This window comes from Ischnura elegans, chromosome 6, assembly GCF_921293095.1.
Source record: "Ischnura elegans chromosome 6, ioIscEleg1.1, whole genome shotgun sequence".
In the NCBI taxonomy this organism is placed as follows: domain Eukaryota; kingdom Metazoa; phylum Arthropoda; class Insecta; order Odonata; family Coenagrionidae; genus Ischnura; species Ischnura elegans.
In genome coordinates this window covers 33,713,908-33,775,647 of record NC_060251.1, presented here as the reverse complement: position 1 = coordinate 33,775,647, position 61,740 = coordinate 33,713,908, and the positions used below count along the sequence as shown (strand labels likewise).

Below are 61,740 nucleotides of genomic sequence, written 5' to 3'. Positions count from 1 at the left end.
ATGCACTTGCTATTAATGATTTGAAGGTATCGAAAACTTGAAAATAAGTTTTTACTCCTCTTTTCAAAGTTTGAAACGTAAAATTAAAGCCCCCAGGGCACGAAAAAATATATTGTTCTTAAGATGTTACAGTGTTACACCATTTTTAGAATCTTCCGCAACATTCACCTTACAGAAACTGTCTCTTCAGTAGCCACGTAGTATCACCGAATTACAAGTGCTGTTTAATGAAAATAAAATCCCTCAAAACTTTTTTCCTAAAATGGCTTGTGTATCCCTTGTTAGTTAAACTATCGTCGAAAGGTGCATGGGACATTTTTTTTGGTTCGCGGTGAGACGTAGGAGAAACAAATGTATTGGAAATTACTACAAAATAATGCGTTTCTAGATTTTCAACCCACCACTCCAATAATGATCATTAAACCTGGACAGATAGACAGATAAATTATTTTAAGTCTTACATAAAGTAAGTTTGCGAACATAAATTTCAATAGGCCAGATTTCCTTCAAGAAAGAGATTATTCCTATCCGCACAACAAAGCATCCAAGTGCTCTTCCTCTTACGTAAGATAGGAGGACTATTTGGAACCAGGGATTACATATTTTTCATATTTTTATTCGCCGAGGCAACATTGTGGTTTTTGAATCCAATGTTCTGGATATGTTTAAATGCTTCGTTCTGACAGGCGTAGCAATAGCAAAAGCAAATGCTATAAGAGCAAATCGGGTTGTTCTTTTACAAATATTGAGATTGTGCAATAAGATAAAGCTTTAAGGCCACGTGTCTTGAATGACATTTGACTTTTTGTTTTCAGTATCCTTGGTACCTGTATCGCGCATGAACCCCACCTAATTCAACTTTTGCAGCGCTATAAAGCCCAGGTTTCACGGCCCAGTAGGTATTTCCAACCTTTTTTTTATACTTTGAAACAAATTCAATAATAATAATTATTGTGATATTTTACTTCCAACTCCGAAAGCGAGCGCTTTCTCGACGATTATCTTCAGCCCCCAACGCTTCTATTGTTGGAAATTACCACACATGTCAGACAGCCTGCTTTTATTTATTTTTTAATTCAATTAAGAGAAATGGGAAATTGGTTCTAAACCGGTCGTGCTGGGTCTGATTACCTAACAATGACGGTAGAGTTTCCTTATAAGTTGTTTGTTTGCTTTAGAAATTTATCATTGAATTATATTTTATACTCTGAAATAATTAGAAGCATTAGAAATTAACTGAATCTCTTTAAGAGCTTGTTTCATTTTCCTTGCTACCTTACCATCATTCACTACCATATTCTATGCTCAATAATAATACTGAATTCCGTAATTACATGCTGCAATCCATTTAAGACGCTGCCACTTGGAGAGATTTTATAATAAGTATAAGGAGTTAATTGCGACAGTGGACTCTGCATGGGCGTACCAGCTGGGGGCTGGAGGGGGCAGCTGCCCCCCGTAGAAGCAATAGTAAATTTAGCTCATAATGAAATTTTTGGACAATTTTTATTTCCTAGAAAAGTGGTAGTATTATTAAATATGTAAGTTAAATAAAAATATTTTTTCCGAGCAAATAATTAAAAAAAACAATAAAGCGCTGTTATCAATTTCTTGAAATTGTTCGTTTCATAGCATTTTCTATGTTACAAATTGAAGAACCACGTGTTCCTCCCCACTGTTTTTGCATCTGGTTACGCCGTTGGGATGGAGAAATCGTCACAAGAGCATAATTTGCACATTCGCAATCCTTTAGCGACTACGATGAGGACTACACGTATCTTGTTGAAGATGAAAACACTCGTTTCTAATTAAAATCAAATCCTCCAGTCAGATAGAGATTGCGAGATATTGAAAACGATAGGCTTATGATTCTGTGGCACTGCTTAGCACAGGAGCGTGGAGCGTGTATCGAGAAGCACCTTGGTGTGCAGCGGAGTGTGTAAACCGCTTCGCTCAATTCCATGCGGATGGATAGTTTTAAATCGAAACTTAAAGCTTGGACGTGGTGGAAGGGCTCCATAATACCGATAACAGACACTTTGTTACATACACAAAATATTGATAAAAATTTCTACTACCAGTTTCGGCTATTATACCATTAACAAATACGTTGTTATAAACAGTTATTTTGAATGTAGGTACCATTTATGGCATTTAATTATAGTTGACGTAGAAATATTATTTTCTGAATTTGATAATGGTGAAAAGCCGAATCCGCTCATAAAAATTTTGATAAATATTTTGTGGAAGTAACAAAGTGCCTGTTATTAATAATATGGATATTTTTCCTGTTTCGTTTCGTAAATTACGCTATCTAGATCCCTGAAAACTCAAATTTTGCTCGTTGACTTAAATTAAATTAGATTGCTACGTCTGGTATTCGCAATAGCTAGCTCTCTCGTTAGAAGTGATGTTTCAGGAAAACATACTATAAAAACTATGGTGAACTAGTTGTTAGGCACTGGTTAGGATATTTGATATATCTTATATTGTTTGAGTATTAGTTAAATATAAACATTTGTTTTCAATGTTGGCACCATTTATGGCTTTTTATAATTGTGGACGGTGAAATAAATACGAGAAGAAAGCCATAAGCATTGAATTCACCCAAGGCCGGCGTAGGGAAGTGATAAAATTAAAACTCTTCTATTTATATAAAAGAGGTTTTTATTGCTTTTTAACAGGATTTTCTTTAAATGTTAAGTACTTCATTTTTAATATAAAGCATTAGTAATGGTAGCCTCCATGTCCCAGGAAAATGCTGTTGCGGTTAGCATAAGAGGTAGCACCGCCGAAGTGTCCTCCATAGTGTCCTCCGTAGCCATAGCCACCGTATCCATAACCTCCGTGTCCGTAAGCAGTGACTCCATGGCCAATGGCGATGTTGTTGCCGTTGGCATATGAAGTGGCGCCATGGCCGTAGCGGCCGACGCCGTAAGCACCCAAGTGTCCTGCAGCGGCGTATCCTCCGTGGTGATAGACTGGTGCGTAGTGGTGGGGGTGCACAGCCTTTCCGTGTCGCTTGACAACGGCGTTGAATCCGTTGTGCTTGTCAGCGGTGTATTCGACTGCGCGCACTGTGCCATCAGCTTCGTGGAGGCTGTAAGCGCCCTTGACAACATCTCCGTCCCTCGTCTCGAAATGGTTCTTCAGATCTCCGGTCTTGTGGTCACTCACGCCGTAGTTGAAATTGTATTTTGGATAGGCCTGGAATAATTGAATTAAAAGTATGTGTGCAATGCAGATTTTTATATTTTTTCGATATGGTATTTGGTATTTTTTACTCTATGTTGAATAGTTATGTTTCAGGACTGAAAATGACAGTTAGCATATTACTATTTACTCGCTATTGCAAATGCAAAATTATTATATGGACAAATTATGCAATTAATTCCAGTTCAACTGATCATTATGTTGTTTTTACTGGATGAGATGTATGAAAGTAATCTATTTTTTATGGATTTTTTAATTTTTAATTGAGTGGTTGTATTTTTTCCGAGGATTGACAAAGTGATTTTCTGTTGCTGATATCACAAACTAAGATACAGGGGTTGTATTTAAAAAGAAATATATTGAGCAATTTTCACGCACGTTAAAATACCAAAACCAATCCTACTCCGTATGTTAAATACGTTATTGCATTAAATCGTCCTCACTTGAAATCCATTGAAAATATTTCAATGCATTCTTTGGTCATCGCCTTATAAAAATCGCTCTTTATAATCTTCCCATTTACATTAAAATCTAGTATGGACTGTATTGGGCATTACATGAATACAATTAAGTTTTACATATTTCTGAATTAATCGGAATACGCATGACGCTGTACTCACGTATTGATCCAAATGTCCTACAGCTCCGTACATTCCTCCGGGCAAGGCGTTTGTTGAGGCTGCAATGCAAGCCAGAAGCAGAACCTATTCATGGGATGGGTGTACATTCATGAGTTTATATACATAATTTTCTAAATTAGCAATTTCAACTTTAATTTTTAATATTTTTCATCAAAATTTGCTCTAAAGGCTTTTATTTTAAATGATTAGCTTGTGCTGATTGAAAGCCTTTAACTTTTCCAAAATTATACGCATGGTAATCTCATAATTGAGATGGCATGTACCTTGTTCAATCCACCGGATAATAGTAATTCATAGTGTTAGTGAGAAAATTTCTATTCTATGTAAATTATACTTTTCACCTTTTTTGTTTTATAATTAACAAAGTCGATTTTTGCATCAATTTGTTATGGTTCTGTCAGATAATTAGAGCGCTATTATAGCAATCAACATTTCCCGTGTAGATACTTTTACGCTTGTCTTAATAATCTGCAAAATCGCAATGGGATAGGAAAAAAGATTTGTCTTGAAATGTTCATTTGTTGCTGAAAATTCTTAATAAGAGATATATTTGTAATTGAATCTAAGAATCCATAGTCAATTTTTTCTTTGATGAGAAAATTTTTGAAACTTTAATTTTAATTCAGTTAGAGCGTTTAATTTTTTAATTAAGTTAATTAAAAAGAGCATTCATTTTTTTAAATTTTCATGATTTTGGATAATTTATTAGGTTATTTGCCGATGATACAATTCTATCTACCACGTAGTATTGCTATTATCTGCTAAGGTCATTTAAAGGCACATTTTGACTAAATTCATATTACATTTGGAATAGTTGCTAATAAAAATGAGTAATGTGGGACATTGTCCTTTTCGGAGTCCTTACCTTCGAGATCATGGTGGTATTGGTTGCTAACGCTTTCCGTCAATGAGAGTCTGTGAATGATAACTAGTCCATAATTGGCCCACTTTATATACTACACTCGTTCAGTGAAAATGGCCTTCTCTTTGAGAAAAGAGTGTTGAAATTACGGAAAACTGTTTGGGGGATAGTGACTTATGAAAGTAAGCACCTGGGTGTGGAGTTCGCGAATATCGGAATTGGACAACGTATAGGTGCTAGTGGGAGGGATGGATGGGACTTGGGTTGCATTACTCGATATTCTGAAAAGGTTATTCATATGATTAATTATTTCCGGCATGAATGAAAGGATGGCGAAGGAAAAAAAGGATGGAAAAATCTTGATGTGGCATTTATCCATCCATTAAATATTTTGTTTGATACAAAAAGGAAGGGTATCTATCGGCGAATTTAACCTTCAGATTATTTGAATGCAGTTTCGAATTCAAATTTTATATGCATGTGGAATGGTAATTCCAAATCGTAAATCAGTTTATCTTCATCATACGAGGGAGGTGGGGAGGAAGGCAAAGTAAATGCAAATAATTTTTTTCTGCAACAGGGTTGTTTTATTCAGGATTTAAATACACCATATTATTCCCCAATTCTTTAGCAACAAAACTCAATGCTACGAAGAAAGATCTGAGGTTTTCCCGGCGTATGCTGTTGTTGAAGTTTATTCGGGATTGCCACCGGATAAGGTTCTCCATCTCTGCCGACGTTTCGATAGCCGAGTCGTCCATCGTCATCAGGGCTTGTCTTTGCGTTGGGTGATCCCAGTTATATAGTATGGGCTCCAGGTCAGGTGACTCGTGATTGGTCCGCCTTTTCCCGCCTTTTTTTCCCGGGCTTCGCTGACATATTTAAGCACCGGTTTCCAGGAATTGCTTAGGGCGTAACCAGCATCACGGTTCATGGTATCAGTCGTCGTCCGAATTAAAATAGCTTCCTTGGTCAGCCTTTCCCAGAATCTGTCCACACGGCACAGGACCTTCGTGTTCTCCCAGCGAATGGCATGGTCGCGTGATATACTGTGCTCAGCCACGGCGGATTTTTCGGGTTGGCCGAGCCTGAAATGCCGCTGGTGTTCCTTCATCCTGGTGGCGATAGTCCTTCCTGTCTCACCGACATACACCTGGCCGCATTCACGTGGAATCTAGTAGACCCCTGGTGTCATGAGGCCGCAGGGATCCTTGGCCGTCACTAGTTGGTTTCTAAGTTTTGCAGGTGGGCGAAAATAGGTTTTAATATCATGCCTCTCGAGTATTCTAGCTATTTTGCATGAGACGGTCGAGACGAAAGGTAGGCCAGCAAATGCTATCGGTTTTTCTCCTTCTTCTTTGGTGGCGGTGTTGTGGTTGGTGAAGGCCCTTTTCAGGGCCTTGGAAATGTCTCTTCCGTTGTGGCCATCAATGCTACGGTTTGACACTACCTTGAAGTGATGCCATGAATACGTGAACGGTACCATTCCACTGATCGATTTCTGAGCCAACGTCGTACTTCATCAATAACTTCTTCATCGTCCCCTTAGCGGCGATGATGAAACACGTGTTTTCCAACGACTCACCGAACTCTGTTCCACTGCCAAATCACTATAGACATGCTGCAAGGGCCTATGAATATTTGGGATAATCTCGTTTTCCCTCATAAGAAACTCGATCACTGCCCGTTATTTGGAACGCTCCTCCTTTAAAGACGTCATTTTAACAGCTCCTAATATCGTGGTCTCCAATCAGAAGTCAATACGAGATACGAGCTGAACGAGACGAAGCGCGAACGTTCCACAAGAAATGCCATTGGTTTTCAACCAGAATTGGCCGTGAAAATAAAATGTGTGGCATTACTTATTGAACTGACCTCGTATCAGGCTATTTTGATTATAACTCATGTAGAGGGTTAATTCACAACCGTGATTAATACAAGAAGACATTTGCATTTTGCACATATTAATGAGTATATCATAGTCAAAGTACCTTTATAACAATATTTTTATTACATTATGAAAATGAATGCTAATTTTATTTTGAAAATTTACTAGGCCTTATAGAATTTTAATGGTATGATTTTAACGGTGCATAGGCTCACGGAAAATAGTTTGATTTATCATTTTAGCACTCTTTAGTAATCTGCAAGGTTGAAAAATCACCATCCTTATAAGAAATTATAGTTTTCTTCTTATTCTATTACTCTTTGTGCCTCCTTATAATTACTACCCCAATACTTTGGATTGTACCATTTCTTTTGGATATCTGTAGAATAACGGGAATCCTGAAAAATTAAACCCGGAATAGGCTTCCAAAGTAATAAGGCTTGAAAAGATACGACATAGTGCTTGAAATGGCCAGCAAAGAAAGAATAATTTTGAAGGAGATAAGAAATTGGCAAGAGTCCTTTGTCAGAGAAGGATATAAGAGCATGGGATTCCAAAAATTCATGAATACCATTTATCTCGTTCCATTCATTTTCCTTGTTTACCGAACCGTGAATCATCTATATGTAACCATGCTACATCTACATTCATTTTCAAATATATTCCCCGTTTAGGCTCTGCATTTATCTCGCTGTATCCTAGCTGATCATTCCTAAAATTCTTATCTCCTCAGTAAAAGCAATTTGAGTGGTTCGTAGAAAGTGAACAAGAATTCGTGTTGTTTTTTGTCGCTTCAATTGTGAAAAGCTAACAATTAGATATTGGGTCAACTCTAACATAGAAGTGGCCTTTTTAGCTGAAGCGGGACTGAATGAAAGATTGTAACCCGCCTGCTTAAAAATTTTTTACTACTTGAATTTGAAACTGAAAGCTTGTGATTTCGGGTGGTAATTTTTTGTTCCACATTGTTCCTTCTAATATGAGAGAATGTTATTTTTTTCAGATTTTATCCGTTACTAAGATAAAACACATTCAAATGAGTACGCACCATCTTCATTACAATTTTGATGAGATAGGTATTTCAAGTCTAATCGTTAGGCATAAAAATGAAAAGTGGACGAAAAAGGTGGCCATGTAACCGTCATAGATTTTTGGAGGATAATTTGAAGTTCCGGATTTCCTCGTAAGGTAACCTAGGAAAATATGTGAAAAAAACTATTTTCCTGGAGTTGCAAAACCTCTGGGTTGATTGTGAATCCAACGAGATCTTGTGCTCTTCTCAACGTGATCTGCTCTTCGGGCGCATTTACCGATAGATGAAGATCTTTTACTACGTGCTCAAAGGCGATGTGGTGCTATTTACATGGGATAAAGCACCGCCGGACTTGGTCCTCCACTACCTTCATGCCTTCTTACAAAGAATTGATTTCAGTTATAATAAAAACTTATTTTTGTTATTCCCATCTAATTTATTGCGTAGGAATTGATAGTTCTGAGATAACACATATGAGAACTTAGGAAGGCAGAGTGATCAATGATATTAAGGCAGCTTAAACTGAGGTGAACTCTCCCATTTTCTAATTCCTTCCTTATCTGAGGATTGAAAATAAAAAATTAGTCAATCCAAGTTGCAAACTATAGACTGAATTATATATCAGGTGTATTTATACGTATGTTCAGGTGTGTTTTAAGATCAAAATGGATGACTTAACAATAGTTAGCCTACGTGTCAAAGGGTAATGCTGTTGCCAATGTCATAGAGTGTGGCACCATCGTAATGTCCACCGTAACCAAGATCGTAAACATGGCAGCCCATCCATTGTTAAGCGGTGATTGAGATATCATATGCTGTGCGAGAAATATTTAAGTTTAACAATTTATTTTCGATGTAAACAGCATTTTTAGCTTGTTATGGTAGATGAATGTGAAACAATTAACAGAAGAAAACCAAAAGCATTGGATACAAGCTTTTCATACAGTAATCATTATTTTCAGTTATGGCCGGTGTGAGATAGTGAAAAAAATTCTTTGTTCAATATATATAACAAGTTTTATTGTTTTTAAGAGCATTTTTTAAAGAGGCTTGTACATTTTTATTTTAAACTTTAGTAATGGTAGCTTCCGTGTCCAAGGACAATGTCATTGCGGCTGGCATAAGAGGTAGCACCCGCGGTGTGTCCTCCGTAGCCATAGGCACCGTATCCATATCCACCATGGTATCCTCCCAATCCATAAGCACAGACTCCGTGCCCAATGGCGATGTTGTTGCCGTTAGCGTATGAAGTGGCGCCATGGCCGTAGTGGCCGACTCCGTAAGCGCCCAAGTGTCCTACGGCGGCGTATCCTCCGTGGTGATGGACTGGTGCGTAGTGGTGCGGGTGCACGGCCTTACCGTGTCTATGGACGACTGCGTTGAATCCGTTGTGCTTGTCAGCGGTGTACTCGACTGTGCGCACTGTGCCATCAGCTTCGTGGAGGCTGTAAGCACCCTTGACGACATCTCCGTCCCTCGACTCCCATTGGTTCTTCTGGTCACCGGTCTTGTGGTCACTCACGCCATAGTCAAAGTTGTACTTAGGGTACGCCTGAAAAATTTTATTATTTCATTCATATTATACTCCTGAAGTCTAATAAAATGATTAGCGGTTATTCAATATTTATCTACCATTATTGGCCCTGAGAAATACAATCTAAGCATACATTTAGTTATTAATAAGGCAAAAAGTCAAGCCATAATTAGTAGGTATTTCCTACTTTTGCATAAGAGAGGGCTTATGATTTAGTATTGATTATTTCAACGCTGCATCAGTGATTATTACAGAAAGAATGGAATTTCGCCGTGTATCTTTTGTATATATTTTATTGTTTACGTTTTGAATTAAAATAGCCTTACAAGTAACCATCCCGCCAATACCTCAACTTTAATATTCTTAAAAATGTTCAGCTATGTTACTCTAAAGAGTTTATCCAATTTTTTATGGCACCTTTGTATGGCTATTTTGGGTGACGGCTATTGAATTTACTCACGTATTGGCCCAAATGTCCAACAGCACCGTATGGTCCACCAGGTAGTGCCCAGGACGATGCAGCAATGCAAGCCAGAAGTAGGACCTACTCGTGGGAGACAAATGAATTTTTAGTGTTGTAAATTTCCTAAGTACTTTTGCGTTATTTAACGTCAAATATTATTTCAATGTGTGCTTTCACGAAATAGGATATATTCCAATATAGGCGATTTTGTCTGACTCTCTCTGTTTTACTGTTTTACAAATATTAAAAAATAATGAATATTTTAAAGAAAAACATATTCCAATAAACTTGAACAATAGTTCGCATCAGTAAATAAAATGTATTGTTTTTCAATCTATTCTCTCACGCTTTCGGAATGATCAAACAGTTTAGAAAAAAGCCCTTTATACTCGTTTATGCCAAAAGTTTCAAGTATGCCTACCAAGTTTAACTAATGCTTAAAGGAGAACACATTTCCATAATAAATACTAGAGTGGTGGTGGAGATCGACGTGTATGGGTGATGTATGCATGATAAATATATTTTGAATTGTTTTGAGAACGTATTTTGGGATCACAATCCCATAACAGCTTTGAATTTCACATATATCCATAGCCTTGTATGGAAATAATGCACGGAATATTGCTAAACTTTTGTTACTTTTTTATTTTCTATTTTATAACATCATCATTGGTTTGACACAGCTCTCCACTCAGTTCTCCTATCAGCTAATCTTTTCATACCTACGTATTTCTTCTCTTTCACATCTCTCTTTACTTGTTCCATATATTTTGTTCGGGGTCTTCCTTTTCCATTCTTGCCTTCCACTTGTCCTTCGACGATTGTCTTCATCAGGCCATCATGTCTCAAGATGTGGCCTATAAGGTTGTTCCGTCTTCTTATTAAGGCTTTCATGAGGCTTCTCTTCTCTCCTACCCTTCTTAGGACTTCCTCGTTACTAACTCGGTCGATCCATTTGATTTTCATCATTCTTCTGTAGCACCACATTTCAAAGGCCTCTATCCTTGCTTTCTCCCCTGCGGTCATTGTCCATGCCTCACTTCCGTGAAGGAGCATATTCAAGATTTAGGTTCTTATAAATTGTTTCTTTACTTCCATATTTAAGTTTCCCGCTGTAAGCAGGTCTCTCTTTTGGTGGAATGCTCTCTTCGCCTGGGCTATTCTGCTGATAATTTCTTTCTTGCTTCTCCCGTCACTAGTTATCTTGCTTCCCAAATAACAGAATTCATCCACCTCTATCAGTTTTTGCCTCCCTATTTTAATGTTGGTCTTGACTTCTTCTCTTCTGCTGCATACTAAGATCTTGGTTTTCTTCGTGCTTATTTTCAGTTGATATCTACTCATTACCCTACCCATATTAACCAGAATATTTTTCAAATCCTTCTCTGTTTCTGCTATAACGGCTATGTCATCGGCAAATCTTAGCATGCTAATTTTTTCTCCATGGATATTCACTCCTAATTCCTTTTCTTTGATTTCATTAATGGCTTTTTCAATGTAAACGTAGGAAATTACGGGTGACAATGTACAGCCTTGTCGCATTCCTTTCTTTATTCTTGCTTCTTCACAGCTGGGCCCTGATTTTATCACGGCTACTTGGTTTTTGTATAAACTGTGGATGATTCTTCTGTCATTATAAAGAACCCCAATTTCCTTTAGGATTCCAAGCATTGTGCTCCAATCCACGTTGTCAAATGCTTTCTCTAAGTCCACAAACGCAACGAATGTTGGCTTGTTCTTTTCCATTCTCTTCTCTATGAGCAGTCTTAGGGCCAATATTGCTTCTCTTGTGCCTTAGTTTTTTCTGAATCCAAATTGGTCCTCATCCAAGTACTCTTCTGCTTTTCGTTCTATTCTTCTATAGATGATCCTTGTCAGTATCTTTGACGTATGTGTAGTAAGGCTTATGGTCCTAAAATCTTCGCACTTTTCCGCTCTTTTCTTCTTAGGAATAGGGATTATAATGTTCCTCTCGAAATCCTTTGGTATCTCACCTGTCGTATATATTTCACTAATGATTTTGTATAGCTGGTTCAACGTCTTCTCTCCTGAATTTTTTATTGGTTCTGCAGGAATGTCATCAATGCCAGACGCTTTATTTATCCTGAGGTTTCTTACAGCCGCATCAAATTCCGATCTTAAAATTGGGGCTCCCATGTCATCGGCATCCACTTCCCTCTCGTTTTCGATAGCATTCGTTCTGAGGCGACTTCCTTTGTACAAATCTTCCAGATATTCCTTCCATCTCTTCCCTTTTTCTTCGTTTTCCATCAATAGTTCTCCGTCTTTGTCCCTAAGGGTATTACATCTTACGCCCCTTTCCTTAAAGTGGTTCCTCACTATCCTATAAGCGGCCTCTACTTTTCCATGTTTAAGATTGTTTTGCACGTCTTCGCAAATGCTTTTCATTCACGTTTCTCTAGCCTTCCGCGCTTCACGACATATTCCGTTCCTTATTCTCTTGTGACGATTCTGTCCTTCCTCTGTTTTCGCAGCCTTGTATTTTCTTCTTTCTTCAATGAGATTTAATACTTCCTGCGTTATCCATGGTTTTTTCATAACGACTCTTCCTTTACCAAGAACTTCCTCAGCTGCCGCCTGCAGACCACTTCTAATGGTTTTCCAACTCTCTTCCATTGGTTTGTTGGTCGTATCCTCCCCTATTTTATTTTCTACAGCCTCTTTAAAAGCCAGTTGATGCTGAACCTCCCTCATTTTTTCAACCTGCCATATGTTTTTCACGGCTTTCTTCAACTTTTTAAATTTAAGGTGGCATTTCATCATAAATAAGTTATGGTCACTATCGATATCTGCCCCTGGATAACTTTTGCAGTACTTCACCTGGTTCCTGAATCTTTGTTTTACTAGAATGTAGTCGATTTGGAATCTTCTACGGTCTCCTGGCATCTTCCACGTGTATCTTCTTCGCAGGGGATTTTTGAATAAAGTGTTGGCAACCACTAGCCTGTGCTCCGAGCAGAATTCAAGTAGCTTTTCTCCTCTTTCATTTCGGTTACCCAACCCATATTTCCCAGTTATTATTCCGTCTTGACCTTTTCCGACGACGGCGTTCCAGTCCCCGAAAATAATAAGATTTTCTTCCCCTCTTACCTGCTTGATAACTTCCGCTATATCTTGGTAGACATCTTCTACTTCTTCGTCTTCATAATCTGACGTAGGCATGTTAACCTGTACCACTACAGTAGCTACGGGTTTCGTATCTATCTTCACCATTACTATCCTTTCATTAAACTGCAGGTAGCTTTTAACACGCATCCCGGCGCTCTTTCTAAGCATTATGCCTACTCCAGCATTACCATTTAGCGATCCCGTGTGTATCATTCTGTAGCTTCCACTCCAAAAGTCTCCTTCCTGGGGCCACTTCATTTCGCTGATGCCTAATACATCGAGGTTCGTTCTTCGCATCTCCACCGTCAAGTTCTCTAGCTTACCGCAGGTACGAAGTGATCTGACGTTCCATGTTCCTATCCGTAACATTCTATCTCGTTTGACCGATGCACCCTCTCGAGTAGTCCCCGCCCGGAGATCCGAATGGGGGACTAGTTTACCTCCGGAATATTTTACCCGAGAGAATTCCATCATGTCAGTATATAAATTGAGTGGAGTAGCTGTGACTCCTCGGGATGATAATGTGGTGGTTTCCTCTCGCCTTGCACATCGCAGTACTACAGCCGTTAAAGTAAATGTTACCACGCCCGTAGTGGAATGTGTGTCGCTGTACCGACCAGTATGGTCTCCACCTTCGCACATGTGAAGAAGAGCTGCTGCCCTCACCCCCGGGTGATGATAGGCATAATTGTTGGCGGCCCCCAGTCGCCAAGTCACGGTATCTTCACAGGTTTTGGTATCTTTTAAATGGTCTACCTTACCCAAGGGTAGCCCAATACCCCCTCAGAAACCGCCGCTTTTTGTCCACGACTGCTTATTCGAAGAGAGAACTCACTTATCTCGCAGCTAACCTCTATATCTAAAGGTTGACCCACCATCCGCAACCCGGTGGACGCCCTCGGTGGCTTTAAGCTCAGCCGCGAGTTTTTATAACATGCCAAAAATAATTATTATATGAAAGAGCTAATAAGTAGCGATAAGCAATATTTCCCATACTAAAAAGTTTATCTGGCGACATGCGAAAAATTAAATGATGAAGTTCATTCTTTTAACATTATATAAATTTAAAATAGAAGACGAAATTTGCTGGCCTCTTACCTTTGAGATCATGTTGGCTGTTGGTTACTACAGCTGATTGACAGGAAAAACTGCGAATGATGTCCTGGCTACTGATGGCTTGCTTTATTTATACTTCTTTTTGAATGGAAGGAACCTTCACTTGAGGCTGAGTATCGAAATTATGGAGAAAACTTTCGGAGATATTTACTGACGAAATTGTGCTAATATGTGTCGAATGAGCGAATTCCGACAAAGAATGTGGGGTGTAAAATAAGAGTGACGGGACATCAGTTTCATCATCCGATCGTCGGTTGGTGCCGAAATATTTTAATTATTTTAGATCTCTATCTCTTAGAAAGAGCCGAAAAAGATTTTTTCATAAAATTGTCAACACCACGCACCTTAGATGTCTAGGTTAGTGATATACACAGTTACTTGATTGAGCCATTTTGGGCAAGGAAATTTGTTGTCAGGGCCACAATTGTGGATCCTGTCACGGAAATTACGGTGATTCCACAGTCTGTAATGATATTGTGCATCTCTCTTGAAATAACTATGCTACATGTGTTATTAGAATAATCATTCCACAAAATGTATTTACGTGTTATCAATAGTTTCTTATCTTAATTATGTTTCAGCAGGTAATGGTTAAGTACTCACTGTATATCACTGCTAAAAATCCCACTGCTTTACTCACCGGCGATGTTCCCTGCAAACTGGAAATTCCAAATGCCAGGAATAAAATTGCTTTAAATACCTATTTTCTTAGATGCCATAGTGCCATAATTTTAAGATGCCATGGTTTTAATGTCATTTCAATGTCAAGCATTTGTTTGACGCATTTTATATTAATCGAAGGTATACTTTTCCATTAAATAGAGTCGGTGTATATTAGTATTTAAAATTTGAATAAAATTTGAATTGAACCGCAAATATTCAAACTCAGATACATGTATTTAGATCATGAACTAATGTATCCCACGGCTGTGAAAGGAAAGTTTTTCTAATGCTCATTTATGAGATTTTAAAAACTATTTAAACTTTAAATTTTTTCCCACGTGAATTTGGGTTTTCTCGAAAGAAATACAAAAAGTTGGCTTATAAAACAGATTTCCAAGACTAATCTAGAAAATTAAGTCTTAAAATAATTTTTGTGTTGTGGGATCTTCCTGCTAATATGACTTAGAATATTTTGTGCTTGTGTAAACCGATGATGTGAAAATATCCGTAATTCTGCTTAGCTCACATCCAAGGTATTCTTATTCGTGGAGGCGTTGCTGTAGCCTATGTGTATAATATTCTAGAGTCAATTGGGTAACTCGTTTTCGTGAGCGTAGATTTAAGGCGCAAACATTGATCGGGTGATTTTTCGTGAACATTAAGATTAGGTTATCAGCTAAGGCTCTCGGAATAAATTTCATTGGTTAATTTGGATCGTTTCTATCGTTCTCATTAACCGAGTAGATTTTCCTCCGTAATCCTCAACTTTAATACGCTCCATTATTCTTCCAAATAACACCTCCTCTGGTAAGCTCAGCGTAGCGTAATATCTTTCCATATTTGCTTGCAGAAAGTACACTTGAAATTGGTACTATGAGAATGGCTAACCAATTATTGAGAATTATGCAAAATAGAGTATTCTAGATGGATCAAATTAAAAACCTATGGTTTTTATAAACGCTATCGGTCATTCTATAAAATACAATACATATCATAGGGCTATTCAGTAATAGCTACAGAAATAATTCAGCTTTCAAAAATAATTTTTTTGCCCTCACAGCTCAAATCACAGTATTTAGTCACTCCTCACCTAAAAACATAGGGCTATGGTTATCTTAGGTGGTGATAAACGTCGATGGTTTATTTGGTTTCATACTCCTTTGGAGGGTCCCAGACCATTGCATTTCATTTTTACGGAGCTCAAAAGCTTTCGTTGTACGGCCTCGGAGGTCAATGTTTTCTGCACTTGTATGTTAAGAAAAAAGTCTATTTTTGAAACACATTATGAGAGTATGCTCTGAAAGAGAACGCTGTCTCGGCGTTCATTCGAATACCACAAGCTCTCAAATAGTCACGAAGGTATTTCTTAGCACCTCAAAACTCCTTCCCAAATATCTCCATACCTTATTTAACCTCACTCGTCTAGTTACGTTTGCGTTTTATTTAATGTAGAGGATTGCTAACTTATTGCTGACTATTGCTAACGAAACAGTAAATATAGAAGACCGATATTAGAAGACCGATCAAATATATTTTGAAAAAAAAAATTGAAAAAGTGTCTCGATAAATACAAATATAAACCTTTTTGCATATCCCATAGTAATATTGAAGCCGGGATGCCAACTTTGGCTTCTGCATTTGATCTCTGCCAAGCCAGATAGGGCGCTTATGCATGTTTTTAATTTAAGGCTTACTCTCGTTTATTGAGCGTCAAGCGTCCAATGCACTGCAATTCGGAGCTGTATCATGAGACGGAGGAGGTGAGAACTCTGGCATTGAATGGGAGAAACGGCCTTAAGGTTTCGTGGGTACAGGTAACAATAGTGCATCATCATGTCTAGGACGCATGCATTCAAAGGTCAAAAAGAGAATCTATAGCAAACACTAGTCTTTCGAATTTTCATTGTTGTCCACATTATTAGCATCCATATTAACTTCCATTTGATTGTTTTCTATATATTTCGATTAATTCGGCTGAAGTTTACCAGCCTTCATGAGAAGTGACTATCGTTAGTGAGGTTGTACCTATTATTTTACCCATAAAAACTACTTATAGGAATTAAATTATAATATGTATAGAAAAATTAGTTTTTATGTCATTCCTGCGTTGTTAAAATTATTTTTGCAATTTGATGCGGTAAATTTTTCGTTTTGGAAAATCTATTATTTTTGCATTGTTATGAAGCTATCATAATCAGGGCGAAAATGATAAGAATAGTAAAATCATTGAATTAAGGGCTCAAGTATCTCCATGGAATATCTTTAATTGGCAGAGGGAAAGGAGTAAAATTATTGCACTAAGTTTAATCTATAGTCAATTAGTTTTGTTTATTTTTTTCGTGCATTTTGTACAATGAGATGTGTTTTCAGTTTGAATAATGGACTCTAGTAATGGTAGCCTCCGTGTCCAAGTGCGATGCTGTTGCCGTTGGCATAAGAGGAAGCACCACCGAAGTATCCTCCATAGCCGTAGCCACCGTATCCATATCCACCGTTGTATTCTCCCAGTCCGTAAGCAGCGACTCCGTGGCCGATGGCGATGTTGTTGCCGTTAGCGTATGAAGAGGCGCCATGGCCGTAGTGGCCGACTCCGTAAGTGCCCACGTGTCCTACGGAGGCGTATCCTCCGTGGTGATGGACTGGTGCGTAGTGGTGCGGGTGCACGGCCTTTCCGTGTCTATGGACGACAGCGTTGAATCCGTTGTGCTTGTCAGCGGTGTACTCGACTGTGCGCACCGTGCCGTCAGCTTCGTGGAGGCTGTAAGAGCCCTTGACAACATCTCCGTCCCTCGTCTCCCATTGGTTCTTCTGGTCACCGGTCTTGTGGTCACTCACGCCGTAGTCAAAGTTGTACTTTGGGTACGCCTGGAATAGTATTATTTTAAATTAGCGGTTTGGTATTTTTCAGTAGGCCTGAAAAATATAGTTTCTGTATGAATTTGAATTTTCCTGTTATATTTTTGCTAATTGTTATGACATTATTAGCGGTTATCTATTATTATTATACTATTATTATACTATTATTATATTTTATTATTATATTATATTATTAGCCATTATTTGTCAAATACCTTTGCACTGTAAGATTTTTTAATTATTGCGATTGATGCTTGTAAAAATGTTTTTTAATGCTTTAACGCAAGAAAATTTAGCTAAAACCGTGGCAACAGCAAAATTGCCGCCAGTATAGGAGTAATCAACTCAAATTGTAAACTCTGGTCGTTTTAAAAAAAGTGTAAATGTTTCAGCAAAAATAATTATGTACTATATTATGACGACATTGTGCGAGTAAGATATAATATTTACTTACGTATTGATCCAAATGTCCGATAGTGCCATAAAGTCCTCCAGGCAAGGCCCATGATGATGCTGCAATGCAAGCTAGAAGTAGGACCTATTCAAAGCAGAAATAGTTATTCTTACTGTTCTGAAATTCTGAATATTTTCTTCTTTCCAAGATCTGTAGCAATATATTACTTACTGTCTGGAGAATGTCTTTTTGTCAAATGCTCAACCTTAGCTCGGCTAATTTCCAATGTTTTACTCATGAATGACTTTATACAGAAATGCTAAATTTTACGCTGAACACGTAAGCTGTCAATTTGGTTATATATTTTACAAACTGATGAAATATAAAGTTCTTGTAGGTATGCTGTCGTAATAACTATATACCTAATCCATAAAATATTTTAGAATATAATTTATTCTATTCTCTATCTAGTACTGCAAACCTCGCGTCGGCCGTACTAGCATACTAGCAACGGAACATTTACTGAAAAAATATTCTAATATTGATTCGTAATTTGCTATCTGAGATCAAATTGAAAAAATATGTATGTATTGAATCCCTTCTCTTCCCCTTTTTAATAATTATACTGGACCTCTGTTAATTGGAATTACTTTCTCGGGTCTTGTTTTTTTTTCAAATGAACCTAAATTTTCTATTTTCAACTATTTAACAGCAATGTATGTCATTATCTCGTTTTGATCATAATACATACTATTGTAGGCTTATAAAACTAATAATTTGTAATCCTTAGCTGTGTCATAGGTTTTGGTTAACTGTTTTAAAGCTATGAAAAGTTTGAAGGCTAATTTTGCCCTTTTCCATACCTTTGAGATCATGGTTATAGCTGGTTGCTGCTGCTGCTCGTCAGGAAGGAACTGCGAATGATGTCCTGAACACGGTAGCCTGAATTATTTATACTATATTTTAGGTGGAAAACGCCTTCACGCGTAAATAGATGTTGAAATGAAACGAAGGTGTGCAATGAATGGGATGAAACGAATATGTGGTAATGAGAAGGAATACTTTCGAAAACTTCGACTAATGAAAAGGAGCTAAGGAATATGAATTGTGCGAATTCCAATGGTTGAATTGGAGGACATGGGGGCGATAGAATATAAGAGAGAAATTGCTTCATTTGCGTAAGCTGATCATCAGAAGGGCATGAAATGTATTCAGTAGTTAAGGCCTTCAAATCGATGGGTAAGTCGAGTGTGATTATTCGGGCCTGACAAAAATCCATCTAGATTGAATTTTCAAACAATTCCAAAAGGATTGGAAATGGAATGATGTAACCTGTTTGGAAATGGGCTGCTGGGGTCCACCGACGCCTTAAGGTAATCAAATATACATATATTAAATTATTTTGCTCATATATTTTTCAATTACAGTTTAAATGAAAAGAATATAGGTGAAACTACAGTGTCAACGGTGATAGCAGGCGAAACAAATACGCTCAGAGGCATAAAGGCATACTAAATCAGCGACAACGATGTGATTTGAATTCGGAAAAAAATAGATAAGGTGTTGGTGGATCCCAACGTCATCTTGAGCTATTATGAAATATGACGTTGCGTTGGTTCCATTTTTGTCATCTTCCTCTGCTCAGTATTGCATAAAACCATTGGTTAAGAAAAGTCTTGGATTTTTGATGGAATTTGTCTCTCTTATCCTATAATCCACTCTTATCTTATAATTTATCTCTTCGTTTCATCATTTGTATTCAGCGAATAATTTGCCAAGCCTTTTATTTTCCAATATTTACGCTGCGTATACGCGAGGAATGGTCTAAAAATAATTTACTTTTAAATTTAATACTTGAATCGCAGATAATAGTTGGTGTATGACCGCCACTAGTAAATATGATACCTCTCAATTCATTGCTCAAATATCAATATATGTTGGAGCAACGCAGAAGAGATGAGGATAAAAATTATTGAGATATTTTTTATTTTTCTTCGATTGATATTAAATGGAATAAAATGCAATTATTTCACGACTACCAGAAGGACAACCCATAGTAGCACCGAGGTCGTCTTTAAGATAATGTGTAACTCACAACGCACCCAAGATTTTCTCTATTTCTCATACTCATTACGAGAAGAGGGTATTTTTTTCCGGGAGTATACAAAAGAACGGGGAATGACCTATTAGATAATTGTGATGGCTTTGAAGCTCATTCGCCCACCATTATTAGAATTTTAAAGTAAAGAAAACTCTGTTATTAGACATAAATAATGTTCATATGTATTTATGTGGGATTACAAAGTTTTATTTACTTATCATTATGTTAAGTAGAAGCAGACATAAGGTCACTCCTGAAATAACTAATTATTAAGGGAGAAACTGAGCTGCTGGATTATTTCTTCAGCGTTCTGTTTATCAGAGCAACTTCACCTAACATAAAAACCTAATAGAATCAACGTGACGTTGAAGTCGAGGATTCTCAACTGAGAATTATGTATGTACCAGCCCAGAGTTAAGAAACAGCTATTTTCGAAGATTCGGTGAACACAGGCGAAAAGGTGTGAATCGTGTAAACGAAGACAAAATATGGATCAATTATTATCCTAGCAATTGTTTTCTGATGGTTTTTTTTACGTGGAAGAAGCATCTCCCAAACCTAAGTTTATTCTAATAATAAGTTTATATTTGTATTATTATGACCTCTTCGACAAACCAAGGATCAAATGGCTCTTCTTTATTGGGTAACCGAATAGGACAAAAGTTACATCCTAAATTAACGTATTTCGTGACCATGTTTGAGTTCATAGAAGCGATTTAAGAGAAGGGTCATGAAAGTGAAGTTTTTTTCAGGGTGCTGTTATTCAATAAAAAGGTGAATGGTTTCTATTTTAGTTGTTTCAGGAGGTTTGACGGTCTTTGGCGTTAGTTTCCATTTTTAAGAGGAATTTCTACCAAAACTAATGATTATCACATCCCTGTGCCTTGTATTGATTATGCATAACGTGACAGGTTATTTGGGTGAAAGAAATGGTGAAATAGAACGAAAAGGAAATTAAAAAAGTTGCTTTATAACCACCACGAGTAAATATTATGCTCCGTAATGTCTTCCGGCTTACCTTCTTTAACACTCTCCTTTCCTCTTTTTAGTCTATTTGAGTGCCTTGCCTGGTTAATAACCGTGTCTTTCCCTCATGCTTGAAATTTTTTCGCAATACAGTTATTTTAATATGCCCTTTACCTCCGTAATCAATTACCTCTTTCTTCAATCCATTTTGCATAACCAATGTGGCAGATTTTTATGGTCAAAGTTATTTCTGATTTATAACCGTGTCATAGCAAGCGGTTAAATTTTAAAAAGCACGTATAATGTGAACAAAAATGACTTTGTCAATATGATTGGAAATAAATAGTAGAGATAATGAGTAAGAATAAGTAGGAGAGAAGTAGAATAGAGATAGGTAGAAGTAGGTAACACACAAATTGAAAAAAACAGTTTTCTTTTATTTCATATTCATCGTCCATTTCGGTGGTTTTATTTCACGCAAGCTGTTCTGCTTCATTTTATGAAATCCTACTTCTATCGGCAGAATTACCTGAAATATTAGAGGCATCAATTTAGCTTTATTTTCCAAACTAATGAAGTAGTTGAACATGTATCAAGACCTGTGGGTAGTTCCAGAGGATGTGATTTTGGATTGTTTGGTTTCATGCTGCAAACGCTTACGAGCTTCTCCAGATTTTTCATTTAATTTTTTGCAGCACTACTGAGCCTAAAATCTTCGGCCCTGTGCACACCAATTCTACCATGTTTTGGTTTAAATAGTTTTTAACACAAATGGCGATTCCATTCTTATAATCTCAAAAAGTGAATGCTTTCCTGGCTAATACATACAGCTTCCAAACTATTCTAGCTTCTCTTAGCCACCCTCGTGCTTGTCACATGCTGTAAAAGCATACATGGGCACAAAAAGTGCACGCTCAAGTTCCATATAGAAACCTCTACAACTTTATTACCGTACGATATCATAAAAGTAAGCAGCGTAATTATTATTATTAAAAGGGAAATCTTTTTATATTCAGGAGTAGCCTCTTCTCTCAAGAGCATACCGTTTACATTTTTTTAAAACTTTTATCAATTTTTGACGTGTAAAGGATTCATGAATATAATGAATTTTAACAAAAATAAATACAAATTTGAACACCCACTAGCCCACATTGAATGATTAACAGCATTCAAAATTACGGGCAGTGCATTTTAAATGTTCCCCTTTCTATTTATTTCTGCGAAATCAAATCGTATCATTGTCGCTGAATATGTATGCCTTTATGTCACTGAGCGGATTTATTTACCTGCTTTCACCGCAGTAAATGTTGTATCATATTTATTCTTTTCATTTAACCTTCACTTTAAAAATATTACCAAAAAATTACTTTTTATGTATCTGAATACCTTAAGTTTCATTATGGCATATGAAGGTGCGATCAATATGAGAGGATATCCAAATGTATTTCAATTTAAAACCACATATCTTATGGCCACATTCTCGTTCGACCATGAGAAGTTGCGAGAGATAAAAAATTAATACTTTTTTAATCTATAAATAAGAGGTTTTATTCATTTTGTCCGACGATTTCATGCAGATGAGTTGTTTATTTTCCGTATGAGTAATTAGTTTCATTAATGATAGTTTCCGTGTCCAAGGGCGATGCTGTTGCCATTGGCATAAGAGGAAGCACCGCCGAAGTGTCCTCCATAGTGTCCTCCGTAGCCATAGCCACCGTATCCATATCCGCCGTGGTATCCTCCCAATCCGTAAGCAGCGACTCCGTGTCCAATGGCGATGTTGTTACCGTTAGCGTATGAAGTGGCGCCATGGCCGTAGTGGCCGACTCCATAAGCGCCCAAGTGTCCTACTGCGGCGTATCCTCCGTGGTGATGGACTGGTGCGTAGTGGTGCGGGTGCACGGCCTTTCCCTGTCTATGGACGACTGCGTTGAATCCGTTGTGTTTGTCAGCGGTGTATTCGACTGTGCGCACTGTGCCATCAGCTTCGTGGAGGCTGTAAGCACCCTTGACAACATCTCCGTCCCTCGTCTCCCACTGGCTCTTCTGGTCACCGGTCTTGTGGTCACTCACGCCATAGTCAAAGTTGTACTTTGGGTACGCCTGAAAATATATTTATTTAATTAATTCTCTATTCGTCAAGTGTAATTCCATTATTCGCGGTTATCTTATATTACTCTATTTTTTATGCCTGAAATATAATTTAAGTAAATATTTAATGTTTTTAAGCCAAATACTTAAGCTATTATTTAAAATTATACTGTTACATGAGAAAGTGTTTTGATTAATGTCTTTGTATTGTATATTTTACTTCGCGATTTTAATTAGTAAATAAGGGTGGATATTGGTAATGAAAGTTATTTTACATCTTTTATGTCACGCGCCAAGAATTAAAATTGCCCTAAAGTAATATATCCGCTAATGCACCATATTAAACTATATCATTTTTGAACAAAACATTTGATGACGCCTTTGTATGATGATATTGTGGGGGCATTTACTTACGTATTGATCCAAGTGTCCAACAGCTCCGTATAGTCCACCAGGCAGCGCCCGGGCCGATGCAGCAAAGCAAGCCAGAAATAGTACCTACCCGCGGGAGGCAAATGAATTTATAGTGTTTTGAGCTTCTAAAATATTTGTTCGTAGTAAAAGGTCAGACAATATTTCAGCGTTTGATTTCCTTAAATAGGAAATGTTTTAATCTAGGATTGCCAAACTTATTCTCTCTGCTTTTATTTCTTATGAATATTGAAAAAAATGATGAATATTTTCGAATGAAACACATCCAAAGAAACTTGAATAATATTTTAAATCAGTACATGATACTTATGACTTTTCGTGTTTTACGATTACACAATGGAAATGCTCCAATGGAACATTTCCAGCGTGGAACACAATGGAATTACAATTTAGGTAAATAAAACCTTTATTAAGGCTCGTGTAGAGCATTTCATGTGACATGCAAAATTTGATAAACAGGAAAATGAGAACATATTTTCAAGCTATATGCTAATTTTGTGATGGAGAGCGAGGTATTCACGAATACAGCCTGAAAGACATCTTATTTTTCTCAGAGTTCATTTTAGAAACAGACAGCAATTCTTAATTTCATTTGAAATGCCGCAAACTTAATCCAAAAGAATATAAAAGAAATGGCAAAATGTTTTTAAATTTATTTGTTTGATTTTGTTTTACTGATCAAATTTGTTAATATTCATAATAATTGATTTTAAACGGTAAGTAATATTCCCATAATGATCAGTTTTCACGGCGATATGCGAAAAATTATGTTAAATTTTGCTGTTTACTTTTTAAATTTTACTTAAATTTAAGTATAAATTGAAATTAGGAGCCAACATTTGCTGGACTCTTTACCTTTGAGATCATGTTGGCTGTTGGTTGCTACTACTGCTGATTGTGAGCAGAAACTGGGAATGATGTCCTAGCCTCCGTTGTCTTGCTTTATTTATACTTATTTGTGAATGGGAGGAGCCTTCACTTGAAGCTATCGAAACGATGGGAAAGCATTTCGCGGAGAAAATTTGCTGACGAAATAGAATGAGAATGTGGAGAGTTATTGAGAGTGACGGGACTTCAGTTACATCATCCGATCATAAGTTGGGAACGAAATATTTTAATTATGTTTGATATCTAGCTCGCCGAAAGAGTTGAAAGTGATTTTCAACTAAATTTGGCTACGCCCTACACCTGTGATGTTTAGGTGAGTGTTATATTCATTTCCTTCATTGAGCGTTTAGTTTTCGGTCTAGAAAATTGATTGTAAGGGCCAAAACATCGGATTGTATCATTGTTATGGTGGATGTTTCGGCAGTAGTAACATAGTACATTTATTCCGGAGCGACTCTGTTACAAGGGTGCATAATGTTAAAATTTTACAAAATATTTTTCTTGTTGTCTATTACAAGGGATAATTTCTCCTCCCAATTATATTTTAGCAAATGAACTACTCGCAGTGTATCACAGTTAAATATCCTACGTCTCTTTGATTAACTCCGGCAAGTCTTATTGTAATACCGAAATTCTAAATGCCTGAAATTACTTCAAATTCTCTTTCTCTCAGATAAATCAGAACCATGGTTTTATTGTCACTTTTAATTACAAATATTTGTTCAAGGAAATTAATATTGATTGAATGCATGTTTTTCCAGTTAATTAAGTTGGCTTTCAACATTTCAGTTGAAATTTTACATATATTCTTACTCAGAATTGGCTGATGCCTGATCTTCATTTCATGATATAGATACAATTATCTTACTAATGTTAAAGTAAAGATTTTCAGATAATAATTAATGAATTTTTAAACATTAATGAAATATTAATTTTTTTCCCTCGTACATACTCTTTCGGCTCACCCAAAATAAATGCAAATAGTAGGCTTAAAACAGGCCTGTATTACAGAATTTTCAAGTCTATTGTGGAAATAAAGGAATAATATAATAATACTGTCTGTTGTGAGTTCTTCCACAAATTATGTCTAAGGATGTTTTTTTGCTTGAGCAAAGAGCCACTGAAAAATACCCGTTATTCTACTGTTTCCTTCTGAACTATCATTACTCGCTTTCGAAGTTATTCCTATAGTCGGAAAATGCAAGCAATTATTTTATCTACCAATAAAATCTAAACCGTCAGTGGTCACATTCAGCGTGAAGAGTCACGAAATGGCTCTATTTTATAGTAAGAAAGACTTGTTTGGTGAAAATTTTTTTCTGCTTGACACATGCTGGGAAAATATTTCCATTGAGTGGGTAATTTTGCGAAATTGTTAATATTTCAATTTCGGAAAATTCACTGTAGTTAGTTGTCATGGTTTTAACCAAGGGTAATTAAAACTTTACTGTGACATACATTTATATCTGCAGACGATAGTAGAGTTGCAAAGCTGTTGTTTACACTCAAGTTTTCTATAGTTCTTACTTAGAATAGTGTAGCAGACGTTCATGAGCAAGGGACAATAAATTCAAGTTTTGATTCCTACAGGCGATACTTAGAGCATTTGTTTATAATATCCTGGATTTGACTGGGTGCCTCATTTTAACGATTGTTCATTTAAGAGATGAAGCGTAATCGGGTATTTTTTGCGATAATTTAAATTATGTCATCACATATGGCTCCAGGAAAAAATTTCATTGCTAAATTGGAACCATTTTAATTATTCTTAGTGCAAAAGGCACCTGTTACTCCGTCATTCTGACTTTCAACTATTGACCTTCTATATTGCACCCTCTTATCTTAACTCAATATAACGTGCCTAATTTATTTCCGTATTTTTTCTCACAGGAAGTATACTTTATCTAGGCACTATGAAGTGGCTAAGTATTTCTTGATAATGACGCTTTATAAGCAGAACAAGAAGGGGGTATTTTAAAACATATTTTAAAAAAATCCAAATTTCATTCTATAGTAACTTAGTAATAGTTACCTTCAGAAATAATTTTGTACTCCCCTTTGTCCTAAGCACTACCTAAGCACTATACCAGATGTTTCAGGAGAAATTTACAATACTTCATGAGGCGGTAAGGGAGATGATTTTAAGCATTTTTTGCCCACAAACATGGAGAAATCTCTCCTTAGTTAGTGAGCTATGGCAACGCTAAAATTTTTGGATGGACCTTGCAGTTACCATGAAAACGCTTTTTCTTGGATATCCAGCCCTTTCAATATTTTATTCAATGCGCTGGATTTTTAAGGACATTTAGTGATTGAGGTTGGACGAAAATGTGCGATTATAACTCTCTGAAACTTAACCTTTGAACTTAATTTAACGAGAGCTTTGAGTGAGTATCATCAATACAACGGCGCAATCTCAACCCATTTTCAAATGAATTGGTACAGAATATAATAATCGCATATTTTGGTCCAAATATAATTTTTCAGCTCATACTTGATTGCTTCTTTGTGAATTTTTGGCCAAGCACAAAACTGTAACGATTCCCCAGTGTCCGTAATGTCCACCATCCCTTTTTTTCCTGCTTTCAAAAATAAATGAACTCTTAACGAACCGTCGTTTTACAAGCTTATGACATTAAAAGAAATAGCTGACAGAGAAATACTACCTGGCTATCCCAAAGATCGAGTTTGAGAATTTTTTCGAGCACTGGAAGAAGCGCGGGTACAAATGCATAATATATAATGAGGTGTAATTTGAAGGCAACGACATTAATGTAGTTTTCTCGCAATTAAGAAAATTAAGGTAGATTTGAAAAGCATGTCTTAGTAAGCACAAAACTAAACCTTTTTCCATCTCCCATAATAATATTAAAGTTGGGATACCGATTTTGGCTTCTGCATTTGGTGCATCCAAGGGTGCATTTATATGTATTTAATCTAAGGCTCCTCTCGTTAAATGAACGTCAAAAATTCAATAACAAAATGAACTTCGACGCTGTCGTGGGAAGATGGAGGAGGAAACTTAGCGTTTAAATGCATCAAAAAATCTGAAAGAGCAACTAAATAGGGTACTTATATTGTCTTGTATGCCTATGATCGGAAGTCAGAAGGGGAACTTGAATGCGATTGATGAACTACTCCCAAAAGGGATAGAAACCAAAAGGCTGATCGAGGCCAGCTTAAAAGCTTTAGATGTATAGATATATTCACCATAGTGCAAAGATGCATTTGCGTGGGTTTCTTGTAAACGCACCAAGTGATACACACCCTTGTTTGCTGTGATAGGTACTCAGGTCCTCATTTCCAGTTAAAAATCTAACGTACGTGTATCCAATTTACATATGAGTCTACGTCATTAATATCCCCATTAGCTTCAATTTATTCGTCTATTTTATATAATTCAAAGAATTCGGCTGTAGTTGACCAGAACTCAGGGATAGAAACGGGGATAGATCAGAACAGAAGGGATAGAAACCAAAAGGCTGATCATATCATTCAAAGAATTCGGCTGTAGTTGATCAGAACTCAAGAGAATTGACTATTGTAAGGGAGGTTGCCCTTAAAAGGCATTTTTATTTTATCCATGAAAACTAGTTCAGCATTAAATTACAATATATAGCGATATAATTATTTTTCATGTCATGTCCATGTTCCTTCCGAATGAATTTAATTATGAGGAGGTCATAAGAAGAGTAGGAAAAGAAGAGAAGACTCATGAAATCCTTAATTAGAAGAGGGAACAAACTTATAGGCTACATCTTTAGACACGATGGCCTGTTGAAGACATTCGTTGAGGGACAATAGGATGGCAAGAACGGAAGAGAAAGACCTCGAAAGAAATATATGGGACAGGTAAAGAGGGATGTGAACTAGGAGAAATATGGAGGTGTGAAAGGATTAGCTGATAGGAGGATTGAGTGGAGAGCTGCGTCAAACCAATCGTATGATTGTTAACCAGTGATGATGATGATGCTAACCTTATTTGAATTATTTTGCTGGAGTGTATAATTTGCTTTTGGAAATTCTATTTTTTGCATTATTATGAATCTGTCATCATAAAGACACCATAAATATGAGAAAAATAGCAAAATCATTGAATGAAAGACTCTCCATGGGATATCCTAATCGATTTCGGTAGAGGGATTTGAGAAAAAAATATTTCACATTACTTAATCTATATGCAACAAATTTTATTTATTTTTGTGTACATTTTGTACAATAAGATGTGTTTTTCGTTTGGATAATAGGCACTAGTAATGGTAGACTCCGTGTCCAAGGGCAATGCTGTTCCCATTGGCATAAGAGGAAGCACCGCCGAACTGCCCTCCGTAGCCATAGCCACCGTATCCATATCCGCCGTGGTATCCTCCGTAAGCAGCGATTCCATGGCCGATGGCGAAATTTTTGCCGTTAGAGTATGAGGTGGCGCCATGGCCGTAGTGGCTGACTCCGTAGGCACCCAAGTGTCCTACGGTGGCGTATCCTCCGTGGTGATAGACTGGCGCGTAGTGGTGCGGGTGCACGGCCTTTCCCTGTCTATGGACGACTGCGTTGAATCCGTTGTGCTTATCAGCGGTGTACTCGACTGTGCGAACTGTTCCATCAGCTTCGTGGAGGCTGTAAGCACCCTTGACAACATCTCCGTCCCTCGTCTCCCATTGGTTCTTCTGGTCACCGGTCTTGTGGTCACTCACGGCATAATCAAAGTTGTACTTAGGGTACGCCTGAAAAATATGATATTTGCATGAATTTTGCAGTTCTCAAGTTTTATACTGTCACTAGCGATTACCTATTATTATTCTACTTTGTGTGGTAGGATGTAACCTTTGCATGGTAGGATTTTTGGTTTTTTGAATTATTCCGATTGATGCTTGTAGAAATGTTTTTTTTTACCCAATTGAAGCATGGAAATGGAGCAAAAATTGTGCTGCAAATAAAATTTCCGCTGGTGTGCGTGCTTTTAACTTTAGAAAAATTTTAATGCGATTTGTCACCGTAAATACCTGCGAAAGCATATGATTTTACAATTATTTGGCGATTTTCTTCGTGTCGAATGCCATATTTACTCACGTATTGATCCAAATGTCCAACAGCGCCATACAGTCCACCTGACTGGGCCCAGGATGATGCTGCAATGCAAACTAGGAGTAGGACCTATCCATAGGAAAAACTTATTCTTAGTTTTTGAAATATTGTTTGTTTAACCATTTTTGATAAATTGCTTAATATTAACTAAATTTGTTTTGATGAATTGCGACGTTTGTTTTAAAAGCTAATGAAATTCATAGCTCTTGTCTTGCTCTTATAATGTTAATATTATCATCATAATATTTTATATTCTTATTTGCTCAATTTGTTTAAGTTTGCTACCAGAGAACTTATAAATACTGCATTCATCTACTCTTCCATCGGACATCTGATACCCTGACATCTGCCCTGTTTCACAATGTGAAGCCCCAAGTCCCAAATCAGCCCCAATATCAAAACTTCTGGTTAACGGTTACAGTCCTGTGAAAAAATTTAACTTAGAAGTCAACCTTTGTCCGTTGTCATACCTTTGAGATCATGGTAATAGCTAGTTTCTGCTACGGCCGTCAGGAAGAAACTGCGAATGATGCCCCGAGCAAGGCAGCCTGCATTATTTATAGCTCATTTTAGCTGAAATATGCCTTCATGCGTTGCTGAAATGATGGGGAATACATTCGAAATCATTGAGTAATGAAACAGGGCTAATGTATACGGAATATGTTACTGGTACGATGAAATAGAATGATATGGGGGTGATATTCAAGGAGAATTATTAACAGTTGAGTAAGTTCATCGTCAAATGGGCACGAAGTATTTTCAGTTGTTTAGACTTTCAAATCGCTCGGAGAGTCAAGCCTGGTTATTCGGGCCTGACTTAAATTTAACCTATCCCTGGGTGAATTTACTAAAAAATCACCCAGACATCCTAGTTCTCGGATCGCTGGACCGGGGGGCATCAACGTCATTTTTGAGCCATTGCGAGATAGAAATTAAGTTCTATAGCGCCCTCTTACTCATAATAACAGAAAAAGTCACTGCTGAAACAATTTTGCAGCTATTTGCTAAGTCCTGAATGATGTTAAAATTTTACCGATTCTCGTTTAAATATTTTTTTCCCTATGTATCTTGAAGTGTGTGTCCATGAAGTACTTGCGATAGAGAACAAAAACTAGCATCAATGCTGGAATCCGGCCACTACGTAAATAAAATGTTTCTAGGTAATACATTTTTACAAGCATCAAGGACCTTTTGTGATACGCCATTACTTTCAGTTTCAGTGAATGTCTCGGGTGGTTTGATAAGACAAAGAAACATTTAATAGTAACGAAAAATCAGTACATTAATAAAAAAATCAAAAATATCTCGACCACTTTCATCTTCTTCTATTCAGTATTGCTTCAAACCATTGGTGAAGAAAAATAATATTTTTTATGAACATCATCCAATTTGGTTGCAAAAATAAACTTTGCTTCATTAGTCAAACCCTATCATCATTATCAGAGCAATAAAATAGGCCGTAAAATTCAATTTTTTCTTATGCATCCTATACAATAGCTATTTTCAATACTGTTGTCATTATCTATTTTTGTGCCTTCGATTTTCACCAGATTTTTATTCGGTAACCCATATGGTCTTTCCTCAATGTAACTCTCATCGGTTGGCTCCTGTACTCTTTTTCCTGTTCAGTGAATAATTTTATGAACCTCGTTTTGTTTACATTGTGTTTATTGCGTAAATATGAGAGGACGGCCATAAAACAACTTATTTTAAATTTAACGCATCTATGGTAGATAATATTTGTTTTGCGACCGTCACTAGTAAAGCCCCTTAATAAAATGCTCGAAATATCACAATATGTGTAGGCCGTTGGTATCATGAAAAAGGAGATGTATTTTTTGTCTTTATTACGTAAAGGATAGCCAACCGATACCATCCTTAAAGAGAATATTCAGTTCGATACACACCCCAGCTGCGCTCTTTTTCTGCTGCTCGAGATATGAACTGGGTATTGTTTTCACCCGTAAGTATGAAAACGAACGAGGTGTGGCCTTCTTATATTATTGTATAAGTTTTTCAGTTCATTTGCCTACAATAATTGAAAGTGTTAAGCTTTAGATAGAGATAAGGTCGTCGGTAGGGAAAAACTATGCTACCGCAAAATTTCTTCGCCGTTCTGTTTGTCAAAGCAGCTCCACTTACTATCAACCATTAAAAACTAACAAAATCTACACCACATAGAAGTCGAGGATTCTTAACTGAAAAATCTAAATTTTCCGGCCAAGGGGTAAGAGACAGCAATTTCCGTGTATTATGGGATTACTGACGACAAGATATGGATCATGTAACAGAGGATAAAAAAGATAAATTGCTCTCCTTTTAAGTTTTCACTGGAGAGTTTTACGTGAATGAAGCTTCTCCAAGCCTCAGGTTATTCTTATAACTTTATATTCGAATTATAATAACTTCTTCGACAAACTAAGGGTCTGAGTGGCTCGCCTATGAGGTGGCCGAAGATGAAAAAAATTGCGTTCTTAATTAACCTATTTGAGTCCAAAGAAGTGATTTGAGAAGAATGAATTGTGGTGAAATTTTAGTTATCTTTTCGAGTGTTGTAAATCCATCCTTCAAGTTATGAGAAGGGTATATTTGAAAAGCTGAAGTTTTTCTACAAGTTGCCATTGTTGTCAGGTAAGATAGTTGGCTGGATATATTTGAAATAGTTGAAAGACATTCATCAATGCCTTAAAACAGAGAGGCAAAAATATAGTTTTTTCATCTGAATTTCTCAACTAAATACATTCAGAATTTCGGGTAATGTCAGAAGTTGTGATTTGCTAGTGGTTCGTTTGATGCCATGCTGCAAATTCTTCGGAGCTTATCGAGCCTTTCCATTTAAATTTTGTGTTGAGAATAGTACAATTTTTAAGATAAGTCGTGATTCCGTTCTTATAGTTCCTTAATGCGAATGCTTTCCTGAATAATATTTACAGCGCCCAAACTCTCCTGTAGTAACGGAGTTACTCATTTATTCAGTCCAAAATACAGCCTCCGTAAGCATTAGCAAGCGTAAAACTTTTATCAGACTGCGTGAATCTTATCGTTCCTGTATATGTGCAATAAGAAACCAAGAAACACACAGCATACAATACGCCCCTTCACGAAGCCTTCCTCGTGCTAGAACTTTTCTGTGAATGCATACGGATACGCAAAATGTGGCTGAGCGACAATACAAAAAAGAGGTTCGTATTAAAACCCCTGATCTTTTATTACTAGGCCATATCGTAAAAGTAAGCTAAGGAATTAGTACAAGGAAAAATGGAACCCGTCATTTCCATAGATACCCACTTTTCTCAAGTTAGCAATCTCTGATTATTTAGCGTACCCTTTCAATTTTTCCGACTTTGAATTATTTGTGAAACGTAAATTATGCATAAATGTAGCGTATTTAACATAAAAATTAAAACTTAAACACCCACACACCTTCATTAGATGAAGAGGACCATTCTAAATGACTGGTAGTGCATTTTACATTGTGTGAATCTTTCTATTTATTTTTCATAATTCAAGTCACATTGTTGTCGCTTAATATGTGTGCCTTAATGCCTCTGAGCATATTTATATACACGCTATCACCATTGACATTTTAGAATCGATTTTATTAGAGCTATTCATTTTTAAAAAATATATTACCGAACAAATTTTCTTAATTTGTTTGAATCTGAATACCTTAAATTTTATTATGGCCTATGGAGGTCCGAAAAATATCAGAACACCTCCAAATATATTTCAATTAGTATTCGTGTATCATAAGGATACATTCTCGTTCGACAATGGAAAGGTGGGAAAGACGAAAAAATTGACACTTTTTTATCTTAAAATAACAGGTTTATTCATTTTTATGCGAGGATTTTGTATTAATGACGTTTGTTTTCGCTTGAATTCCCTGATTTAGTAATGGTAGCCTCCGTGTCCAAGGGCAATGCTGTTCCCATTGGCATAAGAGGATGCACCACTGTAATGTCCGCCGTAACCAGCACCGTATCCATAACCACCGTATCCATATCCGCCATGGTATCCTCCAAATCCGTAAGCAGCGACTCCGTGGCCGATGGCGATGTTATTGCCGTTAGCGTAGCCATGGCCATAGTGGCCGACTCCGTAAGCGCCCACGTGTCCTACGGTGGCATGTCCTCCGTGGTGATAGACTGGCGCGTAGTGGTGCGGGTGCACGGCCTTGCCCTGTCTCTTGACGACGGCGTTGAATCCGTTGTGCTTGTCAGCGGTGTATTCGACTGTGCGCACTGTTCCATCAGCTTCGTTGAGGCTGTAAGCACCCTTGACAACATCTCCGTCCCTCGTCTCCCATTGGTTCTTCTGGTCACCGGTCTTGTGGTCACTCACGCCATAATCAAAGTTGTACTTTGGGTAGGCCTGGAATCAGAAATGGATAATATTAATGTCGCATGAATTTTAAATTTTATTTGATATCCAGTAGTCAAAGTGCTCGTATTTTTTTCTCGTATATTTCCTTTTTTTACTGCGGAAAATCACTTATTTCTTTATTTGAGGCAAACTGATTAACCGGGAACATGTAACCATTGTTTAATGTATGCAATTGCAATGTAATGTGGTCATAATAATTTTACTTACGTAGCTATCCAAATGTCCAACAGCTCCATAGAGTCCTCCGGGAAGGGCACATGCTGATGCAGCAATGCAAGCCAAAATGAAAACCTATCGGAGTAAGATAGTTATTTTATTGCGGTAGAATAGTTTTTTTCCGTTGCATTTAAGCGTGGTGAGAATATTTATCAACTTTGTTTAGTTTTGTACACTGAATTTTCGTTATGGTTATATGGTCATGCGTTTCATGAATACGGATAACACTGAATTATTTATAGATTCAAAATTAATAATATATTTGTTCGTCTGCAGGAAAATAAAAATGTTTATGCGATCATTCATAATGTAATATTTACTCCAGTTTTAATATTCCTCGTTTAAATTAAAGAAGTACAATATTTCATGTTAATGGCAGGCATTTGTCTTAAAAAATTCATCATATTGGCGCTATACATTCAAGGATGTTAAAAATAATTGATTATGACAGGGTAATCTTTCCGGGGCTGACTTATGTCTATTAATCAATGCAAACATTACTTGATTGCAATCTATTGCTAGTTATTTAAAAGGTAATCTAATTTTCCTTGATTCCTTACCTTTGAGATCATGGTAGTTGCTGCTTGTTATCACCTCTGAGGGACTGAGACTGATGCTCAAACGAACGGAGGTTCGTGTTATTTATACCTGATTTTTGGTGAAAATGACCTTCTTTAGGAGGAAGTTTTGTAATTAAGGGGAGGAGTCTCGGAGTAGTAAGCTAACGAAGGGGAGTGCCTGGATATGGAATGCGTAAGTTTTTGAGAGTGAGACGGTCATTAAGGGGTTGCCTAGGAGAGAAGGGAGGTGTGGGGGAACAGTCTATAAAAGAGAGCGCAAAAATTTTTCAAGTGGAATTTTATGTGGTAGATGAATAATATTGATAAATGGAATGCCTTTGTCAGGGATCCCTTAATGAGAAATTGTGAGGAAATCAAACTTTCAAATGAGGAAACACATTTATTCCTGCCTTCCGAATGCCAATTTCTTCAATTACCTTGAATATAGGTAAGCATTATGCTAGGTATAGTATGCGTTAACTAATATCTGTTAGGACTTTCATGTAACCTGGTGGTGAATGCATGATGCTATGGATAACTGAAAAAATATAAGTATTAATAAATTTGCATTAAATTCAGTGACTCATTATTGAAAAAAATACTTTCTTAAAATAATATTCAACGCTACATTGAAGGATGCAACGAAAATGTCATCTGCACCGAAATTGAAGCGGGGCCTGGAGAAATAAGCAAATACCCTCGTAGCTAAATTATCTCACCGTTTAAATAGGAATATAGATGTAATTTTGGTTACATTTGTCTGCAGAATTTTGCTGGCGTGGATGTGAATTTTGTCCGATGTACATTAGCATATTTCTTCCCTGTAGTTTTAGTTTGAAAGAAATACATTCTTAAAATCATCAATTATTTCTCGCTGAATGTGTGCTATGAGGTTCAATTTTTGAAAGAGTGGTTTCCTTAATTGTTGAGTACAATGCACTGTCTTGGCTTAAAATACTGCTGAAATGAATCACCGTGAGTCCCTCATATACGCAGTGAGAGATTAAAGGGGGGGAAGGCAGGAATATATGTAAGGGGCTCGAGATGAACAATTTGATCACCTGAATATCTAGTAGTTGAAACCCAGGGCCGGTATAATAAAGTTTTGTTAAGCATTAAAAAGTAAGTTTTAATACTGTATTCTGTGCATCAATTGTGTTTAGGTCTTTCATGAGCCTTATGGAAGACGTTTTAGCCTATCCTTGAAGCGCTGAAATTTCTTTTGTTAATCCTGTGATAGTTATGTTTGGAAGTTGGCGAAAGTATCTACCTGAACTTGAACCTCCAGTTTATTTTGGACTTTTAAAGCCGTTATGACCGTTTGGAATTTTCAGTGGCGCTTTTATATCATTATATATATATATATATATATATATATTTTTTTTTAAACTGCAAAACCAACTGCTTGTTCTGCATTGACGTCTCTCCTCCCTCAATTACTCATTTATATGGAATGACTTAATTAGTAATACAGTGATAGACTAATACGAACAGATTGAGGCAAGTCCAAAGCTCCTCAGGTTTACAGCTTGCCAAACATTTAAATGATAATCTGTTGCCGAATCGTTGGATGATTTTGGTTTTTTCTTCATAATAATAATATTTTTTTGAAATATACATGACTAACAGCTTTTTCCGTTTTCAATTTCCCCCCTCTCCGGTTTTGGAATGGCTTATGATTTATAAATGTCCATCTCCGAGCTAGTAATCAGGAATTCTTTCTCTTTTAAATCATTGCAGTTAACTCAAAGGAATTGTGGTTTCCACCTTTAATATCATAGCCAATATGCAGCGGATATTAACTGTCGCGATGTGTTGTATTTTTACCACGTTTAGTTATACTCCCTTTCTTGTTTGTCCTTCCTGGAAAAATCTTGCAACTCCAATTTCGACCATTTTCTTATTGACTAGAGCACTTTAATTTTCATGATAATTCATTTCAAAATTAAATATGGAGTTCTAAAAAAAGCCACTAAATGCAGGCGCACCAATCACAGTAGTGGAATAAAATATCGGTTTGTATAGCGTCAAGTACCATTATATTTTTTCTGTAATTTATCTTCAACAGAAGCCTGCGATTTACCATTCCTTTTATGCATCTCTCTGAAAATTGTTCATTGCTGCGTGGAATTTTCGACTTCGCACCTAACTTCTGTCGTCTCTATGTTCCAATCAACAATTGAATAAAAAAAACAAACGTTTGCTGCAAAACTATTTCAAATTGAAGGAAGAAGTTAACAAATTGAATTTAGAGATAAAAATATTCTAAACACAAGAGAAAGTGAGGAACTGCATAGTAATACAGTGTGTTAAGACATCCACGTCAAGACGTTAGACAGGGCAGGTTGGCAAGATAAATAGTTTAACTAGAATGTACTACGAAACTCTTGGCGGCTCTTAATGAAACTGTTGCATTAGTTCTTGAGATCTCTTGCCGATCCACAAAATTTTTACACGATTTAAAATAATGGGAATGAGAGAGAGAATGAGAAAATTAGATTAAATACCCAAGCAACTTTCCTTCATTTCTACTACCATGCTGTAATTTATTAATATAGCTGCAAGTGAAGAGGTGTACAATGTACTGGATTTGACTGTTATAACATAAGTAATGTGAATTGAAGGCTCAAAAATTAATATTCTGATAATCATACAATTTCGTGGGATGCTGATCAGTTAGTTTGTAAAAATATTTGTTTCTACATTTTCCTACTTTCCTACTTAGAAACTAACCTATATAAGAGGAGAAAACCTATTTTTTATGGTTTAAATATATTTATGCTTAAGAAAAGCAGTTACATTCTTAAAATTCCCCATTGCTATCAAAAATAAGTATTTTGATATGGATACAATTCATTTTCACTGTGCATAATGGTTTCTAGATTAATATGGAAAAACATTGATAAAATTTTAATCAAAACACTTTTAATGCCTCATGATTTTAAATGAAGCCTACCTCGGTTTGGTATATAAATGGAAGAATTAGGAATCAAGTATTGAATATTAAATGTGGATAAGGTTTTTATTTTTTGTACAAAATGGGAATCGCTTTCAGATTGTGATTTGTGATATTTTAGTAATGATGCACTCCGTGGGTCAATGCAATGCTGTTTCCGTTGGCATGCGATGTCGCACCTCTGAAGTGCCCGCCGTAATGCCCTCCGAAGTCAGCTCCATAAGAACCATGGTGCACGCCTAAGCCGTATGCAGCGACTCCGTGTCCAATGGCGATGCTGTGTCCTGCACCGTAAGCTCCTCCGTGGTGATAGACTGGTGCGTAGTGGTGCGGGTGCACGGCCTTGCCCTGTCTATGGACAACTGCGTTGAATCCATTGTGTTTGTCAGCGGTGTACTCGACTGTGCGCACTGTTCCATCAGCTTCGTGGAGGCTGTAAGCACCCTTGACAACATCTCCGTCCCTCGTCTCCCACTGGTTCTTCTGGTCACTCACGCCATAGCCAAAGTTATATTTGGGATGGGCCTTGAATAAGATTTGAAAGAATGGTATGTTACTCCAAATCAAGGCATCATAGCGGTTTTTCTGTACCCACCCTATATTTATGGCGATATATCTCCTAAATGCCTGTAGTAGATTGTGGTAGCAAGCTTTTTTGCTTGTATCAAAACTATTTACAACTAAGGTACAATTATATAGGATTTCTGATTGTAAATTGGTAGGCTTTGACGGGTACTGAGGGATATAAGTAGTTACTTTGGATCGTAGGCTGAAAAGAAAAGTATTTTGTCGTTTTTAATCTCAACCACTTACGTAGTAATCTAGATGTCCGTGACCGGCGTATAGTCCGCCAGGGAAGGCAAAGGTAGAAACTGCCAGACCGGCGATTAGGAGAAACTGTGTAATATAAAAACGTATTTGTAGTCAGTACTTACAAATTTCCTGTAAAAATTCATGAGTATCATCTTTTAATGATGAAAGTGCGGAATGCATGCATTTTAGGATCAATATTTGTGTAGATGCTACATTAAATTATTTAGCGAGCCTTCCTTTGTTGTCCTGACTCTTGGATCTTCCTTGAATCACTTATTAATCTATTCAAAAATCATTACCGTATAAACTCTGTGTTTAATCTTTTAGACTTCTTATTAATTAATTTAAAGTGTTTTCTTATCTTCACAAGGTTTTTTTTTGTTGATGCATAGAGCATTTTGAATATATTATCAGCCGTAAGCTATCATTGCATGGGTTAGCGTTATTCAGGTTCCCTTCCTCTAGCAACTTTTGGAAACACTGCTTCAACATAAGTTTTTTTCAGCTTACCTTATACATACAGGAACAAAAATAGCACGATTAAAGTTTGAACGGTCACACATTGAACCATATTCCTGGACACACGGCCTAATTTAGACGATCATATGGGAGCCGATGTGTCTATTTATCTAGGTCCTTGATCGCAAAATTTAAATACTCATAGTTCTCCTGTTATGTCTAAGGACACGGATTTTTCTGTTGTAGGCCTTTAATATTTTGTTAATTTCTGCTTATAACTCGCATGTAATAACCGTCATTAGGTATCGAATAATCATTAAGGGAATCGTAATTAACGGAGGCAGAATTACTTCCGCTGAATGTGAAAAAAATTATCAATACCGATACGATAGATTAGTTTCTAAAGATGACCTAATGACTCAACACTGCTGGTAGTGACTAAGTATTTAGTTATTACAATCGCTTTCATTTATATTTCCAATTCAAGCCATTTTATCACAGACAATTTGTAATTTTGATTTTAATCATATCAGAAGGCTTAGTTTTCATGGTATTTCAATGTATCCGAAGGAGGCGACCCACATCTGACAACATTTGCGGTATTAGGGAAGGTTAGTGTAGGAATGGTGGAGGGAAACCCGGCATCAGCATTGGTCTCCACTCAACAAAAGGTGCGAACCACGGATTAACGAGTCATCCGACGGATGGAGTGTTGCCCTTGAAATGTCCAGCACACATCCCTCAAACATGGGTTGGCCTTACTCTGAAAAATCTCTACCACCGCCGCGGCGGCATTTGAAACCTAGCCCCTAAGTCGGGAGACCAAAACTATTACCACACCCACTAAAATCCCTGTTTGTCATTGGTCTGATGACAGAAATATGAAATATAAGAAATCTCTCTGTCCTGTCTCTGCCTTATTTCAGCGTTGAGGCCCCTTCCACCCTAGTAACAGGGTGACGAGTATCCCGGCGTCGGCATTAGCCCTTAGGTTCCCTTAAGGAAAGGCGCCAAGGCGAAAGGGGACCACGGCTTAACGTGTCATCCGATGGATGGAGAGCTCTACCTAAAGTGCTATTCACAAAGTACTATAGCAAGGATTGGGCAGTCTCTGAAAATTCTCCTTCGCCACCCCGAGTTGAACCCGAACCCTCAAGATGGGCAGCCAATATTCTAGTCGCCAAAACAATTTAACCCCCGCCTTAGTTTATTGCGTAAATGTCAACGGGTAATCTAATGTGTATATGCCGACTTTTCTGGGAAAAAGTGGGTAAAGAAATGATCTGCATTACTCACCTGTGCGATCATCTTGGCGAGTTGTTTCTAGGAGTTGTCGGTAGTCTGCTGATGACTGTGTGCAGTCACTGATGGTGGAAAAGAATTAGTCTACTTTACATATTGTATCCATGGCTATATGAGTGAAGGGGGATGCGGTTAGAATGGCGTAATTCACGTGAAAGGATGTGAAGCAATTATCAAATCAATAATTTTAAGAAATGCGCAACGGAGGAGCGAGGGTAGTTCCTTACGTTACTAGATGGCTGAGATTGAAATATTTTTTCGTTAAATTATTTTATGGTGGCAAAGCCTAATTTTATCCTGTATTAATGTTACGAAATTAACAGCTGATATACTTGCTGATGAGTACGGTACCACAAATTTTTATTTTTAAATGATATCATTTTTCTTCTTCGGCACAGGTATTGACTTAAATTAATCCATTCCAATAATTTATTGGTGTAACAGAGCAAAAAAGTAAATTTATTAATGCAATATAATGCAGGGATACAGCAAATCAAATCTAAATGAACTTAATAACAATTTATTGAAAATTCAATGCCGAAAAGGAGTTTTCATCTGAATAACTTGTACAATTCATGAAATTCATAAGTTCGAATAGAACTGAAAATGAGCACCCCATATTAGAGTGACATTTGCTAAGGTCAGAGTCGCATTTTTAGTTTATTAATCTCTGTAAATTAATACTTGTTATAATTTCAGCACCTAAGGCACCATATGAACTATTCATGCTCCTGCCATATTTGGTATGTTAAACAACCTGGCGATTTTAGCAGCTTTCATTGTACCAATGGCTTATTTGAAAGTATTAACCTATTTTTTACTGTAGGTGAATATTAACACAATAATCGTTACGTAGAAACAGAAAATAGGATTTAGTTTCGTATATCTATTCCTATTTATCTTTTCCGTCTATTATCGATGATATTTAATACACCGCATTTTGCATCTTAAGTTAAGTGAAGAAAAATATTCACCTTAACCGAAAAATAGCCATAAGCCTCTGCATTATGAGCTATTTGGTAAATCATCACTCTACTTATTTACTTTAATTCCATGGGTTTGCGGAGGTTCATGTTACATAATAGTAACTGTGTCTAGCTAAGGTTAACCATTGTGTCTATTCAATACGTAGTTATTATGTCTATTCTGGCGCGGAATCATATCTTGACTGTAAACGCGGGTATTTCATAACTCTGAATTTAAACATGTTCATGTTCACATGTCATGGCTGTGAATTTCAGTTGAAAATCGAATCGCGGATGTTATGCTTTTCTTTGGTTTTGCTATGATTTGTTAGGCATTTTTTGAACCATGCAGACATTACTGCCGCCTCAAATGGACCTACCTTGTTCTTCGGTCGGCATTGAAAATTAAATATAAATTTGAATGAGTTTTTCCAATGTTTCATCTATTTCCAAGTGCTTCAAATGAAAATGGAAGAATGACGTATCAGTTTTTGCGGTTTTATATATTTATTTTTATCTATAAGAGAAGCAGCTGTTCAGGAATTGTATGCAAAATAAGGTTTCCCTTTCTTTTACCATTTCAATATTTTAAAACCTCTAAGAATTTCTTCTTGTAAAAATGGTAAGTTTATGTGCTCAGTTATATGATACTAGAAATATGAACACTCATTTAATTGTTGAAAGGAATAACATTTCAGGCAAAGTAACTTTTCTGTTATATAACTAATGAAAAATACTTAAGATTGGAAAAATATTTTCCTGCAGCAAAAAGTTTAATGTTACATTCAATTTTCGATTCAGTGAGGCTTTTAACTTAAGTTACCACTTTAGGATGGTATGAAAATAAATTTCTTCCGCGCGTGAACAAAAATGTTAATTGCTACTTTTATAGGATCTTTACTCATGTGACCCCTGTTACGATAATTTTTCTGCAACAAAGTATGCCTAAGGCAATTATAATGACCACGGAGTAGAATGTATCTTTTTCTTGCGATTAAACATTTTGAAAATTAGGGAAATGATATGGGCAAAGATATTAATTCTAATGATATTTAAAAGAGAATACAGGTTCGTTTATTATGTAATAGTCAAAAAATATATAATTTGATTGAAAATGTTTTCATGTGATAAAATTTTAATTCGCCGCTCAACTTAGCTGTGCAGCGATAAAATAATTAGCCCCGTATTGAAAATACCAATTCTGAGTTTTACGGAATGCCTCTAGAAAAAGAAAGGAAGGTTATTATTTCAAGAATCGTGAACCCGTAAATTTGACACGTCACCACTTCTCTCAATTTCGCAATCGTTATTTTTTAGTGTACCACTTCAATTTTTTCCCACTTTTATTTATATTTTTCATGTGAATTATGCATGAAAATGTTATATTTTAGGAAATAGAAAGCAAATTTGAACACACGATTCTATGTATTTGTCATTATTTAAATAATATGATTGCCGTTGAATATATTGTCATTTATATCTCTGCCTGTATTTTTTTGACTGCTAACACAGTTGTACCTGTAGAATCACCTGTACTTTTGCCAATTTAACTTTTGTTCAATAATATTTAAGCCAAAACGTTTACTTATGATACACCAAAATAGATTAAGTTTAATCATTGCTGTGCATTCAGGTGCATAAATAGAAGATAAGAAAATTATGATCGTGTACTTCATCGACGCATATTTAATCTGAGCAAATGCATGTTCGTTCATTTTTTGCAGTTTATCCAACTATAACCATGTTTATGCTGTGTATGGTATTAACATAAAGGCAACAGACGAAGTAAAGTACCTGGGAGTTAAGATAACCACGAGCTTAACGTTGGGAACACATATAAGAAATATTTGCGGCATAGCCCTGAAGAAATTCGGATTCGTTAAGCGCATTGTGGGAAGATTTTCGGATGAGAAAGTAAAAGAAAGGTGCTATTTCACACTCGTCTGACCGCACCTTGAATATACAGCGAGCGTATGGGATCCAATTCAGAACAACTTAATCCGCGAACTGAACAAAATACAAAGGAAGGCAGCGCGGTTCATCAAAAACGCTATGGGCGTACAGTCAGCGTTACCAAGATGTTAAGCGAATTAGGCTTGAAGCCGCTAAAGACTAGGAGGCTGCGCGTTAGGCTTCGATTGCTTGGACAATTGAGAATGGATATCTTTATGAGCGACACGGAGAACAGAATAAGAGAGCCTAAGTGTATTTCCAGGTCCGATAGAAGCGATACATTAAGAGAGATGTTTTGCCGAACGGATAGATATGGGAATTCGCTTTCAAAACCGAAACATAAGGGATATAAATAAATGCTTTTCGTAATTTCCTTAGAGCTCTTCCTTTTTATTTGTAAACAGCTGGTATCCTTATACCCCCTGCCACACGCCTTTTAAGTTTTAGTCCGCTTGCGGTGTATTATCTAGATAGAGATATACATAATTGTTTGACTGTGACTGGGTGGAAAAGATAAGAAATATAGGCAACATTTATTCTGTGAATAGCAATTTTATTCATTTTTGTGAAAGCATTTCATAGATATTAATTTTTTTTCCTCCTAGAGTTTAAAGTTTTAGTAATGGTAGCCTCTGTGTCCAAGGGCGAAGTTGTTGCCATAGGCATGAGAGGAAGCACCACCATAATGTCCACCGTAACCAACACCGTAGCCATATCCGCCGTGGTATCCTCCCAATCCATAAGCAGCGACTCCGTGTCCAATGGCTATGTTGTTTCCGTTAGCGTATGAAGTGGCGCCATGGCCGTAGTGGCCGACTCCGTAAGCACCCAAGTGTCCTACGGCGGCATACCCTCCGTGATGATAGACCGGTGCGTAGTGGTGCGGGTGCACGGCCTTGCCCTGTCTATGGACGACTGCGTTGAATCCGTTGTGCTTGTCAGCGGTGTACTCGACTGTGCGCACTGTGCCATCAGCTTCGTGGAGGCTGTAAGCACCCTTGACAACATCTCCGTCCCTTGTCTCCCACTGGTTCTTCTGATCTCCGGTTTTGTGGTCGCTCACGCCATAGTCAAAGTTGTACTTAGGATACGCCTGAAAAATATGATATTTGCATAAATTTTGAATTCCCTAAGTTTCATACTGTTATTCGCGATTACCTTTTATTAATCGACTTTGTACTTTAGGTAGACCTGGAATCATGAAATGACAATTTTATTGTCGCATTACAATTGAGTGGTTTGGAAGCCAAAGGGTACAGTTGATTTTTTTCTCAACAGAGCTAGGTGAAGTTAATTGTTAGAATAAATACACAAAAACCTGGTTGCCAAGGGAAACGAGTGGGTATCTGTTTTATGCAGACATCAAGTGGAAAATCAAACGCACTATAATGTATCCAATTGATCTCGTTGGTTTTTTTACCTAAATTCTGTACCTAACTCTGTATAGAAATGATAAATCACTTTTACCCCTTGATTTCCAAACCACTCGATTGCTTGTCAAAGTGGTTACGTTTTTGCTCGTTTTTATTACTTTTTCATTTTAAAAATAATAAATAATAATAAATATAATAATAAAATAGCGTGTTTCTTTCTTTGAGGCTAAATGATTAACTGGAAAACTTTGAACATAATTTTTTAGAAACATTGCAAAGTGGTTAGAAAAATTTTACTTACGTAGCCATCCAAATGTCCAACAGCTCCATAGAGTTCTCCGGGAAGGGCGCATGCTGATGCAGCAATGCAAGCCAAAATGAAAACCTGTCGGAGGGAGATGTATTTTATAACGAATGAATAGCTTTTTTTGCCGTTGCATGTTCTACGAAGTAAGGTATTTATCAGATTTCCATAATTTTTATACTGATTTTTTTAGGGTTATAATATTTATTGTTTCGCGTTTAATGAATATTATCAAAGTTGACTTACCGGTAATTTCAAAATTAAATACATATGTGTGAGTCCTATAGTAAATAGGAATGTTTATGCTAAAACAGACAATAGATTTCCATATTTTTTATACTGAATGTTTTAGGGTTATGACATTTATTGTTTTGAGTTTAATGAATACTATCAAAGTTGAATTACTGGTAGTTTCAAAATTAAATACATATGATTGTGTCCTAAGGTAAATAGGAATGTTTATGCTAAAATAGACAATCTAACATTTATTCCTTTTCAGCAGCTCCGGTTTTAATGTATCTAATTAGTTTAATTAACTATTTCTCGTTTATAATAAATAAGTATTATATTTTATGCCAATTACAGGAAAGTGACGTTATTAAATTTATATTTACGCTATACATTCAAGGAAGTATAAAAATACTTCAAACGACATAGTTTAACCTTTACGGGGATGAGTTGTGAGTACCAATCAGAGCTAACATTACTTGATAGAGTTCTATTCTGCTAGCTTAATGCTAATTATATTACACGGAATATAATTTAGCTTGATTCCTTACCTTAGAGATCATGGTGGATGCTTCTTGTGATCTCCTCTGAGAAACTGCTCAAACGGAAAACGGTTCGTGTTACTTATATTTCATTTTTAGTGAAAATGACCTTCCTCAGGATGCACATTTTTGAAATAAAGGGGTGGAGTTTCGGAGTTGGTGGCTAACGAAGGGGAACGCCTGGATGGGGAATGCGCGGACTTGCAACAGGGAGATTTGGTCATTAAGGAGGCGCTATACGAGATAATGGACGTGTGAAGGGACGTAGTCTGGAAAAGAGAGCGTAAAAATTTTTCAAGGCCTTTACAACGATGGAAGGGTAAGAAATGCTGTTCAACCGTATGTGAAAATTAATTCGATCTGAGAGAAGAATATGGTCAATAAAGGGATTGCTTTGCCAGGGATCCCTTGATAAGAAATTAAGTCAAAAAAAACAGAAAACAGACATTTTGAGAAAATCCTTCCTACATAGAGGAATAAAGGAGTGGAATGACCTACCTGAAGTTATTTTTAAGATCTTCCCCGCAAATGCGAAAATTTTTAGGAAGAAGTGTACATCTCCTATTGATTAATTTCATAGTGGTTTAAAAGAGAGAGTGTGAAATTGGGTCAATGTTCATTTTTTAGTTGTATTATATTAGTATTAATGTATGTAATCGATTGTTTGAAATTGATTTATTGGGACTATGTTAAATTCTTAGTTGTATGAGAATAGAATTAGTGTATTATTTTTACCATGGATATCTATTCTGTTCTAAAATTTGTATTAGATAGATATGTACACATTTATTATTAATGTACATCTAATGCTGCCACCAGGCAATAGCCTACTTGCAGCAATGTATAATAAAAATAAATATTGTTATATTGTGTACTATTGTGTACTATTGAGAAGAACATATAAAGAAAATAAACTTCCAAATGAGGAACCGCATTTATGCCTGCCTTTCAAGTACCTAAATTTCTTAAATTACCTTGAATATAGATGTCGTTTACAATGGAAATTATGGATAAACTAATATCTCTTTGCACTTTCATACATTCTTGTTGAGTTTATGATATTAAAGATAAAATAAATATGTATATGTGCTATAAACATGCATTTAATTCAATGAGTCATTATTTATAATACACCTACTTTTTAAAATAATATTCCGCAGTAGCTTTAAGTTTGGCGCGAAAATGTGATCTACATCGAAATTGAGGCAGAGCCCGGAGGAATAAGCATATCCCTCCTAGCTATTTTATGTCATCATTTAATTGGAAATCTAGAGGTACATACGGTCCGGTATGGATGCATTAAGCACCGACAGGGCGAGTTATTTGATATTAATTGCTGACATTTTTTTATTGAGGACATTGATAACGAAATTTTATAGCAGCGTGTATTATTTTTATTCGAAAGGATATGATAAGTAATTTTTGTTTTTAATGGAAGTATCATTGAAAAATTAGCAGTTTTCAGTAGAAAATAATTCATGGGGAAAATATTTTTGTAGAATTCTGGCGTGAATGCGTTTTTCCGCTGCACATTTGCATCTTTCTTACACGCATTATTGATTTTCAAGAAATGCATTCTTAAAATCATCAAATAATTCTCATTAAATATTTTCCATGAGTTTCACCTGCTCAAAATCATATTTTATTAAATTGTCATTTCCTTAATTTATGAAGACAATGCATTGTCTTATTGTTAGCTTATAATACTGCTTAAATGGCTCATCGCAAGTCCGTTACATATAGTAAGGGTGTAAGGGAAGTCAGAGGTCTACATAGGGTGCTTGCGGTGAACAATCTGATCACCTTCATAATGACTAACTAGTAGTTGAAACCCTGGGTCGGAATAATAAAGTTTTGTGGAGCATGACAAAGTAAGATTTAATGTTGTATTTAGTGCCTGCAGTTAAATGTGTTCAGGCCTTCAAAGAGCTATTGTGGGAGGCGGTGTTTCGGGGAACTGGCTAAACGACTCTGTCCGGTTTTTGGAATGGCTTTTCATTCATTTAATCCCATCTCGCAGCTAGAAATCAGGAATTCTTTCTCTTTTAAATCATTGATGTTTACTCAAAGGCGTAGTGATATCTACCAGCATAATAATGGCGAATTTACAGCGGATATTAATTGTTGCGATTACTAATAATGTGCTGTATTTTTCTCATTTTTGACGCATGATCATCTCAGTAGTTTCGAAAAGAGCATGCATCATTGTCCTAGCCATCGTCTTATGGCATTTACCAACGTTTATCTACTGGGGGGTATTAGCCACGTGGGTGTGTAAAACCAAGTAATAGCTTGAGCGTACTTTCTATAAATATTTTGTTATCTGAAGTCTTTTCCTTTGATATTGTTATAAGCTGTGCACTTCTGTGGAATAAATCATTCAGAAATCAGAAAAAAAATATTGATTTCTCCCTATATGCTTCAGCTTATATTTATTGTTTAACACATTTTCACAGGCACATTTGCTGTGCTATTATGTTTACACGAAAACGTTTTTCTCTACATCCTGTCTACGAACAGTAAACTGCCTGCATCGCCTGATTTTGTAACTCACGACTGTATGTGTCTCCTCTGGAACCAGTTCAAGTATTACGCTTTTAAAATAAAATACTTACACAATTAAGGTGATAGAATTTCCATCATCCTATCTTTTCGATTCCATCATCCCTTTCAATTTCGTAGAACCTTAGAGAGACGGAATACACGTCATATTAAAGGTCACTTGTAGTTTTGAAAATTCTACCTTATGCACATGTTTTATATATTTTTATATTCCCATCATCTTTCACGCTGATTGCGTCGATGCATTAGAACTTTAATTGAAGTCTTTGATAATTTGAGGCGTTACATTTACACTGTTGGTGGTAAAATATGGATTCTTATAATACACGCATAAAAATAACCATACTTTGATTACTAGGTTTGGACTAAGTAAGAGGAAGTACAGTTCGTAAAGATAAAAATAGGAAATTTTCCCACAGATTGTCATTTAATTTTGTAAAAAACGATAGTGTATTTTCAAGGTAGTTGTTTTCATCTGCCTTCTTTTTTATTCTTCTTTCATTATTTACTTCTTTTTACTCAAAATCCTTTCATTATACCGAGAGTTTGGTGCTTAAAACCTTTCATCTGATTTTGTTTTCGTCCATGGATTCAGATTAAATACCCAAGCGTCTTTCTTGCAGTTCTACTACCATGCAGTAATTAATCAATTCATATTTATGCATATAGGTGTACAATGTACTGGATTTGGCGATAGTAGCATGAGCAATGATGGCCTGTCAAATGAAGGTTCAAAAATTCATATTCTAATGATCATGAAAAATTCGCAGGATGTGGATAATTTAGTATTATTACATTGTAAAACTATTTGTTTCTATAGTTTGCTGCTTTTAACTTTAAATATTAACCCATAATAGAGGAGAAACCATATATTTTATGGCTTAAATATATTTTTGCTTAAGAAAAAGCAGTAACATCCATAAAATCCCATAGCAACTGACATTGATATCAAATATTGATATAGGTAGGTATAATTCGTTTTCACCGTGCATAAGGGTTTCTAGATTAATAAGGAAAAATTGACAACTTTTTAGTTAAAATCCTTTTGTTACCTCATGATTTTAAATGAAGACTACCTCGGTATTAATGTATAAATGTAGGAATTAAAAATCAGGAATTAAATGTATTATGTTTGGATAAGGTTTTTATTTTGTGTACAAATTTATGAGAGTCGTTTTCAGATTATTTGTGGTGTTTTAGTAATGATGCACACCGTGGGTCAATGCAATGCTGTTTCCATTGGCATGCGAAGTCGCACCTCCGAAGTGACCTCCGTAATGTCCTCCGAAGCCAGCTCCATAAGCACCGTGGTTCACGCCCAAGCCGTAAGCAGAGACTCCGTGGCCAATGGCGGTGCTGTGTCCTGCACCGTAGGCTCCCCCGTGGTGATAGACTGGTGCGTAGTGGTGCGGGTGCACGGCCTTGCCCTGTCTATGAACGACGGCGTTGAATCCGTTGTGCTTGTCAGCGGTGTACTCGACAGTGCGCACTGTGCCATCAGCTTCGTGGAGGCTGTAAGCACCCTTGACTACATCTCCATCCCTCGTCTCCCACTGGTTCTTCTGGTCACCGGTCTTGTGGTCACTCACGCCATAGTCAAAGTTATATTTGGGATGGGCCTTGAATGAGATTTGAAAGAATGGTATGTTAATCCAAATAATGACATCAATGAGGTTTTTCTGTACCCACTCTATATTACTTGTGATATATCTCCTGTAGTTACCTGTAGTAGGTTGTGGAATCAAGACATTTTTCTGCTTACGTCAAAAATATTTGCAATTTATTTTCAATTATGTAGGATTTCTGATTGTAAATTGGTAGACTTTTAGGATTAGCAGCTGTTGACTTTTTAGTAAAGGCTTTGATTAATTACTTTGGATCGTAGGCTTAAACGAAAACTTTTATGTTGCTTAAAATCTCAACCACTTACGTAGTAATCTAGATGTCCGTGATCGGCGTATAGTCCTCCTGGAAAGGCAAAGGTAGACACTGCCAGACCGGCGACGAGGAGAAACTGTGAGAAATATAAAAACATAGTTGCAGTTAGCACGTTGAAATTACCAGTAAAAAGTCACTTGCAAATCTCTTAATGCTTTAAGAGCGGTATTTATGCAATTTAGGCTCTTGTTTTGGTAGAGATGGCAAATGAAATGGCTGAGCGGAGCTTCAATCGCTGCCCTGGTACTTGGATCTTCCTCGAATCACTTATTTAACACTCTTCGCCGTGGAACGGCCGAGTCTAACCTGTTTGACCAAATATTCAATGAACCAGTTTTTCTTAACTTATCAAGGTTGTTGATATGCTCTAGAACCCTTTGAATAGGCAATTTGCCATAAGATAGATAATTTGTATTGCTTTGGGGGTGTTCTTCAGTTTCCCTTGCTATTTCAAATTTAACTCTACTCGAGCCATAGGTTTCTTCCATCTGTCTCTTACGCCTATGAATACGAACGCCTCGGTCCAATTATGAACGGTAACCCATTAAACCTAATTTTTGAGCCAACGGGGTTGCAGTAGCATGATCTTGTTGTAGTAGAAGTGTCTATTTAGTTGGAAATGTTTATTTAACTCTCGTTGTCGTTTTACATGAAAGGAAACTGATATTTTGGCTAAAGGACTTTAACATTCTCCCATATACTGCTTTTAAAACCCATGTAATATCCGTTATTAGGTATCGAATAGCCATTAAGAGAATGGAGGCTTTGTGACTCCACCGTATGTGAAAAAATTATTGATTTCGTAACGACATATTTGCGTCTAAAGATGACATACCAGCTAAAGCCCAACACTGTTGATAGTCTCTAAATCTATGCCCATTATGATCACGGCCATTTCACCACAGAAATCTGGATTTTTTTATTAGGATTTTTTCAAAGTGCTTAGTTGGTATGGTATTCATGGAGGCACCCGTCAGAATATTTGCGCCATCAGGGAGTGTTAGAGTTTAAAGGATTGAGAAAAACTCGGCGTAGGTATTAGTCTTTTCTTAACTTAAGATGTCAAGGGGACTACAGCAAAACGTACCAACGGATGGACGGAGAACATTGTTCTTTAGGTGCCATCCGGAAATTCCTCAAACAGGGATATAAAAATTATACTTCGCGGCACGTGTTTAAACTCTATTCCTTAGCCACCAACACAACCCTGGTATGGTATTTGGAGGAGACGACCGACAGCTGAGGTCATTTGCGCCATGAGGGAAGGGTAAGGAAGGAAGGGTGGAGAGAAACCCTGCGTCGGCATTAGCCTGCTCTTAACGAAAGGCGCCAAGGGGATCACGGCTTTACGTCCCAACCGACGGACGGAGTGTTACGCTTGAAATGTCCTCCACACACCACTTAAGCAGGGATCTCGCATTCCCTGATCATTCTCTGCCTCCGCCGGGATTTGAACCCGAGCCCACCGGTTGGGAAGCCAACGTTCTAGCCACTACACCAACCCGATACCCCACACAACCCTTAGCTTAGGCTTAGCTCATTCCATAAATGTTTCCGGCTGATTTTTATCCATAAGCCGAATTTTTAGGGGAAATTCTGTGGGTGAAGAAATTATTCGTATTACTAACCTGTGCGATCATCTTTGCGAGGTGCTGGTTGGAGTTGTCGGTAGTCTGCTGATATCGATGTGCTGTGACTGATGATGGAAGAGTATTGGTCTCCTTTATATATTGTATCCGTGGCTATGAGTGAAGGGGAATACGGTTATAATGGCGTAATTCACGTGAAAGGGTGTAGAGTAATTATCAAATCAAGAATTTTAGGGAGTGCGCAATAGAGAGAGCGCGGGTCGTTCCTCATGCACATCTCCTGGATGAATTAGGTTGGATATATTTCTTCGTTTAATTATTTAATGGCGATTGTGCTTTATTTTTGTAGGTGTTAATTAAGAATACTTTAACTATTGCTAGATTAAAAGTTTCTCTCAAATTTCCATAAATAATTGTGCACTATTTCTTCCGCTGAAAATATATTTCATGAAGATGAATTCCTTGGTGGAAGTACTTTAAAATTTCCTTTTCTAATAACTTATGATACTGCTGCGTCAAACTGGTAGTACCACTACTTACGACGATTTGACAATATAATGAGATAAGTAATTGGAATTATTTGATCAATCGGTATGACTGTCAATCAAAAAAATTCGTGAAAATTTCTAAACTACATGGAAATTTTGAAAATCGTACTTCTGCGTGAATGAAATTACCAGCTGCTGTAACTGCTGATGTATTCGCTATATTACTTGCTGATCGAATAAGTTTATTGCAAATTTTGATGTGATAACATTTTTCTTCTTTAACATTGCTATTGAATTTAGCCTATCTATTCCAGGGATTTACTTATTGGTGTAGCAGAGGTTAATATATAAATGCGATGTACCTAACTCACGGCTACAGCTTCAAATTAAACTTTAAAAAAATATTGAAAAAATCAGATGAACTCTGAAAGAAAGTTATTTTTCATCTGAAATTCTTCAGTTATTCACGGTATTCATTTTTTTGAATGGACTGGAAAGTAGACAACCTTATTTTTGTCAGAGTGACATATGTTTTGGTTAAAGTTGCACTTTGAGTATATTAAACTCTGTAAATGAATAAATTTAATAACTTCAGCGACTTAGGGGCCATTTGAACGAAACATACACCTACTAGAGGGTGGAGGGTATACCGCATTTTGCATCTTAAAGACAGTCTAGAAAAATGTTCATCTTAACCAGAAATGAGGTATAAGCTTCTGCATTATCAGCTGTCTTTGGTGAAGCATCACTCCACCAATCTACTTCAATTCCTTTGGTTATGCATTGACTCACGTTCCATTATAGTAATTGTATGTATCAAAGGTTTATCATCGTGTGTATAAAAGATATATAGTAATTTTCTCTATTCTGCCGCTGAATCATCTCTTGAACGTTAACGCAGATATTTCATAACACTGAATATAAAGGTATTCACGTGGTCATGTGCGAGAAATATCATTCGAATATCGAATCATGGATGTTACACTTGCCAGGCTTTTTTTGAACAATGCTGATATGAACCCCGTCACAAAAGGTCCTGCCTTAGCTCAGAATTGAGAATTAAGTATGAATTTGAATGAATATTTTTAGATACTATTTTTTTCCAAGCACTTCTCAAATTAAAATGGAAAAACAAGGAGTAAAATCAGATTTTTATTTTATCAACAAGAGGAGCTATTTTAATAGGAATTTTACCCTACCAAAATATATTATATTAATTTATTTGCAGCATTTAATAAGTATTCCTCAGATAGCTGTAATGGCCACGGTCTGGAATACAGCTGTTGCCTGCGATTTAAAATTTGGAAGTGTAGGGAAATAATATGGAAAAAGCTGTTAATTCTAATGGAAAATAAGAGATTATTTAGGTCCCTTGATTACGAAATAGGGAATTAAAAATTACATTGAAAATGCTTTCATACGATGAAATGTACACTGGGGCCCTCAAGGTGGCTGCGAGGTAGTAAAAGAATTGGACTCTTATTTAAACCCCAACTGCTATATTGTAACGGAATATGGAAAAAGTTAGTGAAGTTAATACCTACTGGAAATAGCGAACCAGACAATTTCATAGAAGGCCATTGCTCTTAATTTTGGATTTTCTCATTAATTTCCGCTTAATTTCATTAATTACCAGGCTTATTTGTTTTTACCACGTATATCATGTATGCAAACGCTGTATTTTAGCAAATAGAAATGGAAAATTGAACACACGCATTCAAAGACCTTAATTAATAGCCAGCAGTAAATTTAACATTGTGTTGCCGATTCTACGCATTCCTCCTTATAGAAATCATATAAGTGTTGCTAAATTTGATTGCATATATACCTCTGAGTGTATTTTTTTTTACCTGTTATCACAATTGATCTAATATTTTCAACTATACATTTGCCATATTACGTTACTCCAGTAATATACTAGCTAAAACGTTCACTTTAGATGTACCAATATACCTTTAGTTTTATTTTATATTGAATGCAAGAAAATAGCTTATGGTATCCATTTGTTTAAATTTATAATATAAATATTAACGACATATATCCTTCTTTGACTATGGCTGGGTGGGAGAGGTAAGAAAAATATGCATTATTAATTCGATAAATAACAATTTTTATTCATTTTTGTGCGAAGATTGCATGTAGATTAATTTTTTCCGCTTGAATTACAACTTTTAGTAATGGTAGCCTCTTTGTCCAAGGACGAAGTTGTTGCCATTAGCATACGAGGAAGCTCCACCATAATGTCGGCCGTAACCAGCACCGTAGCCATAACCACCGTATCCATATCCGCCATGGTATCCTCCCAATCCGTAAGCAGCGACTCCGTGTCCAATGGCGATGTTGTTGCCGTTAGCATATGAAGTGGCGCCATGGCCGTAGTGGCCGACTCCGTAAGCACCCAAGTGTCCTACGGTAGCATATCCTCCGTGGTGATAGACTGGTGCGTAGTGGTGCGGGTGCACGGCCTTGCCCTGTCTCTTGACGACGGCGTTGAATCCGTTGTGCTTGTCAGCTGTGTACTCGACCACCCTGATTGTGCCATCAGCTTCGTGGAGGCTGTAAGCACCCTTGACTACATCTCCATCCCTCGTCTCCCACTGGTTCTTCTGATCACCGGTCTTGTGGTCGCTCACGCCGTAGTCAAATTTGTACTTTCGGTAGGCCTGAAAATAGTGTATTGGAATCATTAGCAGAGTGTTATTTAGTAGTAGGGCTTGATAATATAGCTTTTGTATGAAATTAAATATATCTGTTATGTTATTGTTAACTGTTATGCCATCGTAAGCGGCTATCTATTATTATTTTATTATTATAAGCCGTTATAAAAAAAAGGCCTGGAATCAGAAAATGTCACTTTAAACTCGGATTAAAATTAAATTTCAATTGATATCCGTGTATCAATGTGATTTTTTTATTTGTTTACTTAATTTTGTACATAATATTCATAAAAATTAAGCATGGTTTTACATTTTGAGGTAATCTATTAATTTGGAAAATTTTTAACAATATTTTATGCAACCATTGAAATGTGGAGTCTAAATATGTTACTTACGTAGCTATCCAAATGTCCAATTCCATCGTAGAGTCCTCCGGGAAGGGCACATGCTGATGCAGCAATGCAAGCCAAAATGAAAGCCTATCAGAATAAGATATTCCTTTTTAATATGATTGAGCTTGAATTCCCGTTACAGTTCCTACATAGTAAGAAGTCCATCAGATTTGCATTGTACTTTACCATGCTTTATCGCTATGATATATGTTTATGATAATATATAATGACATATTTGATCTTCTGAAAATTTCAAAATAATTACAGTATTGTGTGTCTCACAGTAAGTAAAAATTATGTATGTAACCGTAAAGAATATAATATTTATTCCCTGGCCTTAATGGTAGTTAGGGGTTTGATATGTGCGATTATTTTATCAACAGTTTCTTGTTATAAATGCCTTCAAGATTAATAGGTTTAAGTAATACTGAATGGCAATTGGAGGTGAGTGGCAAAAGAAATATTCATATTTATCGTAAGCATACACATATTTAAGAAAAATAATAGAAACGAAATAGTACTCGTGCGTTACCTTATCGCAGTTGAGATGTATGACATGTCTAAGTTATTACATTAAAATTTAGTTTTTCAGCGTGTATTTAGGTATCTTCTTTATTTTCATTACTTAAATTGCATAAATTGACTTTGTTTTTTCATCAAAGACATCATGACAAAAATGCTGATATATAATGATTGACATTCGTATTTTTACCATTTTAGTGAGTGATTCGGACGTGGATTAAACGAAATATAATATATCTCGACTCCTTACCTTTGAGATCATGGTAGTAGCTGCTTGTTTTCGCCTCTGATAGACTGCGACTGATGCTCAAAGGAACGGTGGTTCGCCTTATTTATACCTCATTTTTGGTGAAAATGACCTTCTCCTGGACGCTCAATTTTGAAATAAAGGGAAGAAGTTTCGGAGTAGGTAGCTGGCGAGGGGGAGCCACTGAATACGGAATGCGCGAATTTCTAATTGTGAGATTTGGTCCGTATGGAGACACCATAACTGAGAAGGGAATTTTTTTCGGTTACATAATCTCCATAGATGACAGCAAAAATTTTCAAGGCCTCGAAGACGGTGCAAGAGTAGGAATGTTCAACCGTAGCAGAAAATTAATTTCATGTGACAGATGAATAAGGTCGATACATTGAATGTTTATAATAGTGATCCCTCAAGGGGAATTTTATGAGAAACATTAAGGTATTTAGCCTTATTTTCCAATTACCTATATCTTCAATTACCTTGAATTTGGGTGAGTAATTTGCGAGGGAAATTATGGGACCTTTCGTAAAGATGAAATTCGTTGACGTCACACTATCCAAGGGTGAATTTGTGCATTCTAGTATTGTGGGAATTATGTTACAGATGAAATAAATTAACACGTTGCGTACGGATGGCGAGAATTCTCGTCATTTTTTTCCCGAACGTTCCGGACGGATGACGAAGATTCTCGTCATTTAGGCTCGTCAACCAAAACAATTTTAAAGCGTGCAATCCGTATTCGTTAGAACGTTTTCAGTTGTTGTTCGTTATTAATAATGAATTGGTACATCATTAAGTTTGATTGGGTAAAGTTATATTCTAAACATTAGCTTTTTAACCATGTTTAAACCAAAGGCATTACGCCCGAATAGGCACATATTTCCATTCTCAACACCTACACCCAGAATCGGCGTTCCTCTTCTTACCAGCGTTGGCTTCTTATTTATCTTTTTCCTTGAGTTACCCCACACACTTGGCTTATTATTTCCAAAGAGTTTATCCACATGGCCTTGTTTTATCTAGCGAGTTTGACCCTTATCTTCATCGCCGCTTCTTCGAGATGCACTCTCAGCAACTGGACTGCTCTGCTCCGTCAACATAAACATTCTCGACAAAAGGAACTGGGGGACTCACAATGAGGCCCCCAGTTCTTTTCGTCCATGCCATGGAGGGAGATGATGCTCTCTTACTTGTTTCCTGCCTCTGGGTTAGTTTCCTCTCCTAATGTGTCAAGAGCAGTTGGTGTTTCCCTGAGTCCAAGTGAATAGAACATTTGGTGTCAAGTTTTTCTCGCTTGAAGGTTTGCACGCATTTGTACTCTAAAAACCACTCATAAGAATATTCCATATTATGGCATCACATCGGAAGGACAACACTTTGGATGAAGAAGAAATTTTGTTAGACTTGTGTGCTGATGATTTGTCAGATGTACCATTAGGGTATGACGAAGATAATGACGAAAGTGAAAGCGATTCTGATGTTGTGGTGAATATGAAAACTAGAAAACGTATTCCTCTAGTTATCAGTGAAAGTGACTCCGATGCGAGTGAAAATGAAGACATTACTTTGGCAGGAAGTTCTACTTCATGGGAAAAAATAGATTTTGAGAGACATTTAGAGCAATTTTTGGGCCAACCTGGAGTGAAGCGATTACCAGAAAATTCCACTAACATCCTTGACGTAGTCTCACTATTTCTTGGTAATGATTTTTTTGAAATGATGTGCCATCAATCCAATTTGTATTACTGTCAAAATAAGCATAAATACAAAGAATCGCCAAAAACAGGGAAGTGGTCAAACATAACCATGGCTGAAATGAAAAAATTCTTTTCTATTTTGATTCTGATGGGTCAAGTGAGGAAAGATACACTGAAGGAGTATTGGAGTACAGATCCTTTCATCGAAACAAAAATATTTAGAGAGCTACTGACGAGAAACAGATTTGAGCAGATATGGAAAGCGTGGCATTTTAGTGATAACGAAGCATTCTCAGATACTTCGGATAGACTATATAAAATAAGACCCACCCTGGAATACTTAGTTGAAAAATTTCAAAATGTGTATAAACCAAAGCAGGAATTGTCACTTGATGAAGCCATGATTCCATGGAGAGGAAGATTGAAAATCAAGACCTATAATCCTGCAAAAATTGTAAAATATGGTTTACTAGTTCGAATGGTTTGTGAAAGTGATTCTGGCTACATTAGTAATTTAGAAATTTATTCAGCCGAGGGGAAAAAATTAGAACAAACCATCTTGTCTCTTTTGAAGCCACATCTCAATCTTTGGCATCATGTCTATCAAGACAACTATTATAATAGTGTGAAAATTGCAGAACTGCTCTTAGATAACAAAGTAAGAGTGTGTGGAACCATAAGACCAAATCGGGGACTCCCTCCCACGTTGAAGAGCGAGGCAAAAACTTTGAAAAAGGGACAGAGCACGTTCTCTCGTAAAGGTGAGGTGTTACTAGTGGTTTGGAAAGACAAGAGGGAAGTAAGAATGATTAGCACTGTTCATAATGCTAGCATGGGTAACTCTAAGGTAAAAATCGGGTTACAGGACAGGCAATCAGAAAACCCACTTGTATTCTAAAATACAATGAGTGCATGAAAGGTGTTGACAGGGCGGATATGTACTTATCCTATTATTCCATCATGAGAAAAACAATGAAATGGTCGAAGAAAGTCGTGCTTTGGCTAATAAATTGCGCTCTTTTTAATGCTTTCAGAGTTTATAAAACTCTAAACAAAAATAATGGCATTCGATTCAAAGGCTTTTTGCTCCAGACCGCCAAAGAGTGGGCAGCGAGTAGGCAGGAGTCGAGTGAATCATTCTCGGACGATGACTGCGATGATAAGCCAACAGGACGGGCCCCTTCAAGAGATCACCCACAGCGCTTATCGAGAGACCTTAGCAAACACCATCTCGTTCCTATTGTGGGGAAGGGGACGAAAAAATATCACACAAGAAGATGCAAAATGTGCGCTATGAGAAAAATTAGAAAAGAGACAAGATATGTGTGCTCAACTTGCGGCATTCCACTCCACAAGGGAAAGTGTTTCATGGAGTATCACACCAGAAAAAGATTCTGAAATTATTCGTGAGTATTGCATTCAAAATTGCATGAAAAAATTTTAATTTTTAAATAAGTTATGGCATTTTTTCGAATGGAAGGGTTGCTCAGTGAGTGATGTTTAAAAAACCGCCGGAACAGAGGGTTAAAAGGAATTTAAATACCCCGGTACGCAACGTGTTAATATTACGTGTAATATTGTGGAATAGGAAGTACTGCTCAACCGTAGGTGAAAATAAATTTGATGTGAGAGATGAAAAAGGTCTATAAATGGAATAGCTTTGTCAGAGGTTCCTTATGGGGAAATTAATGATAACACAAATTAAAGAGGGAAACCGCAATAAGTTCTGCTTGCTGAATTAGCTATTTCTTCAATAATTTGGAATTAAATTGGTACTTCATAATTGAAATAATGTTTACTTAATGATTAACGCTGCATGAACTGCATTTACTTTGCAGGATTTGAGGTTGCACCTTTTTGACTTGAGGGTTGCAGTGACAATTTTGTATACAGTGAATTTATAGCAGGGCTCTCAAGAGCAAGAATACCCTCGTCTATATTGTTTCACCGTTTTAGTGGAAAATTTAACGTATTTCCAGTCGCTATGGCGGAATCAATCATCAATGGGAGGAGTCATTACATATTAGCGTAGTGTCGCTTGAGGTTAATCCCATTAATTTGCACATGGGGGTATATTCTACGTCGATTAAACGAGTGATACTGTAGTATTTTTACGTGGGAGGACAATTTAAGTTATTCAGGAAATACATAGGAATATCCATGGAAAATCCCAGTATCCAGGGAAACCCCTATAAAATTTCTATTGCAATTTTTATATTACTGTAATTTTATATGCATAGTTCTCCTAGTAAAATTATTTCTAAACTAAAATATCTAAGCTTATTAAACAGGCAACTTTTTCAAAATTTTTATTTGTCTGTAGCAACAAACTAATCCAATATAATGATATATACGAGTAGGGTTAAATATTCTACGGTTTATTTTTTATATTACCTATTTATATATTAGCATTCTCATGAATATATCTATCAGATACTATAGACACAAGTAATGCATTAGCATTTTTCCACTTCTTTTCCGTGCTGCTTTCACTTGATGACTCAAAGCTCACAGCTTTATTTATGTTTCAAAGTCGGCCTGTTCTTTTTGAAGTTGATTGAGAAATGTACACATATTTGGATGGTTTTTACCATCCACCAAATTGAATCGGTTTAGCTATTCCTCACTACAATTATTTGTACGCTGCTAATTGCTGAGAGCACAATGATATTGTTTCCATAGCAAGAACTTATTCGCATGTGTGCTGGACGTGAATCTGCTTCTTAAGCTTTATTCAAACTATAATGTTGTGATGAAACACATATAGTAGGTATATAAATCGTATCTCTGTTATCGGTGCATATACTGAATTGTGGGTAATAGAAATAAAATTGGATATAATGCATAAGGAAAAAGTATTAGAAAAAGGTCGCTTTAGAAAAATAAAATTAGAAATTATGGTTTAGAAAAATTGCTTTGGAAAAATTAATCAGGTATGGTATACTGGAGAAAAACGTCGTTTTGCACAGTAAGCTGCAGTTATTCTAAGTTATTGCCTTGTGTTTTATCCTTTCTTATTTTAGCATGCATTCGAAGTTGTCGTGAAAATTTTTCAGAATCTTGTATATTTTTGCTACTAAGCTTATAATATGTAGTCTCTTGAGTCATTCATTTAAATATTCTGTCACTAAGGAATGAAAATAAGCTTGTTGAATGAAAGACATGCCCATAATATTTGTCTTAGTACTAAAGAACCCACGTCATATGGGTGCTTTGGAATGAAAGTGGTATGTCCCGGATTAATTCGCTGAATGTATTAGTCAAAAATCTAAGGCCTGTGTTGTACATAAATCCGTGCTGATTGACATTATATATGGCATGGATTAATTGACTTCAGCATTCTCCTCACTTCTTGATATAAATCGAAGAAAAATTAGTTTTTTTCTTTGAGTTTATGACTCTAGATAGCGCGACGTTGTTGTACACTGTGGGGCATTGATATGTGGTTTTCCATATGCGATGCTGCACCTCCAAAGGGCTGTCCGTTTTGTCTACGTCAATCTTTAAAACTACTTGAGTCAGATTTCAGAATCTCCATCTCGTATCTTGAAAAGAATAACTCGTTAATTGAAAAAACATATTAAAAGAGGTATTTAATCAAGTAGACCGAGAAATTGATATCACATTACGTGAACTCATTGTCAGTAAGTATACCTGCAATTCGGTGACGTTTCTTACGTTAGTGTAATAATATGACGTACATATTACTAACATGTGATATACACTGTTGTCTCACGGTAGCCATGTGGTGCCTATATCTGTTGATAATTTTCTTACTTATGCTTCATGCAGCAATCGCCTAGATTAATAGGTAAGTGGCACGTCCATTGCGGTACTTTTGATTAAAACAATATAGTTTCATCTTACTAAGTTTTATTAATTTAAGAAGTGATACTCATAATTCGAGCAAATATTTAATCTTTTTACCTGTAATAATAGGCTGAAATAGTATAATAAGATTGAAATCTCTACGTCAGTGCGATGCTGATATTGTTAATATGTCATTTTGCACCTCTAAATTGTCAAAAAAAGTAGGCCATTATAATAATGACCTCTTATAATAGTCTTTCGTGGAAATGATGCATTAGGCTTTCACGATGAGGAAGGTATCGTATGGGTTACACTCTGTGATAGTATTACTTAAACGCGTGTTGAGTTGACGTTTGGAGATTGTGATCATGAATTAGAACGTTTTTAAGTTCAGAATGTGGTTTTTATTTTTATACAAATTTTTTT

General features: G+C 36.5%; 7 protein-coding genes across 7 annotated transcripts; all 7 read right to left on the bottom strand.

Annotated features, from left to right (window-relative positions):
- Nucleotides 1-2,727: 2,727 nt before the first annotated feature.
- On the bottom strand, nt 2,728-4,731 carry LOC124161342 (cuticle protein 19-like). Its single transcript, XM_046537655.1, has 3 exons — nt 4,720-4,731; nt 3,834-3,917; nt 2,728-3,207 (listed from the first exon to the last, which is right to left on the bottom strand). The coding sequence occupies exons 1-3, from the start codon at nt 4,729-4,731 to the stop codon at nt 2,728-2,730; spliced, it is 576 nt and encodes a 191-aa protein (XP_046393611.1).
- Nucleotides 4,732-8,709: 3,978 nt separating this feature from the next.
- LOC124161341 (cuticle protein 19-like) lies at nt 8,710-13,873 on the bottom strand. The gene is made up of 3 exons (XM_046537654.1): nt 13,862-13,873; nt 9,632-9,715; nt 8,710-9,189 (listed from the first exon to the last, which is right to left on the bottom strand). The coding sequence occupies exons 1-3, from the start codon at nt 13,871-13,873 to the stop codon at nt 8,710-8,712; spliced, it is 576 nt and encodes a 191-aa protein (XP_046393610.1).
- Nucleotides 13,874-16,927: 3,054 nt separating this feature from the next.
- Nucleotides 16,928-18,667, bottom strand: LOC124161340 (adult-specific cuticular protein ACP-20-like). Its single transcript, XM_046537653.1, has 3 exons — nt 18,656-18,667; nt 17,853-17,936; nt 16,928-17,407 (listed from the first exon to the last, which is right to left on the bottom strand). Exons 1-3 carry the CDS (start codon nt 18,665-18,667, stop codon nt 16,928-16,930), a joined length of 576 nt encoding a protein of 191 aa, XP_046393609.1.
- A 3,806-nt stretch (nt 18,668-22,473) lies between these two features.
- Nucleotides 22,474-24,249, bottom strand: LOC124161338 (cuticle protein 19-like). The gene is made up of 3 exons (XM_046537652.1): nt 24,238-24,249; nt 23,365-23,448; nt 22,474-22,962 (listed from the first exon to the last, which is right to left on the bottom strand). The coding sequence occupies exons 1-3, from the start codon at nt 24,247-24,249 to the stop codon at nt 22,474-22,476; spliced, it is 585 nt and encodes a 194-aa protein (XP_046393608.1).
- A 4,271-nt stretch (nt 24,250-28,520) lies between these two features.
- Nucleotides 28,521-29,837, bottom strand: LOC124161337 (larval cuticle protein A2B-like). The gene is made up of 2 exons (XM_046537651.1): nt 29,826-29,837; nt 28,521-28,994 (listed from the first exon to the last, which is right to left on the bottom strand). Exons 1-2 carry the CDS (start codon nt 29,835-29,837, stop codon nt 28,521-28,523), a joined length of 486 nt encoding a protein of 161 aa, XP_046393607.1.
- Nucleotides 29,838-33,246: 3,409 nt separating this feature from the next.
- LOC124161336 (adult-specific cuticular protein ACP-20-like) lies at nt 33,247-40,053 on the bottom strand. The gene is made up of 4 exons (XM_046537650.1): nt 40,042-40,053; nt 37,653-37,998; nt 33,949-34,001; nt 33,247-33,729 (listed from the first exon to the last, which is right to left on the bottom strand). Exons 1-4 carry the CDS (start codon nt 40,051-40,053, stop codon nt 33,247-33,249), a joined length of 894 nt encoding a protein of 297 aa, XP_046393606.1.
- Nucleotides 40,054-43,581: 3,528 nt separating this feature from the next.
- Nucleotides 43,582-45,433, bottom strand: LOC124161335 (cuticle protein 19-like). Its single transcript, XM_046537649.1, has 3 exons — nt 45,422-45,433; nt 44,640-44,723; nt 43,582-44,058 (listed from the first exon to the last, which is right to left on the bottom strand). Exons 1-3 carry the CDS (start codon nt 45,431-45,433, stop codon nt 43,582-43,584), a joined length of 573 nt encoding a protein of 190 aa, XP_046393605.1.
- Nucleotides 45,434-61,740: the final 16,307 nt, after the last annotated feature.

What these genes read in the sequence shown, in the direction of transcription:
- LOC124161342 (XM_046537655.1), bottom strand. An exon ending in TAGGACATTTGGATCAATAC is followed by an intron (nt 3,208 to 3,833) that starts GTGAGTACAGCG and finishes CAATTATTCCAG; the next exon opens with GCCTATCCAAAATACAATTT.
- LOC124161341 (XM_046537654.1), bottom strand. An exon ending in TTGGACATTTGGGCCAATAC is followed by an intron (nt 9,190 to 9,631) that starts GTGAGTAAATTC and finishes AAAATTTTTCAG; the next exon opens with GCGTACCCTAAGTACAACTT.
- LOC124161340 (XM_046537653.1), bottom strand. An exon ending in TCGGACATTTGGATCAATAC is followed by an intron (nt 17,408 to 17,852) that starts GTAAGTAAATAT and finishes ATACTATTCCAG; the next exon opens with GCGTACCCAAAGTACAACTT.
- LOC124161338 (XM_046537652.1), bottom strand. An exon ending in TTGGACACTTGGATCAATAC is followed by an intron (nt 22,963 to 23,364) that starts GTAAGTAAATGC and finishes ATATATTTTCAG; the next exon opens with GCGTACCCAAAGTACAACTT.
- LOC124161336 (XM_046537650.1), bottom strand. An exon ending in TTACGGCGGGCACTTCAGAG is followed by an intron (nt 34,002 to 37,652) that starts GTGCGACATCGC and finishes TTGCTGCATCAG; the next exon opens with CATGTGCCCTTCCCGGAGGA. An exon ending in TTGGACATTTGGATAGCTAC is followed by an intron (nt 33,730 to 33,948) that starts GTAAGTAAAATT and finishes TTCTGATTCCAG; the next exon opens with GCCTACCCAAAGTACAACTT.
- LOC124161335 (XM_046537649.1), bottom strand. An exon ending in TTGGACATTTGGATGGCTAC is followed by an intron (nt 44,059 to 44,639) that starts GTAAGTAAAATT and finishes CATATTTTTCAG; the next exon opens with GCGTATCCTAAGTACAACTT.